Source organism: Vidua macroura (genome assembly GCF_024509145.1).
Source record: "Vidua macroura isolate BioBank_ID:100142 chromosome W unlocalized genomic scaffold, ASM2450914v1 whyW_random_scaffold_38, whole genome shotgun sequence".
Classification (NCBI taxonomy): domain Eukaryota; kingdom Metazoa; phylum Chordata; class Aves; order Passeriformes; family Viduidae; genus Vidua; species Vidua macroura.
In genome coordinates, this window is record NW_026530535.1 from 4,338,544 (window position 1) to 4,408,195 (window position 69,652).

The 69,652-nt window shown below is 52.4% G+C and overlaps 1 protein-coding gene across 1 annotated transcript; it reads left to right on the forward strand.

Annotated features, from left to right (window-relative positions):
• The first annotated feature begins 36,139 nt into the window (after positions 1–36,139).
• On the forward strand, positions 36,140–55,898 carry LOC128822733 (protein fem-1 homolog C-like). The gene is made up of 4 exons (XM_054004545.1): positions 36,140–36,158; positions 39,382–40,374; positions 42,467–44,652; positions 55,710–55,898. The coding sequence occupies exons 1-3, from the start codon at positions 36,140–36,142 to the stop codon at positions 43,774–43,776; spliced, it is 2,322 nt and encodes a 773-aa protein (XP_053860520.1). The 3' UTR covers positions 43,777–44,652; positions 55,710–55,898.
• Positions 55,899–69,652: the final 13,754 nt, after the last annotated feature.

Here is a 69,652-nt window from a genome sequence, read left to right on the forward strand (position 1 = left end):
GGGAGACCAAGCTTCCCAAGCCAAGTAGGGTCAGGCAAGGGGGCTTGGCCGGAGTTCGAGTGTAAGGCTCGGCAGGACGTTTGACCTTGCCTCAGCAGGGAGACCAAGCTTCCCAAGCTTAGTAGGAGAGTCAGGCAAGGGGGCTTGGCCGGAGTTTGAGTGTAAGGCTCGGCAGGACGTTCGACCTTACCTCGGCAGGGAGACCAAGCTTCCCAAGCCAAGTAGGGTCAGGCAAGGGGGCTTGGCCGGAATTCGAGTGTAAGGCTCGGCAGGACGTTCAACCTTACCTCGGCAGGGAGACCAAGCTTCCCAAGCCTAGTAGGAGAATCAGGCAAGGGGACTTGGCCAGAGTTCGAGTGTAAGTCTCGGCAGGACGTTCGACCTTACCTCGGCAGGGAGACCAAGCTTCCCAAGCCTAGTAGGAAAGTCAGGCAAGGGGCCTTGGCCGGAGTTCGAGTGCAAGGCTCGGCAGGACGTTTGACCTTACCTCGGCAGGGAGACCAAGCTTCCCAAGCCGAGTAGGAGAGTCAGGCAAGGGGGCTTGGCCGGAGTTCGAGTGTAAGGCTCGGCAGGACGTTCGACCTTTCCTTGGCAGGGAGACCAAGCTTCCCAAGCCCAGTAGGAGAGTCAGGCAAGGGGGCTTGTCCGGAGTTCGAGTGTAAGGCTCGGCAGGACGTTCGACCTTACCTCGGCAGGGAGACCAAGCTTCCCAAGCCAAGTAGGGACAGGCAAGGGGCCTTGGCCGGAGTTCGAGTGTAAGGCTCGGCAGGACGTTCAACCTTACCTCGGCAGGGAGACCAGGCTTCCCAAGCCAAGTAAGGTCAGGCAAGGGGGCTTGGCCGGAGTTCGAGTGTAAGGCTCGGCAGGATGTTCGACCTTGCCTCGGCAGGGAGACCAAGCTTCCCAAGCCAAGTAGGAGAGTCAGGCAAGGGGGCTTGGCCGGAGTTTGAGTATAATGCTCGGCAGGACGTTCGACCTTACCTCGGTTGGGAGACCAAGCTTCCCAAGCCAAGTAGGGTCAGGCAAGGGAGCTTGGCCGGAGTTCGAGTGTAAGGCTTGGGAGGACGTTCGACCTTACCTCGGCAGGGAGACCAAGCTTCCCAAGCCTAGTAGGAGAGTCAGGCAAGGGGACTTGGCCGGAGTTCGAGTGTAAGGCTCGGCAGGACGTTCGACCTTACCTCGGCAGGGGGGCCAAGCTTCCCAAGCCAAGTAGGAGAGTCAGGCAAGGGGGCACGGCCGGAGTTTGAGTGTAAGGCTCGGCAGGACGTTCGACCTTACCTCGGCAGGGAGACCAAGCTTCCCAAGCCTAGTGGGAGAGTCAGGCAAGGGGGCTTGGCCTGAGTTCGAGTGTAAGGCTCGGCAGGAAGTTCGACCTTACCTCGGCAGGGAGACCAAGCTTCCCAAGCGTAGTAGGAGAGTCAGGCAAGGGGACTTGTCCGGAGTTCGAGTGTAAGGCTCGGCAGGACGATCAACCTTACCTCGGCAGGGAGACCAAGCTTCCCAAGCCAAGTAAGGTCAGGCAAGGGGGCTTGGCCGGAGTTCGAGTGTAAGGCTCGGCAGGACGTTCGACCTTACCTCGGCAGGGAGACCAAGCTTCCCAAGCCTAGTAGGGTCAGGCAATGGGGCTTGGCCGGAGTTCAAGTGTAAGGCTCGGCAGGACGTTCGACCTTACCTCGGCAGGGAGACCTAGCTACCCAAGCCCAGTAGGAGAGTCAGGCAAGGGTGCTTGGCCCTAGTTCGAGTGTAAGGCTCGGCAGGGCGTTGGACATTATCTTGGCAGGGAGACCAAGCTTCCCAAGCCTAGGTGGAGAGTCAGGCAAGGGGGCTTGGCCGGAGTTCGAGTATAAGGCTCGGCAGGACGTTCGACCTTACCTCGGCAGGGAGACCAAGCTTCCCAAGCCAAGTAAGGTCAGGCAAGGGGGCTTGGCCGGAGTTCGAGTGTAAGGCTCGGCAGGACGTTCGACCTTACCTCGGCAGGGAGACCAAGCTTCCCAAGCCAAGTAGGGTCAGGCAAGGGGGCTTGGCCGGAGTTCAAGTGTAAGGCTCGGCAGGACGTTTGACCTTACCTCAGCAGGGAGACCAAGCTTCCCAAGCTTAGTAGGAGAGTCAGGCAAGGGGGCTTGGCCGGAGTTTGAGTGTAAGGCTCGGCAGGACGTTCGACCTTACCTCGGCAGGGAGACCAAGCTTCCCAAGCCAAGTAGGGTCAGGCAAGGGGGCTTGGCCGGAATTCGAGTGTAAGGCTCGGCAGGACGTTCAACCTTACCTCGGCAGGGAGACCAAGCTTCCCAAGCCTAGTAGGAGAATCAGGCAAGGGGACTTGGCCAGAGTTCGAGTGTAAGTCTCGGCAGGACGTTCGACCTTACCTCGGCAGGGAGACCAAGCTTCCCAAGCCTAGTAGGAAAGTCAGGCAAGGGGCCTTGGCCGGAGTTCGAGTGCAAGGCTCGGCAGGACGTTTGACCTTACCTCGGCAGGGAGACCAAGCTTCCCAAGCCGAGTAGGAGAGTCAGGCAAGGGGGCTTGGCCGGAGTTCGAGTGTAAGGCTCGGCAGGACGTTCGACCTTTCCTTGGCAGGGAGACCAAGCTTCCCAAGCCCAGTAGGAGAGTCAGGCAAGGGGGCTTGTCCGGAGTTCGAGTGTAAGGCTCGGCAGGACGTTCGACCTTACCTCGGCAGGGAGACCAAGCTTCCCAAGCCAAGTAGGGACAGGCAAGGGGCCTTGGCCGGAGTTCGAGTGTAAGGCTCGGCAGGACGTTCAACCTTACCTCGGCAGGGAGACCAGGCTTCCCAAGCCAAGTAAGGTCAGGCAAGGGGGCTTGGCCGGAGTTCGAGTGTAAGGCTCGGCAGGATGTTCGACCTTGCCTCGGCAGGGAGACCAAGCTTCCCAAGCCAAGTAGGAGAGTCAGGCAAGGGGGCTTGGCCGGAGTTTGAGTATAATGCTCGGCAGGACGTTCGACCTTACCTCGGTTGGGAGACCAAGCTTCCCAAGCCAAGTAGGGTCAGGCAAGGGAGCTTGGCCGGAGTTCGAGTGTAAGGCTCGGCAGGACGTTCGACCTTGCCTCGGCAGGGAGACAAAGCTTCCCAAGCCTAGTAGGAGCGTCAGGCAAGGGGACTTGACCGGAGTTCGAGTGTAAGGCTCGGCAGGACGTTCGACCTTGCCTCGGCAGGGAGACCAAGCTTCCCAAGCCTAGGTGGAGAGTCAGGCAAGGGGGCTTGGCCGGAGTTCAAGTGTAAGGCTCGGCAGGACGTTCGACCTTACCTCGGCAGGGAGACCAAGCTTCCCAAGCCAAGTAAGGTCAGGCAAGGGGGCTTGGCCGGAGTTCGAGTGTAAGGCTCGGCAGGACGTTCGACCTTACCTCGGCAGGGAGACCAAGCTTCCCAAGCCAAGTAGGGACAGGCAAGGGGCCTTGGCCGGAGTTCGAGTGTAAGGCTCGGCAGGACGTTCAACCTTACCTCGGCAGGGAGACCAGGCTTCCCAAGCCAAGTAAGGTCAGGCAAGGGGGCTTGGCCGGAGTTCGAGTGTAAGGCTCGGCAGGATGTTCAACCTTACCTCGGCAGGGAGACCAAGGTTCACAAGCCTAGTAGGAGAGTCAGGCAAGGGGGCTTGGCCGGAGTTCGAGTGTAAGGCTCGGCAGGACGTTCGACCTTACATCGGCAGGGAGACCAAGCTTCCCAAGCCTAGTAGGAGAGTCAGGCAAGGGGACTTGGCCGGAGTTCGAGCGTAAGGCTCGGAAGGACGATCGACCTTACCTCGGCAGGGAGACCAAGCTTCCCAAGCCAAGTAGGGTCAGGCAAGGGGGCTTGGCCGGTGTTCGAGTGTAAGGCTCGGCAGGATGTTCGACATTACCTCGGCAGGGCGACCAAGCTTCCCAAGCCTAGTAGGAGAGTCAGGCAAGGGGGCTTGGCCGGAGTTCGAGTGTAAGGCTCGGCAGGACGTTCGACCTTACCTCGGCTGGGAGACCAACCTTCCCAAGCCTAGTAGGAGAGTCAGGCAAGGGGGCTTGGCCGGAGTTCGAGTGTAAGGCTTGGCAGTATGTTCGACCTTACGTCGGCAGGGAGACCAAGCTTCCCGAGCCTAGTAGGAGAGTCAGGCAAGGGGGCTTGGCCGGAGTTCGAGTGTAAGGCTCGGCAGGACGTTAGACCTTACCTCGGCAGGGAGACCAAGGTTCCCAAGCCTAGTAGGAGAGTTAGGCAAGGGGGCTTGGCCGGAGTTCGAGTGTAAGGCTCGGCAGGACGTTCAAACTTACCTCGGCAGGGAGACCAAGCTTCCCAAGCCAAATAGGGCCAGGCAAGGGGGCTTGGCCGGAGTTCGAGTGTAAGGCTCGGCAGGACGTTCGACCTTACCTCGGCAGGGAGACCAAGCTTCCCAAGCCAAGTAGGGTCAGGCAAGGGGGCTTGGCCGGAGTTCAAGTGTAAGGCTCGGCAGGACGTTCAACCTTACCTCGGCAGGGAGACCAAGCTTCCCAAGCCTAGTAGGAGAGTCAGGCAAGGGGGCTTGGCCGGAGTTCGAGTGTAAGGCTCAGTAGGACGTTCGACCTTACCTCGGCAGGGAGACCAAGCTTCCCAAGCCAAGTAGGGTCAGGCAAGGGGGCTTGGCCGGAGTTCGAGTGTAAGGCTCGGCAGGACGTTTGACCTTACCTCAGCAGGGAGACCAAGCTTCCCAAGCTTAGTAGGAGAGTCAGGCAAGGGGGCTTGGCCGGAGTTCAAGTGTAAGGCTCGGCAGGACGTTCGACCTTACCTCGGCAGGGAGACCAAGCTTCCCAAGCCAAGTAGGGTCAGGCAAGGGGGCTTGGCCGGAATTCGAGTGTAAGGCTCGGCAGGACGTTCAACCTTACCTCGGCAGGGAGACCAAGCTTCCCAAGCCTAGTAGGAGAATCAGGCAAGGGGACTTGGCCGGAGTTCGAGTGTAAGTCTCGGCAGGACGTTCGACCTTACCTCGGCAGGGAGACCAAGCTTCCCAAGCCTAGTAGGAAAGTCAGGCAAGGGGCCTTGGCCGGAGTTCGAGTGCAAGGCTCGGCAGGACGTTTGACCTTACCTCGGCAGGGAGACCAAGCTTCCCAAGCCGAGTAGGAGAGTCAGGCAAGGGGGCTTGGCCGGAGTTCGAGTGTAAGGCTCGGCAGGACGTTCGACCTTACCTCGGCAGGGAGACCAAGCTTCCCAAGCCCAGTAGGAGAGTCAGGCAAGGGGGCTTGTCCGGAGTTCGAGTGTAAGGCTCGGCAGGACATTCGACCTTACCTCGGCAGGGAGACCAAGCTTCCCAAGCCAAGTAGGGACAGGCAAGGGGCCTTGGCCGGAGTTCGAGTGTAAGGCTCGGCAGGACGTTCAACCTTACCTCGGCAGGGAGACCAGGCTTCCCACGCCAAGTAAGGTCAGGCAAGGGGGCTTGGCCGGAGTTCGAGTGTAAGGCTCGGCAGGATGTTCGACCTTACCTCGGCAGGGAGACCAAGCTTCCCAAGCCAAGTAGGAGAGTCAGGCAAGGGGGCTTCGCCGGAGTTCGAGTGTAAGGCTCGGCAGGATGTTCAACCTTACCTCGGCAGGGAGACCAAGGTTCACAAGCCTAGTAGGAGAGTCAGGCAAGGGGGCTTGGCCGGAGTTCGAGTGTAAGGCTCGGCAGGAGGTTCGACCTTACATCGGCAGGGAGACCAAGATTCCCTAGCCTAGTAGGAGGGTCAGGCAAGGGGGCTTGGCCGGAGTTTGAGTATAATGCTCGGCAGGACGTTCGACCTTACCTCGGCAGGGAGACCAAGCTTCCCAAGCCAAGTAGGGTCAGGCAAGGGGGCTTGGCCCGTGTTCGAGTGTAAGGCTCGGCAGGATGTTCAACCTTACCTCGGCAGGGCGACCAAGCTTCCCAAGCCTAGTAGGAGAGTCAGGCAAGGGGGCTTGGCCGGAGTTCGAGTGTAAGTCTCGGCAGGACGTTCGACCTTACCTCGGCAGGGAGACCTAGCTTCCCAAGCCCAGTAGGAGAGTCAGGCAAGGGGGCTTTCCCGGAGTTCGAGTGTAAGGCTCGGCAGGACGTTCGACCTTACCTCGGCTGGGAGACCAACCTTCCCAAGCCTAGTAGGAGAGTCAGGCAAGGGGGCTTGGCCGGAGTTCGAGTGTAAGGCTTGGCAGTATGTTCGACCTTACGTCGGCAGGGAGACCAAGCTTCCCGAGCCTAGTAGGAGAGTCAGGCAAGGGGGCTTGGCCGGAGTTCGAGTGTAAGGCTCGGCAGGACGTTAGACCTTACCTCGGCAGGGAGACCAAGGTTCCCAAGCCTAGTGGGAGAGTTAGGCAAGGGGGCTTGGCCGGAGTTCGAGTGTAAGGCTCGGCAGGACGTTCAAACTTACCTCGGCAGGGAGACCAAGCTTCCCAAGCCTAGTAGGAGAGTCAGGCAAGGGGACTTGACCGGAGTTCGAGTGTAAGGCTCGGCAGGACGTTCGACCTTACCTCGGCAGGGAGACCAAGCTTCCCAAGCCAAGTAAGGTCAGGCAAGGGGGCTTGGCCGGAGTTCGAGTGTAAGGCTCGGCAGGACGTTCGACCTTACCTCGGCAGGGAGACCAAGCTTCCCAAGCCTAGTAGGGTCAGGCAATGGGGCTTGGCCGGAGTTCAAGTGTAAGGCTCGGCAGGACGTTCGACCTTACCTCGGCAGGGAGACCTAGCTACCCAAGCCCAGTAGGAGAGTCAGGCAAGGGTGCTTGGCCCTAGTTCGAGTGTAAGGCTCGGCAGGGCGTTGGACATTATCTTGGCAGGGAGACCAAGCTTCCCAAGCCTAGATGGAGAGTCAGGCAAGGGGGCTTGGCCGGAGTTCGAGTGTAAGGCTCGGCAGGACGTTTGACCTTGCCTCAGCAGGGAGACCAAGCTTCCCAAGCTTAGTAGGAGAGTCAGGCAAGGGGGCTTGGCCGGAGTTTGAGTGTAAGGCTCGGCAGGACGTTCGACCTTACCTCGGCAGGGAGACCAAGCTTCCCAAGCCAAGTAGGGTCAGGCAAGGGGGCTTGGCCGGAGTTCGAGTGTAAGGCTCGGCAGGACGTTCGACCTTACCTCGGCAGGGAGACCAAGCTTCCCAAGCCAAGTAGGGTCAGGCAAGGGGGCTTGGCCGGAGTTCAAGTGTAAGGCTCGGCAGGACGTTCAACCTTACCTCGGCAGGGAGACCAAGCTTCCCAAGCCTAGTAGGAGAGTCAGGCAAGGGGGCTTGGCCGGAGTTCGAGTGTAAGGCTCAGTAGGACGTTCGACCTTACCTCGGCAGGGAGACCAAGCTTCCCAAGCCAAGTAGGGTCAGGCAAGGGGGCTTGGCCGGAGTTCGAGTGTAAGGCTCGGCAGGACGTTTGACCTTGCCTCAGCAGGGAGACCAAGCTTCCCAAGCTTAGTAGGAGAGTCAGGCAAGGGGGCTTGGCCGGAGTTTGAGTGTAAGGCTCGGCAGGACGTTCGACCTTACCTCGGCAGGGAGACCAAGCTTCCCAAGCCAAGTAGGGTCAGGCAAGGGGGCTTGGCCGGAATTCGAGTGTAAGGCTCGGCAGGACGTTCAACCTTACCTCGGCAGGGAGACCAAGCTTCCCAAGCCTAGTAGGAGAATCAGGCAAGGGGACTTGGCCAGAGTTCGAGTGTAAGTCTCGGCAGGACGTTCGACCTTACCTCGGCAGGGAGACCAAGCTTCCCAAGCCTAGTAGGAAAGTCAGGCAAGGGGCCTTGGCCGGAGTTCGAGTGCAAGGCTCGGCAGGACGTTTGACCTTACCTCGGCAGGGAGACCAAGCTTCCCAAGCCGAGTAGGAGAGTCAGGCAAGGGGGCTTGGCCGGAGTTCGAGTGTAAGGCTCGGCAGGACGTTCGACCTTTCCTTGGCAGGGAGACCAAGCTTCCCAAGCCCAGTAGGAGAGTCAGGCAAGGGGGCTTGTCCGGAGTTCGAGTGTAAGGCTCGGCAGGACGTTCGACCTTACCTCGGCAGGGAGACCAAGCTTCCCAAGCCAAGTAGGGACAGGCAAGGGGCCTTGGCCGGAGTTCGAGTGTAAGGCTCGGCAGGACGTTCAACCTTACCTCGGCAGGGAGACCAGGCTTCCCAAGCCAAGTAAGGTCAGGCAAGGGGGCTTGGCCGGAGTTCGAGTGTAAGGCTCGGCAGGATGTTCGACCTTGCCTCGGCAGGGAGACCAAGCTTCCCAAGCCAAGTAGGAGAGTCAGGCAAGGGGGCTTGGCCGGAGTTTGAGTATAATGCTCGGCAGGACGTTCGACCTTACCTCGGTTGGGAGACCAAGCTTCCCAAGCCAAGTAGGGTCAGGCAAGGGAGCTTGGCCGGAGTTCGAGTGTAAGGCTTGGGAGGACGTTCGACCTTACCTCGGCAGGGAGACCAAGCTTCCCAAGCCTAGTAGGAGAGTCAGGCAAGGGGACTTGGCCGGAGTTCGAGTGTAAGGCTCGGCAGGACGTTCGACCTTACCTCGGCAGGGGGGCCAAGCTTCCCAAGCCAAGTAGGAGAGTCAGGCAAGGGGGCACGGCCGGAGTTTGAGTGTAAGGCTCGGCAGGACGTTCGACCTTACCTCGGCAGGGAGACCAAGCTTCCCAAGCCTAGTGGGAGAGTCAGGCAAGGGGGCTTGGCCTGAGTTCGAGTGTAAGGCTCGGCAGGAAGTTCGACCTTACCTCGGCAGGGAGACCAAGCTTCCCAAGCGTAGTAGGAGAGTCAGGCAAGGGGACTTGTCCGGAGTTCGAGTGTAAGGCTCGGCAGGACGATCAACCTTACCTCGGCAGGGAGACCAAGCTTCCCAAGCCAAGTAAGGTCAGGCAAGGGGGCTTGGCCGGAGTTCGAGTGTAAGGCTCGGCAGGACGTTCGACCTTACCTCGGCAGGGAGACCAAGCTTCCCAAGCCTAGTAGGGTCAGGCAATGGGGCTTGGCCGGAGTTCAAGTGTAAGGCTCGGCAGGACGTTCGACCTTACCTCGGCAGGGAGACCTAGCTACCCAAGCCCAGTAGGAGAGTCAGGCAAGGGTGCTTGGCCCTAGTTCGAGTGTAAGGCTCGGCAGGGCGTTGGACATTATCTTGGCAGGGAGACCAAGCTTCCCAAGCCTAGGTGGAGAGTCAGGCAAGGGGGCTTGGCCGGAGTTCGAGTATAAGGCTCGGCAGGACGTTCGACCTTACCTCGGCAGGGAGACCAAGCTTCCCAAGCCAAGTAAGGTCAGGCAAGGGGGCTTGGCCGGAGTTCGAGTGTAAGGCTCGGCAGGACGTTCGACCTTACCTCGGCAGGGAGACCAAGCTTCCCAAGCCAAGTAGGGTCAGGCAAGGGGGCTTGGCCGGAGTTCAAGTGTAAGGCTCGGCAGGACGTTTGACCTTACCTCAGCAGGGAGACCAAGCTTCCCAAGCTTAGTAGGAGAGTCAGGCAAGGGGGCTTGGCCGGAGTTTGAGTGTAAGGCTCGGCAGGACGTTCGACCTTACCTCGGCAGGGAGACCAAGCTTCCCAAGCCAAGTAGGGTCAGGCAAGGGGGCTTGGCCGGAATTCGAGTGTAAGGCTCGGCAGGACGTTCAACCTTACCTCGGCAGGGAGACCAAGCTTCCCAAGCCTAGTAGGAGAATCAGGCAAGGGGACTTGGCCAGAGTTCGAGTGTAAGTCTCGGCAGGACGTTCGACCTTACCTCGGCAGGGAGACCAAGCTTCCCAAGCCTAGTAGGAAAGTCAGGCAAGGGGCCTTGGCCGGAGTTCGAGTGCAAGGCTCGGCAGGACGTTTGACCTTACCTCGGCAGGGAGACCAAGCTTCCCAAGCCGAGTAGGAGAGTCAGGCAAGGGGGCTTGGCCGGAGTTCGAGTGTAAGGCTCGGCAGGACGTTCGACCTTTCCTTGGCAGGGAGACCAAGCTTCCCAAGCCCAGTAGGAGAGTCAGGCAAGGGGGCTTGTCCGGAGTTCGAGTGTAAGGCTCGGCAGGACGTTCGACCTTACCTCGGCAGGGAGACCAAGCTTCCCAAGCCAAGTAGGGACAGGCAAGGGGCCTTGGCCGGAGTTCGAGTGTAAGGCTCGGCAGGACGTTCAACCTTACCTCGGCAGGGAGACCAGGCTTCCCAAGCCAAGTAAGGTCAGGCAAGGGGGCTTGGCCGGAGTTCGAGTGTAAGGCTCGGCAGGATGTTCGACCTTGCCTCGGCAGGGAGACCAAGCTTCCCAAGCCAAGTAGGAGAGTCAGGCAAGGGGGCTTGGCCGGAGTTTGAGTATAATGCTCGGCAGGACGTTCGACCTTACCTCGGTTGGGAGACCAAGCTTCCCAAGCCAAGTAGGGTCAGGCAAGGGAGCTTGGCCGGAGTTCGAGTGTAAGGCTTGGGAGGACGTTCGACCTTACCTCGGCAGGGAGACCAAGCTTCCCAAGCCTAGTAGGAGAGTCAGGCAAGGGGACTTGGCCGGAGTTCGAGTGTAAGGCTCGGCAGGACGTTCGACCTTACCTCGGCAGGGGGGCCAAGCTTCCCAAGCCAAGTAGGAGAGTCAGGCAAGGGGGCACGGCCGGAGTTTGAGTGTAAGGCTCGGCAGGACGTTCGACCTTACCTCGGCAGGGAGACCAAGCTTCCCAAGCCTAGTGGGAGAGTCAGGCAAGGGGGCTTGGCCTGAGTTCGAGTGTAAGGCTCGGCAGGAAGTTCGACCTTACCTCGGCAGGGAGACCAAGCTTCCCAAGCGTAGTAGGAGAGTCAGGCAAGGGGACTTGTCCGGAGTTCGAGTGTAAGGCTCGGCAGGACGATCAACCTTACCTCGGCAGGGAGACCAAGCTTCCCAAGCCAAGTAAGGTCAGGCAAGGGGGCTTGGCCGGAGTTCGAGTGTAAGGCTCGGCAGGACGTTCGACCTTACCTCGGCAGGGAGACCAAGCTTCCCAAGCCTAGTAGGGTCAGGCAATGGGGCTTGGCCGGAGTTCAAGTGTAAGGCTCGGCAGGACGTTCGACCTTACCTCGGCAGGGAGACCTAGCTACCCAAGCCCAGTAGGAGAGTCAGGCAAGGGTGCTTGGCCCTAGTTCGAGTGTAAGGCTCGGCAGGGCGTTGGACATTATCTTGGCAGGGAGACCAAGCTTCCCAAGCCTAGGTGGAGAGTCAGGCAAGGGGGCTTGGCCGGAGTTCGAGTATAAGGCTCGGCAGGACGTTCGACCTTACCTCGGCAGGGAGACCAAGCTTCCCAAGCCAAGTAAGGTCAGGCAAGGGGGCTTGGCCGGAGTTCGAGTGTAAGGCTCGGCAGGACGTTCGACCTTACCTCGGCAGGGAGACCAAGCTTCCCAAGCCAAGTAGGGTCAGGCAAGGGGGCTTGGCCGGAGTTCAAGTGTAAGGCTCGGCAGGACGTTTGACCTTACCTCAGCAGGGAGACCAAGCTTCCCAAGCTTAGTAGGAGAGTCAGGCAAGGGGGCTTGGCCGGAGTTTGAGTGTAAGGCTCGGCAGGACGTTCGACCTTACCTCGGCAGGGAGACCAAGCTTCCCAAGCCAAGTAGGGTCAGGCAAGGGGGCTTGGCCGGAATTCGAGTGTAAGGCTCGGCAGGACGTTCAACCTTACCTCAGCAGGGAGACCAAGCTTCCCAAGCTTAGTAGGAGAGTCAGGCAAGGGGGCTTGGCCGGAGTTTGAGTGTAAGGCTCGGCAGGACGTTCGACCTTACCTCGGCAGGGAGACCAAGCTTCCCAAGCCCAGTAGGAGAGTCAGGCAAGGGGGCTTGTCCGGAGTTCGAGTGTAAGGCTCGGCAGGACGTTCGACCTTACCTCGGCAGGGAGACCAAGCTTCCCAAGCCAAGTAGGGACAGGCAAGGGGCCTTGGCCGGAGTTCGAGTGTAAGGCTCGGCAGGACGTTCAACCTTACCTCGGCAGGGAGACCAGGCTTCCCAAGCCAAGTAAGGTCAGGCAAGGGGGCTTGGCCGGAGTTCGAGTGTAAGGCTCGGCAGGATGTTCAACCTTACCTCGGCAGGGAGACCAAGGTTCACAAGCCTAGTAGGAGAGTCAGGCAAGGGGGCTTGGCGGAAGTTCGAGTGTAAGGCTCGGCAGGAGGTTCGACCTTACATCGGCAGGGAGACCAAGATTCCCTAGCCTAGTAGGAGGGTCAGGCAAGGGGGCTTGGCCGGAGTTTGAGTATAATGCTCGGCAGGACGTTCGACCTTACCTCGGTTGGGAGACCAAGCTTCCCAAGCCAAGTAGGGTCAGGCAAGGGAGCTTGGCCGGAGTTCGAGTGTAAGGCTTGGGAGGACGTTCGACCTTACCTCGGCAGGGAGACCAAGCTTCCCAAGCCTAGTAGGAGAGTCAGGCAAGGGGACTTGGCCGGAGTTCGAGTGTAAGGCTTGGCAGGACGTTCGACCTTACCTCGGCAGGGGGGCCAAGCTTCCCAAGCCAAGTAGGAGAGTCAGGCAAGGGGGCACGGCCGGAGTTTGAGTGTAAGGCTCGGCAGGACGTTCGACCTTACCTCGGCAGGGAGACCAAGCTTCCCAAGCCTAGTGGGAGAGTCAGGCAAGGGGGCTTGGACGGAGTTCGAGTGTAAGGCTCGGCAGGAAGTTCGACCTTACCTCGGCAGGGAGACCAAGCTTCCCAAGCGTAGTAGGAGAGTCAGGCAAGGGGACTTGGCCGGAGTTCGAGTGTAAGGCTCGGCAGGACGATCAACCTTACCTCGGCAGGGAGACCAAGCTTCCCAAGCCAAGTAAGGTCAGGCAAGGGGGCTTGGCCGGAGTTCGAGTGTAAGGCTCGGCAGGACGTTCGACCTTACCTCGGCAGGGAGACCAAGCTTCCCAAGCCTAGTAGGGTCAGGCAATGGGGCTTGGCCGGAGTTCAAGTGTAAGGCTCGGCAGGACGTTCGACCTTACCTCGGCAGGGAGACCTAGCTACCCAAGCCCAGTAGGAGAGTCAGGCAAGGGTGCTTGGCCCTAGTTCGAGTGTAAGGCTCGGCAGGGCGTTGGACATTATCTTGGCAGGGAGACCAAGCTTCCCAAGCCTAGGTGGAGAGTCAGGCAAGGGGGCTTGGCCGGAGTTCGAGTATAAGGCTCGGCAGGACGTTCGACCTTACCTCGGCAGGGAGACCAAGCTTCCCAAGCCAAGTAAGGTCAGGCAAGGGGGCTTGGCCGGAGTTCGAGTGTAAGGCTCGGCAGGACGTTCGACCTTACCTCGGCAGGGAGACCAAGCTTCCCAAGCCAAGTAGGGTCAGGCAAGGGGGCTTGGCCGGAGTTCAAGTGTAAGGCTCGGCAGGACGTTTGACCTTACCTCAGCAGGGAGACCAAGCTTCCCAAGCTTAGTAGGAGAGTCAGGCAAGGGGGCTTGGCCGGAGTTTGAGTGTAAGGCTCGGCAGGACGTTCGACCTTACCTCGGCAGGGAGACCAAGCTTCCCAAGCCAAGTAGGGTCAGGCAAGGGGGCTTGGCCGGAATTCGAGTGTAAGGCTCGGCAGGACGTTCAACCTTACCTCAGCAGGGAGACCAAGCTTCCCAAGCTTAGTAGGAGAGTCAGGCAAGGGGGCTTGGCCGGAGTTTGAGTGTAAGGCTCGGCAGGACGTTCGACCTTACCTCGGCAGGGAGACCAAGCTTCCCAAGCCAAGTAGGGACAGGCAAGGGGGCTTGGCCGGAATTCGAGTGTAAGGCTCGGCAGGACGTTCAACCTTACCTCGGCAGGGAGACCAAGCTTCCCAAGCCTAGTAGGAGAATCAGGCAAGGGGACTTGGCCGGAGTTCGAGTGTAAGTCTCGGCAGGACGTTCGACCTTACCTCGGCAGGGAGACCAAGCTTCCCAAGCCTAGTAGGAAAGTCAGGCAAGGGGCCTTGGCCGGAGTTCGAGTGCAAGGCTCGGCAGGACGTTTGACCTTACCTCGGCAGGGAGACCAAGCTTCCCAAGCCGAGTAGGAGAGTCAGGCAAGGGGGCTTGGCCGGAGTTCGAGTGTAAGGCTCGGCAGGACGTTCGACCTTACCTTGGCAGGGAGACCAAGCTTCCCAAGCCCAGTAGGAGAGTCAGGCAAGGGGGCTTGTCCGGAGTTCGAGTGTAAGGCTCGGCAGGACGTTCGACCTTACCTCGGCAGGGAGACCAAGCTTCCCAAGCCAAGTAGGGACAGGCAAGGGGCCTTGGCCGGAGTTCGAGTGTAAGGCTCGGCAGGACGTTCAACCTTACCTCGGCAGGGAGACCAGGCTTCCCAAGCCAAGTAAGGTCAGGCAAGGGGGCTTGGCCGGAGTTCGAGTGTAAGGCTCGGCAGGATGTTCGACCTTACCTCGGCAGGGAGACCAAGCTTCCCAAGCGTAGTAGGAGAGTCAGGCAAGGGGACTTGGCCGGAGTTCGAGTGTAAGGCTCGGCAGGACGATCAACCTTACCTCGGCAGGGAGACCAAGCTTCCCAAGCCAAGTAGGGTCAGGCAAGGGGGCTTGGCCGGAGTTCGAGTGCAAGTCTCGGCAGGACGTTCGACCTTACCTCGGCAGGGAGACCTAGCTTCCCAAGCCCAGTAGGAGAGTCAGGCAAGGGGGCTTGGCCGGAGTTCGAGTGTAAGGCTCGGCAGGGCGTTCGACATTATCTTGGCAGGGAGACCAAGCTTCCCAAGCCAAGTAAGGTGAGGCAAGGGGGCTTGGCCGGAGTTCGAGTGTAAGGCTCGGCCGGACGTACGACCTTACCTCGGCAGGGAGACCAAGTTTCCCAAGCCTAGTAGGAGAGTCAGGCAAGGGGGCTTGGCCGGAGTTCGAGTGTAAGGCTCGGCAGGACGTTCGACCTTACATCGGCAGGGAGACCAAGCTTCCCAAGCCAAGTAGGAGAGTCAGGCAAGGGGGCTTGTCCGGAGTTCGAGTGTAAGGCTCAGCAGGACGTTCGACCTCACCTCGGCAGGGAGACCAAGCTTCCCAAGCCAAGTAGGGACAGGCAAGGGGCCTTGGCCGGAGTTCGAGTGTAAGGCTCGGCAGGACGTTCAACCTTACCTCGGCAGGGAGACCAAGCTTCCCAAGCCAAGTAAGGTCAGGCAAGGGGGCTTGGCCGGAGTTCGAGTGTAAGGCTCGGCAGGATATTCGACCTTACATCGGCAGGGAGACCAAGCTTCCCAAGCCAAGTAGGAGGGTAAGGCAAGGGGGCTTGGCCGGAGATCGAGTGTAAGGCTCGGCAGGACGTTCGACCTTACCTCGGTAGGGAGACCAAGTTTCCCAAGCCAAGTAGGGTCAGGCAAGGGGGCTTGGCCGGAGTTCGTGTGTAAGGCTTGGCAGGACGTTCGACCTTACCTCGGGCGGGAGACCAAGCTTCCCAAGCCAAGTAAAGTCAGGCAAGGGGGCTTGGCCGGAGTTCGAGTGTACGGCTTGGCAGGACGTTCGACCTTACCTCGGCAGGGTGACCAAGCTTCCCAAGCCTAGTAGGAGAGTCAGGCAAGGGGGCTTGGCCGGAGTTCGAGTGTATGGCTCGGCAGGACGTTCGACCTTACCTCGGCAGGGAGACCAAGCTTCCCAAGCCTAGTAGGAGAGTCAGGCAAGGGGACTTGGCCGGAGTTCGAGTGTAAGGCTCGGCAGGACGTACGACCTTACCTCGGCAGGGAGACCAAGCTTCCCAAGCCAAGTAGGGACAGGCAAGGGGGCTTCGCCAGAGTTCGAGTGTAAGGCTAGGCAGGACGTTCAACCTTACCTCGGCAGGGAGACCAAGCTTCCCAAGCCAAGTAAGGTCAGGCAAGGGGGCTTGGCCGGAGTTCAAGTGTAAGGCTCGGCAGGAAGTTCGACCTTACCTCGGCAGGGAGACCAAGCTTCCCAAGCCTAGTAGGAGAGTCAGGCAAGGGGACTTGGCCGGCGTTCGAGTGTAAGGCTCGGCAGGGCGTTCGACCTTACCTCGGCAGGGAGACCAACTTCCCAAGCCTAGTAGGAGAGTCAGGCAAGGGGGCTTGGCCGGAGTTCGAGTGTAAGGCTCGGCAGGACGTTCGACCTTACATCGGCAGGGAGACCAAGATTCCCTAGCCTAGTAGGAGGGTCAGGCAAGGGGGCTTGTCCGGAGTTCGAGTGTAAGGCTCGGCAGGACGTTCGACCTCACCTCGGCAGGGAGACCAAGCTTCCCAAGCCAAGTAGGGACAGGCAAGGGGCCTTGGCCGGAGTTCGAGTGTAAGGCTCGGCAGGACGTTCAACCTTACCTCGGCAGGGAGACCAAGCTTCCCAAGCCAAGTAAGGTCAGGCAAGGGGGCTTGGCCGGAGTTCGAGTGTAAGGCTCGGCAGGATATTCCACCTTACATCGGCAGGGAGACCAAGATTCCCTAGCCTAGTAGGAGGGTAAGGCAAGGGGGCTTGGCCGGAGATCGAGTGTAAGGCTCGGCAGGACGTTCGACCTTACCTCGGTAGGGAGACCAAGATTCCCTAGCCTAGTAGGAGGGTAAGGCAAGGGGGCTTGGCCGGAGATCGAGTGTAAGGCTCGGCAGGACGTTCGACCTTACCTCGGCAGGGAGACCAAGTTTCCCAAGCCAAGTAGGGTCAGGCAAGGGGGCTTGGCCGGAGTTCGAGTGTAAGGCTCGGCAGGACGTTCGACCTTACCTCGGGCGGGAGACCAAGCTTCCCAAGCCAAGTAAAGTCAGGCAAGGGGGCTTGGCCGGAGTTCGAGTGTACGGCTTGGCAGGACGTTCGACCTTACCTCGGCAGGGAGACCAAGCTTCCCAAGCCTAGTAGGAGAGTCAGGCAAGGGGGCTTGGCCGGAGTTCGAGTGTATGGCTCGGCAGGACGTTCGACCTTACCTCGGCAGGGAGACCAAGCTTCCCAAGCCGAGTAGGAGAGTCAGGCAAGGGGACTTGGCCGGAGTTCGAGTGTAAGGCTCGGCAGGACGTACGACCTTACCTCGGCAGGGAGACCAAGCTTCCCAAGCCAAGTAGGGACAGGCAAGGGGGCTTCGCCAGAGTTCGAGTGTAAGGCTAGGCAGGACGTTCAACCTTACCTCGGCAGGGAGACCAAGCTTCCCAAGCCAAGTAAGGTCAGGCAAGGGGGCTTGGCCGGAGTTCGAGTGTAAGGCTCGGCAGGACGTTCGACCTTACCTCGGCAGGGAGACCAAGCTTCCCAAGCCTAGTAGGAGAGTCAGGCAAGGGGACTTGGCCGGCGTTCGAGTGTAAGGCTCGGCAGGGCGTTCGACCTTACCTCGGCAGGGAGACCAACTTCCCAAGCCTAGTAGGAGAGTCAGGCAAGGGGGCTTGGCCGGAGTTCGAGTGTAAGGCTCGGCAGGACGTTCGACCTTACCTCGGTTGGGAGACCAAGCTTCCCAAGCCAAGGAGAGTCAGGCAAGGGGGCACGGCCGGAGTTTGAGTGTAAGGCTCGGCAGGACGTTCGACCTTACCTCGGCAGGGAGACCAGGCTTCCCAAGCCAAGTAAGGTCAGGCAAGGGGGCTTGGCCGGAGTTCGAGTGTAAGGCTCGGCAGGATGTTCAACCTTACCTCGGCAGGGAGACCAAGGTTCACAAGCCTAGTAGGAGAGTCAGGCAAGGGGGCTTGGCCGGAGTTCGAGTGTAAGGCTCGGCAGGACGTTCGACCTTACATCGGCAGGGAGACCAAGATTCCCTAGCCTAGTAGGAGGGCCTGGCAAGGGGGCTTGGCCGGAGTTTGAGTATAATGCTCGGCAGGACGTTCGACCTTACCTCGGTTGGGAGACCAAGCTTCCCAAGCCAAGTAGGGTCAGGCAAGGGGGCTTGGCCGGAGTTCGAGTGTAAGGCTTGGCAGGACGTTCGACCTTACCTCGGCAGGGAGACCAAGCTTCCCAAGCCTAGTAGGAGAGTCAGGCAAGGGGACTTGGCCGGAGTTCGAGTGTAAGGCTCGGCAGGACGTTCGACCTTACCTCGGCAGGGGGGCCAAGCTTCCCAAGCCAAGTAGGAGAGTCAGGCAAGGGGGCTTGGCCGGAGTTTGAGTGTAAGGCTCGGCAGGACGTTCGACCTTACCTCGGCAGGGAGACCAAGCTTCCCAAGCCTAGTGGGAGAGTCAGGCAAGGGGGCTTGGCCTGAGTTCGAGTGTAAGGCTCGGCAGGAAGTTCGACCTTACCTCGGCAGGGAGACCAAGCATCCCAAGCCTAGTAGGAGAGTCAGGCAAGGGGACTTGGCCGGAGTTCGAGTGTAAGGCTCGGCAGGACGATCGACCTTACCTCGGCAGGGAGACCAACCTTCCCAAGCCTAGTAGGAGAGTCAGGCAAGGGGGCTTGGCCGGAGTTCGAATGAAAGGCTCGGCAGGACGTTCGACCTTACCTCGGCAGGGAGACCAAGCTTCCCAATCCTAATAGGGTCAGGCAAGGGGGCTTATCCGGAGTTCGAGTGTGAGGCTCGGCAGGACGTTCGACCTTACCTCGGCAGGGAGACCAAGCTTCCCAAGCCTAGTAGGAGAGTCAGGCAAGGGGGCTTGGCCGGAGTTCGAGTGTAAGGCTTGGCAGGATGTTCGACCTTACCTCGGCAGGGAGACCAAGCTTCCCGAGCCTAGTAGGAGAGTCTGGCAAGGGGGCTTGGCCGGAGTTCGAGTGTAAGGCTCGGCAGGACGTTCGACCTTACCTCGGCAGGGAGACCAAGGTTCCCAAGCCTAGTGGGAGAGTTAGGCAAGGGGGCTTGGCCGGAGTTTGAGTGTAATGCTCGGCAGGACGTTCGACCTTACCTCAGAAGGGAGACCAAGCTTCCCAAGCCAAGAAGGGTCAGGCAAGGGGGCTTGGCCGGAGTTCGAGTGTAAGGCTTGGCAGGACGTTCGACCTTACCTCGGCAGGGAGACCAAGCTTCCCAAGCCTAGTAGGAGAGTCAGGCAAGGGGACTTGGCCGGAGTTCGAGTGTAAGGCTCGGCAGGACGTTCGACCTTACCTCGGCAGGGGGGCCAAGCTTCCCAAGCCAAGTAGGAGAGTCAGGTAAGGGGGCGGGGCCGGAGTTCGAGTGTAAGGCTCGGCAGGACGTTCGACCTTACCTCGGCAGGGGGGCCAAGCTTCCCAAGCCAAGTAGGAGAGTCAGGTAAGGGGGCGGGGCCGGAGTTTGAGTGTAAGGCTCGGCAGGACGTTCGACCTTACCTCGGCAGGGCGACCAAGCTTCCCAAGCCTAGTAGGAGAGTCAGGCAAGGGGGCTTGGCCGGAGTTCGAGTGTAAGGCTCGGCAGGACGTTCGACCTTACCTCGGCTGGGAGACCAACCTTCCCAAGCCTAGTAGGAGAGTCAGGCAAGGGGGCTTGGCCGGAGTTCGAGTGTAAGGCTTGGCAGTATGTTCGACCTTACGTCGGCAGGGAGACCAAGCTTCCCGAGCCTAGTAGGAGAGTCAGGCAAGGGGGCTTGGCCGGAGTTCGAGTGTAAGGCTCGGCAGGACGTTAGACCTTACCTCGGCAGGGAGACCAAGGTTCCCAAGCCTAGTAGGAGAGTTAGGCAAGGGGGCTTGGCCGGAGTTCGAGTGTAAGGCTCGGCAGGACGTTCAAACTTACCTCGGCAGGGAGACCAAGCTTCCCAAGCCAAATAGGGCCAGGCAAGGGGGCTTGGCCAGAGTTCGAGTGTAAGGCTCGGCAGGACGTTCAAACTTACCTCGGCAGGGAGACCAAGCTTCCCAAGCCTAGTAGGAGAGTCAGGCAAGGGGACTTGACCGGAGTTCGAGTGTAAGGCTCGGCAGGACGTTCGACCTTACCTCGGCAGGGAGACCAAGCTTCCCAAGCCTAGTAGGAAAGTCAGGCAAGAGGGCTTGGCCGGAGTTCGAGTGTAAGGCTCGGCAGGACGTTCAACCTTACCTCGGCAGGGAGACCAAGGTTCCCAAGCCAAGTAAGGTCAGGCAAGGGGGCTTGGCCGGAGTTCGAGTGTAAGGCTCGGCAGGACGTTCGACCTTACCTCGGCAGGGAGACCAAGCTTCCCAAGCCTAGTAGGAAAGTCAGGCAAGGGGCCTTGGCCGGAGTTCGAGTGTAAGGCTCGGCAGGACGTTTGACCTTACCTCGGCAGGGAGACCAAGCTTCCCAAGCCGAGTAGGAGAGTCAGGCAAGGGGGCTTGGCCGGAGTTCGAGTGTAAGGCTCGGCAGGACGTTCGACCTTACCTCGGCAGGGAGACCAAGCTTCCCAAGCCCAGTAGGAGAGTCAGGCAAGGGGGCTTGTCCGGAGTTCGAGTGTAAGGCTCGGCAGGACATTCGACCTTACCTCGGCAGGGAGACCAAGCTTCCCAAGCCAAGTAGGGACAGGCAAGGGGCCTTGGCCGGAGTTCGAGTGTAAGGCTCGGCAGGACGTTCAACCTTACCTCGGCAGGGAGACCAGGCTTCCCACGCCAAGTAAGGTCAGGCAAGGGGGCTTGGCCGGAGTTCGAGTGTAAGGCTCGGCAGGATGTTCGACCTTACCTCGGCAGGGAGACCAAGCTTCCCAAGCCAAGTAGGAGAGTCAGGCAAGGGGGCTTCGCCGGAGTTCGAGTGTAAGGCTCGGCAGGATGTTCAACCTTACCTCGGCAGGGAGACCAAGGTTCACAAGCCTAGTAGGAGAGTCAGGCAAGGGGGCTTGGCCGGAGTTCGAGTGTAAGGCTCGGCAGGAGGTTCGACCTTACATCGGCAGGGAGACCAAGATTCCCTAGCCTAGTAGGAGGGTCAGGCAAGGGGGCTTGGCCGGAGTTTGAGTATAATGCTCGGCAGGACGTTCGACCTTACCTCGGCAGGGAGACCAAGCTTCCCAAGCCAAGTAGGGTCAGGCAAGGGGGCTTGGCCCGTGTTCGAGTGTAAGGCTCGGCAGGATGTTCAACCTTACCTCGGCAGGGCGACCAAGCTTCCCAAGCCTAGTAGGAGAGTCAGGCAAGGGGGCTTGGCCGGAGTTCGAGTGTAAGTCTCGGCAGGACGTTCGACCTTACCTCGGCAGGGAGACCTAGCTTCCCAAGCCCAGTAGGAGAGTCAGGCAAGGGGGCTTTCCCGGAGTTCGAGTGTAAGGCTCGGCAGGACGTTCGACCTTACCTCGGCTGGGAGACCAACCTTCCCAAGCCTAGTAGGAGAGTCAGGCAAGGGGGCTTGGCCGGAGTTCGAGTGTAAGGCTTGGCAGTATGTTCGACCTTACGTCGGCAGGGAGACCAAGCTTCCCGAGCCTAGTAGGAGAGTCAGGCAAGGGGGCTTGCCCGGAGTTCGAGTGTAAGGCTCGGCAGGACGTTAGACCTTACCTCGGCAGGGAGACCAAGGTTCCCAAGCCTAGTGGGAGAGTTAGGCAAGGGGGCTTGGCCGGAGTTCGAGTGTAAGGCTCGGCAGGACGTTCAAACTTACCTCGGCAGGGAGACCAAGCTTCCCAAGCCTAGTAGGAGAGTCAGGCAAGGGGACTTGACCGGAGTTCGAGTGTAAGGCTCGGCAGGACGTTCGACCTTACCTCGGCAGGGAGACCAAGCTTCCCAAGCCAAGTAAGGTCAGGCAAGGGGGCTTGGCCGGAGTTCGAGTGTAAGGCTCGGCAGGACGTTCGACCTTACCTCGGCAGGGAGACCAAGCTTCCCAAGCCTAGTAGGGTCAGGCAATGGGGCTTGGCCGGAGTTCAAGTGTAAGGCTCGGCAGGACGTTCGACCTTACCTCGGCAGGGAGACCTAGCTACCCAAGCCCAGTAGGAGAGTCAGGCAAGGGTGCTTGGCCCTAGTTCGAGTGTAAGGCTCGGCAGGGCGTTGGACATTATCTTGGCAGGGAGACCAAGCTTCCCAAGCCTAGATGGAGAGTCAGGCAAGGGGGCTTGGCCGGAGTTCGAGTGTAAGGCTCGGCAGGACGTTTGACCTTGCCTCAGCAGGGAGACCAAGCTTCCCAAGCTTAGTAGGAGAGTCAGGCAAGGGGGCTTGGCCGGAGTTTGAGTGTAAGGCTCGGCAGGACGTTCGACCTTACCTCGGCAGGGAGACCAAGCTTCCCAAGCCAAGTAGGGTCAGGCAAGGGGGCTTGGCCGGAGTTCGAGTGTAAGGCTCGGCAGGACGTTCGACCTTACCTCGGCAGGGAGACCAAGCTTCCCAAGCCAAGTAGGGTCAGGCAAGGGGGCTTGGCCGGAGTTCAAGTGTAAGGCTCGGCAGGACGTTCAACCTTACCTCGGCAGGGAGACCAAGCTTCCCAAGCCTAGTAGGAGAGTCAGGCAAGGGGGCTTGGCCGGAGTTCGAGTGTAAGGCTCAGTAGGACGTTCGACCTTACCTCGGCAGGGAGACCAAGCTTCCCAAGCCAAGTAGGGTCAGGCAAGGGGGCTTGGCCGGAGTTCGAGTGTAAGGCTCGGCAGGACGTTTGACCTTGCCTCAGCAGGGAGACCAAGCTTCCCAAGCTTAGTAGGAGAGTCAGGCAAGGGGGCTTGGCCGGAGTTTGAGTGTAAGGCTCGGCAGGACGTTCGACCTTACCTCGGCAGGGAGACCAAGCTTCCCAAGCCAAGTAGGGTCAGGCAAGGGGGCTTGGCCGGAATTCGAGTGTAAGGCTCGGCAGGACGTTCAACCTTACCTCGGCAGGGAGACCAAGCTTCCCAAGCCTAGTAGGAGAATCAGGCAAGGGGACTTGGCCAGAGTTCGAGTGTAAGTCTCGGCAGGACGTTCGACCTTACCTCGGCAGGGAGACCAAGCTTCCCAAGCCTAGTAGGAAAGTCAGGCAAGGGGCCTTGGCCGGAGTTCGAGTGCAAGGCTCGGCAGGACGTTTGACCTTACCTCGGCAGGGAGACCAAGCTTCCCAAGCCGAGTAGGAGAGTCAGGCAAGGGGGCTTGGCCGGAGTTCGAGTGTAAGGCTCGGCAGGACGTTCGACCTTTCCTTGGCAGGGAGACCAAGCTTCCCAAGCCCAGTAGGAGAGTCAGGCAAGGGGGCTTGTCCGGAGTTCGAGTGTAAGGCTCGGCAGGACGTTCGACCTTACCTCGGCAGGGAGACCAAGCTTCCCAAGCCAAGTAGGGACAGGCAAGGGGCCTTGGCCGGAGTTCGAGTGTAAGGCTCGGCAGGACGTTCAACCTTACCTCGGCAGGGAGACCAGGCTTCCCAAGCCAAGTAGGGTCAGGCAAGGGGGCTTGGCCGGAGTTCGAGTGTAAGGCTCGGCAGGATGTTCGACCTTGCCTCGGCAGGGAGACCAAGCTTCCCAAGCCAAGTAGGAGAGTCAGGCAAGGGGGCTTGGCCGGAGTTTGAGTATAATGCTCGGCAGGACGTTCGACCTTACCTCGGTTGGGAGACCAAGCTTCCCAAGCCAAGTAGGGTCAGGCAAGGGAGCTTGGCCGGAGTTCGAGTGTAAGGCTTGGGAGGACGTTCGACCTTACCTCGGCAGGGAGACCAAGCTTCCCAAGCCTAGTAGGAGAGTCAGGCAAGGGGACTTGGCCGGAGTTCGAGTGTAAGGCTCGGCAGGACGTTCGACCTTACCTCGGCAGGGGGGCCAAGCTTCCCAAGCCAAGTAGGAGAGTCAGGCAAGGGGGCACGGCCGGAGTTTGAGTGTAAGGCTCGGCAGGACGTTCGACCTTACCTCGGCAGGGAGACCAAGCTTCCCAAGCCTAGTGGGAGAGTCAGGCAAGGGGGCTTGGCCTGAGTTCGAGTGTAAGGCTCGGCAGGAAGTTCGACCTTACCTCGGCAGGGAGACCAAGCTTCCCAAGCGTAGTAGGAGAGTCAGGCAAGGGGACTTGGCCGGAGTTCGAGTGTAAGGCTCGGCAGGACGATCAACCTTACCTCGGCAGGGAGACCAAGCTTCCCAAGCCAAGTAAGGTCAGGCAAGGGGGCTTGGCCGGAGTTCGAGTGTAAGGCTCGGCAGGACGTTCGACCTTACCTCGGCAGGGAGACCAAGCTTCCCAAGCCTAGTAGGGTCAGGCAATGGGGCTTGGCCGGAGTTCAAGTGTAAGGCTCGGCAGGACGTTCGACCTTACCTCGGCAGGGAGACCTAGCTACCCAAGCCCAGTAGGAGAGTCAGGCAAGGGTGCTTGGCCCTAGTTCGAGTGTAAGGCTCGGCAGGGCGTTGGACATTATCTTGGCAGGGAGACCAAGCTTCCCAAGCCTAGGTGGAGAGTCAGGCAAGGGGGCTTGGCCGGAGTTCGAGTATAAGGCTCGGCAGGACGTTCAACCTTACCTCGGCAGGGAGACCAAGCTTCCCAAGCCAAGTAAGGTCAGGCAAGGGGGCTTGGCCGGAGTTCGAGTGTAAGGCTCGGCAGGACGTTCGACCTTACCTCGGCAGGGAGACCAAGCTTCCCAAGCCAAGTAGGGTCAGGCAAGGGGGCTTGGCCGGAGTTCAAGTGTAAGGCTCGGCAGGACGTTTGACCTTACCTCAGCAGGGAGACCAAGCTTCCCAAGCTTAGTAGGAGAGTCAGGCAAGGGGGCTTGGCCGGAGTTTGAGTGTAAGGCTCGGCAGGACGTTCGACCTTACCTCGGCAGGGAGACCAAGCTTCCCAAGCCAAGTAGGGTCAGGCAAGGGGGCTTGGCCGGAATTCGAGTGTAAGGCTCGGCAGGACGTTCAACCTTACCTCAGCAGGGAGACCAAGCTTCCCAAGCTTAGTAGGAGAGTCAGGCAAGGGGGCTTGGCCGGAGTTTGAGTGTAAGGCTCGGCAGGACGTTCGACCTTACCTCGGCAGGGAGACCAAGCTTCCCAAGCCCAGTAGGAGAGTCAGGCAAGGGGGCTTGTCCGGAGTTCGAGTGTAAGGCTCGGCAGGACGTTCGACCTTACCTCGGCAGGGAGACCAAGCTTCCCAAGCCAAGTAGGGACAGGCAAGGGGCCTTGGCCGGAGTTCGAGTGTAAGGCTCGGCAGGACGTTCAACCTTACCTCGGCAGGGAGACCAGGCTTCCCAAGCCAAGTAAGGTCAGGCAAGGGGGCTTGGCCGGAGTTCGAGTGTAAGGCTCGGCAGGATGTTCGACCTTACCTCGGCAGGGAGACCAAGCTTCCCAAGCCAAGTAGGAGAGTCAGGCAAGGGGGCTTCGCCGGAGTTCGAGTGTAAGGCTCGGCAGGATGTTCAACCTTACCTCGACAGGGAGACCAAGGTTCACAAGCCTAGTAGGAGAGTCAGGCAAGGGGGCTTGGCCGGAGTTCGAGTGTAAGGCTCGGCAGGAGGTTCGACCTTACATCGGCAGGGAGACCAAGATTCCCTAGCCTAGTAGGAGGGTCAGGCAAGGGGGCTTGGCCGGAGTTTGAGTATAATGCTCGGCAGGACGTTCGACCTTACCTCGGTTGGGAGACCAAGCTTCCCAAGCCAAGTAGGGTCAGGCAAGGGAGCTTGGCCGGAGTACGAGTGTAAGGCTTGGGAGGACGTTCGACCTTACCTCGGCAGGGAGACCAAGCTTCCCAAGCCTAGTAGGAGAGTCAGGCAAGGGGACTTGGCCGGAGTTCGAGTGTAAGGCTTGGCAGGACGTTCGACCTTACCTCGGCAGGGGGGCCAAGCTTCCCAAGCCAAGTAGGAGAGTCAGGCAAGGGGGCACGGCCGGAGTTTGAGTGTAAGGCTCGGCAGGACGTTCGACCTTACCTCGGCAGGGAGACCAAGCTTCCCAAGCCTAGTGGGAGAGTCAGGCAAGGGGGCTTGGACGGAGTTCGAGTGTAAGGCTCGGCAGGAAGTTCGACCTTACCTCGGCAGGGAGACCAAGCTTCCCAAGCGTAGTAGGAGAGTCAGGCAAGGGGACTTGGCCGGAGTTCGAGTGTAAGGCTCGGCAGGACGATCAACCTTACCTCGGCAGGGAGACCAAGCTTCCCAAGCCAAGTAAGGTCAGGCAAGGGGGCTTGGCCGGAGTTCGAGTGTAAGGCTCGGCAGGACGTTCGACCTTACCTCGGCAGGGAGACCAAGCTTCCCAAGCCTAGTAGGGTCAGGCAATGGGGCTTGGCCGGAGTTCAAGTGTAAGGCTCGGCAGGACGTTCGACCTTACCTCGGCAGGGAGACCTAGCTACCCAAGCCCAGTAGGAGAGTCAGGCAAGGGTGCTTGGCCCTAGTTCGAGTGTAAGGCTCGGCAGGGCGTTGGACATTATCTTGGCAGGGAGACCAAGCTTCCCAAGCCTAGGTGGAGAGTCAGGCAAGGGGGCTTGGCCGGAGTTCGAGTATAAGGCTCGGCAGGACGTTCGACCTTACCTCGGCAGGGAGACCAAGCTTCCCAAGCCAAGTAAGGTCAGGCAAGGGGGCTTGGCCGGAGTTCGAGTGTAAGGCTCGGCAGGACGTTCGACCTTACCTCGGCAGGGAGACCAAGCTTCCCAAGCCAAGTAGGGTCAGGCAAGGGGGCTTGGCCGGAGTTCAAGTGTAAGGCTCGGCAGGACGTTTGACCTTACCTCAGCAGGGAGACCAAGCTTCCCAAGCTTAGTAGGAGAGTCAGGCAAGGGGGCTTGGCCGGAGTTTGAGTGTAAGGCTCGGCAGGACGTTCGACCTTACCTCGGCAGGGAGACCAAGCTTCCCAAGCCAAGTAGGGTCAGGCAAGGGGGCTTGGCCGGAATTCGAGTGTAAGGCTCGGCAGGACGTTCAACCTTACCTCAGCAGGGAGACCAAGCTTCCCAAGCTTAGTAGGAGAGTCAGGCAAGGGGGCTTGGCCGGAGTTTGAGTGTAAGGCTCGGCAGGACGTTCGACCTTACCTCGGCAGGGAGACCAAGCTTCCCAAGCCAAGCAGGGACAGGCAAGGGGGCTTGGCCGGAATTCGAGTGTAAGGCTCGGCAGGACGTTCAACCTTACCTCGGCAGGGAGACCAAGCTTCCCAAGCCGAGTAGGAGAATCAGGCAAGGGGACTTGGCCGGAGTTCGAGTGTAAGTCTCGGCAGGACGTTCGACCTTACCTCGGCAGGGAGACCAAGCTTCCCAAGCCTAGTAGGAAAGTCAGGCAAGGGGCCTTGGCCGGAGTTCGAGTGCAAGGCTCGGCAGGACGTTTGACCTTACCTCGGCAGGGAGACCAAGCTTCCCAAGCCGAGTAGGAGAGTCAGGCAAGGGGGCTTGGCCGGAGTTCGAGTGTAAGGCTCGGCAGGACGTTCGACCTTACCTTGGCAGGGAGACCAAGCTTCCCAAGCCCAGTAGGAGAGTCAGGCAAGGGGGCTTGTCCGGAGTTCGAGTGTAAGGCTCGGCAGGACGTTCGACCTTACCTCGGCAGGGAGACCAAGCTTCCCAAGCCAAGTAGGGACAGGCAAGGGGCCTTGGCCGGAGTTCGAGTGTAAGGCTCGGCAGGACGTTCAACCTTACCTCGGCAGGGAGACCAGGCTTCCCAAGCCAAGTAAGGTCAGGCAAGGGGGCTTGGCCGGAGTTCGAGTGTAAGGCTCGGCAGGATGTTCGACCTTACCTCGGCAGGGAGACCAAGCTTCCCAAGCGTAGTAGGAGAGTCAGGCAAGGGGACTTGGCCGGAGTTCGAGTGTAAGGCTCGGCAGGACGATCAACCTTACCTCGGCAGGGAGACCAAGCTTCCCAAGCCAAGTAGGGTCAGGCAAGGGGGCTTGGCCGGAGTTCGAGTGCAAGTCTCGGCAGGACGTTCGACCTTACCTCGGCAGGGAGACCTAGCTTCCCAAGCCCAGTAGGAGAGTCAGGCAAGGGGGCTTGGCCGGAGTTCGAGTGTAAGGCTCGGCAGGGCGTTCGACATTATCTTGGCAGGGAGACCAAGCTTCCCAAGCCAAGTAAGGTGAGGCAAGGGGGCTTGGCCGGAGTTCGAGTGTAAGGCTCGGCCGGACGTACGACCTTACCTCGGCAGGGAGACCAAGTTTCCCAAGCCTAGTAGGAGAGTCAGGCAAGGGGGCTTGGCCGGAGTTCGAGTGTAAGGCTCGGCAGGACGTTCGACCTTACATCGGCAGGGAGACCAAGCTTCCCAAGCCAAGTAGGAGAGTCAGGCAAGGGGGCTTGTCCGGAGTTCGAGTGTAAGGCTCAGCAGGACGTTCGACCTCACCTCGGCAGGGAGACCAAGCTTCCCAAGCCAAGTAGGGACAGGCAAGGGGCCTTGGCCGGAGTTCGAGTGTAAGGCTCGGCAGGACGTTCAACCTTACCTCGGCAGGGAGACCAAGCTTCCCAAGCCAAGTAAGGTCAGGCAAGGGGGCTTGGCCGGAGTTCGAGTGTAAGGCTCGGCAGGATATTCGACCTTACATCGGCAGGGAGACCAAGCTTCCCAAGCCAAGTAGGAGGGTAAGGCAAGGGGGCTTGGCCGGAGATCGAGTGTAAGGCTCGGCAGGACGTTCGACCTTACCTCGGTAGGGAGACCAAGTTTCCCAAGCCAAGTAGGGTCAGGCAAGGGGGCTTGGCCGGAGTTCGTGTGTAAGGCTTGGCAGGACGTTCGACCTTACCTCGGGCGGGAGACCAAGCTTCCCAAGCCAAGTAAAGTCAGGCAAGGGGGCTTGGCCGGAGTTCGAGTGTACGGCTTGGCAGGACGTTCGACCTTACCTCGGCAGGGAGACCAAGCTTCCCAAGCCTAGTAGGAGAGTCAGGCAAGGGGGCTTGGCCGGAGTTCGAGTGTATGGCTCGGCAGGACGTTCGACCTTACCTCGGCAGGGAGACCAAGCTTCCCAAGCCTAGTAGGAGAGTCAGGCAAGGGGACTTGGCCGGAGTTCGAGTGTAAGGCTCGGCAGGACGTACGACCTTACCTCGGCAGGGAGACCAAGCTTCCCAAGCCAAGTAGGGACAGGCAAGGGGGCTTCGCCAGAGTTCGAGTGTAAGGCTAGGCAGGACGTTCAACCTTACCTCGGCAGGGAGACCAAGCTTCCCAAGCCAAGTAAGGTCAGGCAAGGGGGCTTGGCCGGAGTTCAAGTGTAAGGCTCGGCAGGAAGTTCGACCTTACCTCGGCAGGGAGACCAAGCTTCCCAAGCCTAGTAGGAGAGTCAGGCAAGGGGACTTGGCCGGCGTTCGAGTGTAAGGCTCGGCAGGGCGTTCGACCTTACCTCGGCAGGGAGACCAACTTCCCAAGCCTAGTAGGAGAGTCAGGCAAGGGGGCTTGGCCGGAGTTCGAGTGTAAGGCTCGGCAGGACGTTCGACCTTACATCGGCAGGGAGACCAAGATTCCCTAGCCTAGTAGGAGGGTCAGGCAAGGGGGCTTGTCCGGAGTTCGAGTGTAAGGCTCGGCAGGACGTTCGACCTCACCTCGGCAGGGAGACCAAGCTTCCCAAGCCAAGTAGGGACAGGCAAGGGGCCTTGGCCGGAGTTCGAGTGTAAGGCTCGGCAGGACGTTCAACCTTACCTCGGCAGGGAGACCAAGCTTCCCAAGCCAAGTAAGGTCAGGCAAGGGGGCTTGGCCGGAGTTCGAGTGTAAGGCTCGGCAGGATATTCCACCTTACATCGGCAGGGAGACCAAGATTCCCTAGCCTAGTAGGAGGGTAAGGCAAGGGGGCTTGGCCGGAGATCGAGTGTAAGGCTCGGCAGGACGTTCGACCTTACCTCGGTAGGGAGACCAAGATTCCCTAGCCTAGTAGGAGGGTAAGGCAAGGGGGCTTGGCCGGAGATCGAGTGTAAGGCTCGGCAGGACGTTCGACCTTACCTCGGCAGGGAGACCAAGTTTCCCAAGCCAAGTAGGGTCAGGCAAGGGGGCTTGGCCGGAGTTCGAGTGTAAGGCTCGGCAGGACGTTCGACCTTACCTCGGGCGGGAGACCAAGCTTCCCAAGCCAAGTAAAGTCAGGCAAGGGGGCTTGGCCGGAGTTCGAGTGTACGGCTTGGCAGGACGTTCGACCTTACCTCGGCAGGGAGACCAAGCTTCCCAAGCCTAGTAGGAGAGTCAGGCAAGGGGGCTTGGCCGGAGTTCGAGTGTATGGCTCGGCAGGACGTTCGACCTTACCTCGGCAGGGAGACCAAGCTTCCCAAGCCGAGTAGGAGAGTCAGGCAAGGGGACTTGGCCGGAGTTCGAGTGTAAGGCTCGGCAGGACGTACGACCTTACCTCGGCAGGGAGACCAAGCTTCCCAACCCAAGTAGGGACAGGCAAGGGGGCTTCGCCAGAGTTCGAGTGTAAGGCTAGGCAGGACGTTCAACCTTACCTCGGCAGGGAGACCAAGCTTCCCAAGCCAAGTAAGGTCAGGCAAGGGGGCTTGGCCGGAGTTCGAGTGTAAGGCTCGGCAGGAAGTTCGACCTTACCTCGGCAGGGAGACCAAGCTTCCCAAGCCTAGTAGGAGAGTCAGGCAAGGGGACTTGGCCGGCGTTCGAGTGTAAGGCTCGGCAGGGCGTTCGACCTTACCTCGGCAGGGAGACCAACTTCCCAAGCCTAGTAGGAGAGTCAGGCAAGGGGGCTTGGCCGGAGTTCGAGTGTAAGGCTCGGCAGGACGTTCGACCTTACCTCGGTTGGGAGACCAAGCTTCCCAAGCCAAGGAGAGTCAGGCAAGGGGGCACGGCCGGAGTTTGAGTGTAAGGCTCGGCAGGACGTTCGACCTTACCTCGGCAGGGAGACCAGGCTTCCCAAGCCAAGTAAGGTCAGGCAAGGGGGCTTGGCCGGAGTTCGAGTGTAAGGCTTGGCAGGATGTTCGACCTTACCTCGGCAGGGAGACCAAGCTTCCCAAGCCAAGTAGGAGAGTCAGGCAAGGGGGCTTCGCCGGAGTTCGAGTGTAAGGCTCGGCAGGATGTTCAACCTTACCTCGGCAGGGAGACCAAGGTTCACAAGCCTAGTAGGAGAGTCAGGCAAGGGGGCTTGGCCGGAGTTCGAGTGTAAGGCTCGGCAGGACGTTCGACCTTACATCGGCAGGGAGACCAAGATTCCCTAGCCTAGTAGGAGGGTCAGGCAAGGGGGCTTGGCCGGAGTTTGAGTATAATGCTCGGCAGGGCGTTCGACCTTACCTCGGTTGGGAGACAAAGCTTCCCAAGCCAAGTAGGGTCAGGCAAGGGAGCTTGGTCGGAGTTCGAGTGTAAGGCTTGGCAGGACGTTCGACCTTACCTCGGCAGGGAGACCAAGCTTCCCAAGCCTAGTAGGAGAGTCAGGCAAGGGGACTTGGCCGGAGTTCGAGTGTAAGGCTCGGCAGGACGTTCGACCTTACCTCGGCAGGGGGGCCAAGCTTCCCAAGCCAAGTAGGAGAGTCAGGCAAGGGGGCACGGCCGGAGTTTGAGTGTAAGGCTCGGCAGGACGTTCGACCTTACCTCGGCAGGGAGACCAAGCTTCCCAAGCCTAGTGGGAGAGTCAGGCAAGGGGGCTTGGCCTGAGTTCGAGTGTAAGGCTCGGCAGGAAGTTCGACCTTACCTCGGCAGGGAGACCAAGCTTCCCAAGCGTAGTAGGAGAGTCAGGCAAGGGGACTTGGCCGGAGTTCGAGTGTAAGACTCGGCAGGACGATCAACCTTACCTCGGCAGGGAGACCAAGCTTCCCAAGCCAAGTAGGGTCAGGCAAGCGGGCTTGGCCGGTGTTCGAGTGTAAGGCTCGGCAGGACGTTCAACCTTACCTCGGCAGGGAGACCAAGCTTCCCAAGCCTAGTAGAAGAGTCAGGCAAGGGGGCTTGGCCGGAGTTCGAGTGTAAGGCTCGGCAGGACGTTCGACCTTACATCGGCAGGGAGACCAAGCTTCCCAAGCCAAGTAGGAGAGTCAGGCAAGGGGGCTTGTCCGGAGTTCGAGTGTAAGGCTCGGCAGGACGTTCGACCTCACCTCGGCAGGGAGACCAAGCTTCCCAAGCCAAGTAGGGACAGGCAAGGGGCCTTGGCCGGAGTTCGAGTGTAAGGCTCGGCAGGACGTTCAACCTTACCTCGGCAGGGAGACCAAGCTTCCCAAGCCAAGTAAGGTCAGGCAAGGGGGCTTGGCCGGAGTTCGAGTGTAAGGCTCGGCAGGATATTCGACCTTACATCGGCAGGGAGAATAAGATTCGCTAGCCTAGTAGGAGGGTAAGGCAAGGGGGCTTGGCCGGGGATCGAGTGTAAGGCTCGGCAGGACGTTCGACCTTACCTCGGTAGGGAGACCAAGTTTCCCAAGCCAAGTAGGGTCAGGCAAGGGGGCTTGGCCGGAGTTCGAGTGTAAGGCTTGGCAGGACGTTCGACCTTACCTCGGGCGGGAGACCAAGCTTCCCAAGCCAAGTAAAGTCAGGCAAGGGGGCTTGGCCGGCGTTCGAGTGTACGGCTTGGCAGGACGTTCGACCTTACCTCGGCAGGGAGACCAAGCTTCCCAAGCCTAGTAGGAGAGTCAGGCAAGGGGGCTTGGCCGGAGTTCGAGTGTATGGCTCGGCCGGAAGTTCGACCTTACCTCGGCAGGGAGACCAAGCTTCCCAAGCCTAGTAGGAGAGTCAGGCAAGGGGACTTAGCCGGAGTTCGAGTGTAAGGCTCGGCAGGACGTACGACCTTACCTCGGCAGGGAGACCAAGCTTCCCAAGCCAAGTTGGGACAGGCAAGGGGGCTTCGCCGGAGTTCGAGTGTAAGGCTAGGCAGGACGTTCAACCTTACCTCAGCAGGGAGACCAAGCTTCCCAAGCCAAGTAAGGTCAGGCAAGGGGGCTTGGCCGGAGTTCGAGTGTAAGGCTCGGCAGGACGTTCGACCTTACCTCGGCAGGGAGACCAAGCTTCCCAAGCCTAGTAGGAGAGTCAGGCAAGGGGACTTGGCCGGCGTTCGAGTGTAAGGCTCGGTAGGGCGTTCGACCTTACCTCGGCAGGGAGACCAACTTCCCAAGCCTAGTAGGAGAGTCAGGCAAGGGGGCTTGGCCGGAGTTCGAGTGTAAGGCTCGGCAGGACGTTCGACCTTACCTCGGCAGGGAGACCAAGCTTCCCAAGCCTAGTAGGAGAGTCAGGCAAGGGGGCTTGCCCGGAGTTCGAGTGTAAGGCTCGGCAGGACGTTCGACCTTACCTCGGCAGGGAGACCAAGCTTCCCAAGCCTAGTAAGAGAGTCAGGTAAGGGGACTTGGCCAGAGTTCGAGTGTAAGGCTCGGCAGGACGTTCGACCTTACCTCGGCAGGGAGACCAAGCTTCCCAAGCCCAGTAGGAGAGTCAGGCAAGGGGGCTTGGCCGGAGTTCGAGTGTAAGGCTTGCCAGGACGTTCGACCTTACCTCGGCAGGGAGACCAAGCTTCCCAAGCCTAGTAGGAGAGTCAGGCAAGGGGGCTTGGCCGGAGTTCGAGTGTAAGGCTCGGCAGGACGTTCGACCTTACCTCGGCAGGGAGACCAAGCTTCCCAAGCCAAGTAGGGACAGGCAAGGGGGCTTCGCCGGAGTTCAAGTGTAAGGCTAGGCAGGACGTTCAACCTTACCTCGGCAGGGAGACCAAGCTTCCCAAGCCAAGTAAGGTCAGGCAAGGGGGCTTCGCCGGAGTTTGACTGTAAGGCTCGGCAGGAAGTTCGACCTTACCTCGGCAGGGAGACCAAGCTTCCCAAGCCTAGTAGGAGAGTCAGGCAAGGGGACTTGGCCGGCGTTCGAGTGTAAGGCTCGGCAGGGCGTTCGACCTTACCTCGGCAGGGAGACCAACTTCCCAAGCCTAGTAGGAGAGTCAGGCAAGGGGGCTTGGCCGGAGTTCGAGTGTAAGGCTCGGCCAGAAGTTCGACCTTACCTCGGCAGGGAGACCAAGTTTCCCAAGCCTAGTAGGAGAGTCAGGCAAGGGGGCTTGGCCGGAGTTCGAGTGTAAGCTCGGCAGGACGTTCGACCTTACATCGGCAGGGAGACCAAGCTTCCCAAGCCAAGTAGGAGAGTCAGGCAAGGGGGCTTGTCCGGAGTTCGAGTGTAAGGCTCGGCAGGACGTTCGACCTCACCTCGGCAGGGAGACCAAGCTTCCCAAGCCAAGTAGGGACAGGCAAGGGGCCTTGGCCGGAGTTCGAGTGTAAGGCTCGGCAGGACGTTCAACCTTACCTCGGCAGGGAGACCAAGATTCCCAAGCCAAGTAAGGTCAGGCAAGGGGGCTTGGCCGGAGTTCGAATGTAAGGCTCGGCAGGATATTCGACCTTACATCGGCAGGGAGACCAAGATTCCCTAGCCTAGTAGGAGGGTAAGGCAAGGGGGCTTGGCCGGAGATCGAGTGTAAGGCTCGGCAGGACGTTCGACCTTACCTCGGTAGGGAGACCAAGTTTCCCAAGCCAAGTAGGGACAGGCAAGGGGGCTTGGCAGGAGTTCGACTGTAAGGCTTGGCAGGACGTTCGACCTTACCTCGGGCGGGAGACCAAGCTTCCCAAGCCAAGTAAAGTCAGGCAAGGGGGCTTGGCCGGAGTTCGAGTGTACGGCTTGGCCGGACGTTCGACCTTACCTCGGCAGGGAGACCAAGCTTCCCAAGCCTAGTAGGAGAGTCAGGCAAGGGGGCTTGGCCGGAGTTCGAGTGTATGGCTCGGCCGGAAGTTCGACCTTACCTCGGCAGGGAGACCAAGCTTCCCAAGCCTAGTAGGAGAGTCAGGCAAGGGGACCTGGCCGGAGTTCGAGTGTAAGGCTCGGCAGGACGTACGACCTTACCTCGGCAGGGAGACCAAGCTTCCCAAGCCAAGTAGGGACAGGCAAGGGGGCTTCGCCGGAGTTCGAGTGTAAGGCTAGGCAGGACGTTCAACCTTACCTCGGCAGGGAGACCAAGCTTCCCAAGCCAAGTAAGGTCAGGCAAGGGGGCTTGGCCGGAGTTCGAGTGTAAGGCTCGGCAGGAAGTTCGACCTTACCTCGGCAGGGAGACCAAGCTTCCCAAGCCTAGTAGGACAGTCAGGCAAGGGGACTTGGCCGGCGTTCGAGTGTAAGGCTCGGCAGGGCGTTCGACCTTACCTCGGCAGGGAGACCAACTTTCCAAGCCTAGTAGGAGAGTCAGGCAAGGGGGCTTGGCCGGAGTTCGAGTGTAAGGCTCGGCAGGACGTTCGACCTTACCTCGGCAGGGAGACCAAGCTTCCCAAGACTAGTAGGAGAGTCAGGCAAGGGGGCTTGGCCGGAGTTCGAGTGTAAGGCTCGGCAGGACGTTCGACCTTACCTCGGCAGGGAGACCAAGCTTCCCAAGCCTAGTAAGAGAGTCAGGTAAGGGGACTTGGCCAGAGTTTGAGTGTAAGGCTCGGCAGGACGTTCGACCTTACCTCGGCAGGGAGACCAAGCTTCCCAAGCCCAGTAGGAGAGTCAGGCAAGGGGGCTTGGCCGGAGTTCGAGTGTAAGCCTTGGCAGGACGTTCGACCTTACCTCGGCAGGGAGACCAAGCTTCCCAAGCCTAGTAGGAGAGTCAGGCAAGGGGGCTTGGCCGGAGTTCGAGTGTAAGGCTCGGCAGGACGTTCAACCTTACCTCGGCAGGGAGACCAAGCTTCCCAAGCCAAGTAGGGACAGGCAAGGGGGCTTCGCCGGAGTTCGAGTGTAAGGCTAGGCAGGACGTTCAACCTTACCTCGGCAGGGAGACCAAGCTTCCCAAGCCAAGTAAGGTCAGGCAAGGGGGCTTGGCCGGAGTTTGAGTGTAAGGCTCGGCAGGAAGTTCGACCTTACCTCGGCAGGGAGACCAAGCTTCCCAAGCCTACTAGGAGAGTCAGGCAAGGGGACTTGGCCGGCGTTCGAGTGTAAGGCTCGGCAGGGCGTTCGACTTTACCTCGGCAGGGAGACCAACTTCCCAAGCCAAGTAGGAGAGTCAGGCAAGGGGGCTTGGCCGGAGTTCGAGTGTAAGGCTCGGCAGGACGTTCGACCTTACCTCGGCAGGGAGACCAAGCTTCCCAAGCCTAGTAGGAGAGTCAGGCAAGGGGGCTTGGCCGGACTTCGAGTGTAAGGCTCGGCAGGACGTTCAACCTTACCTCGGCAGGGAGACCGAGCTTCCCAAGCCAAGTAAGGTCAGGCAAGGGGGCTTGGCCGGCGTTCGAGTGTAAGGCTCGGCAGGACGTTCGACCTTACCTCGGCAGGGAGACCAAGCTTCCCAAGCCTAGTAGGAGAGTCAGGCAAGGGGGCTTGGCCGGAGTTCGAGTGTAAGGCTCGGCAGGACGTTCGACCTTATCTCGGCAGGGAGACCAAGCTTCCCAAGCCTAGTCGGAGAGTCAGGCAAGGGGGCTTGGCCGGAGTTCGAGTGTAAGGCTCAGCAGGACTTTCGACCTTATCTCGGCAGGGAAACCAAGCTTCCCAAGCCTAATAGGGTCAGGCAAGGGGGCTTGGCCGGAGTTCGAGTGTAAGGCTCGGCAGGACGTTCGACCTTACCTCGGCGGGGAGACCAAGCTTCCTAAGCCTAGTAAGAAGGGTAGGCAAAAGGCCACGTAAGAGTTTGGGTAGGACTTAACAGGGGTACAAGCCTAGAAAATCCATCAAGAAGTTCAAAACTTAGGCCAGAGAGAAAAAGAACTGAAGACAATAGATGAGAGTGTGACTTGTGATTGTCCTGGCCAAGAGACAATGTAAAGTGCCAAGTGGGTAGGACCAAGAATGGGAATTAAGTTAAGAGATTGATTTTAGTCAAGTGATTCAAAATACGAAGTTGGTAGGGGCCAGATGAGCTTTAGCTGCCTGTCAGCATATTCCATTTTAGATAGAAGCCCCATTTAAGGTATGTATTTTTTTTTCTTTTTGAGGCCTGAAGATGGGATGAGGTTATAGTAAAGGAGCAAATCCTTCCAAAGAAAAGAGAATTCCCCATAACAGCCCCTTGGGGCAACTGTTAGACTAATGGGATTCTCGGGAGACCATGAAGGGTCTAGACAAGAGTAAGATGATACATTATAGTATAGAAGTATGGCCGAAGTTAGAATTATAGGGAGAGTGGCCGTGGTATGGATCCCGAGATCAGTGGATGTGTAATCAGTTAAACCAACACAAACAAAAAACCAAAAACAACAACAAAATAAACAAAAAAAAAACAATAAAAAAAAAAAAAAAACAAAAAAACAAAAAAAAACAAACCGAGAGAACCTTGTTGTAGAACAACTATCTTATGCGGCTTGCTGGCTGGAGAATTCTATAGATAATGAGACTGAGAATATGCAAGTTACAAAGAAGTTGGTCCTTCAGCCCCTCCTATTGAGTCCCTTATTCCTTTCCCCCATTTTCCCACCTCTGTTCCATCGTCCCTTCCCCTAGTTTCCTCAACCATCTCCCCAACTCCCTCTTCCCCTTCTCCAGCTGGAGTTTCCTTGCCTCCTCCCACTTGGGAGCTGAGGCCACCCTTGCCCAGTGTTGGTTCACCACCTGGCATGCCCCCTGGCCTCCAGTGTCTGTCTCCACTACTATTTCCCTGCCTGGTGTCTTAGAAAAAGGGCCGTATTGTAGCACCCAATCCAAAGCACCAAGGGTGGAGGGGCTCTTTCCCCTTAGAGGGGTTCCTATGGGTAGAGCAGCTGGGGGAGTTAGGTTTGTGGATGCACCTTTGGCAGCTTCCGAAGTCCGGGGATTTGGGAAAGAGCTAAGAAATTTAGTGGAAGACCCCGTTGGAATATCTAGCCAGTTGGACCAATTTCTAGGGCTGAGTATTTGTACCTGGGGAGACCTGAGCTATTCTAAGCATTCTGTTCTCTCCGAGAGAGGTCCAGATGTTCCGAGCGGCAGGGGTGAAGATATGGGAAAGAGAGGGTGGATTGGGGCCCCCAGGGAACCAGGGGATGCCCTTGGTGGACCCCAACTGAAGTCCCAGCCAGCAAGAAGGTAGGCAAAACATGAGAGACTATAGGTCCCTCATGATAAGAAGGATCAAAGAGTATCCCTAGGGGAAGCAACACAAAATTGGCCTTTGATGGTACTCAGGAGAAGGATGAGACCCCGGCAATTTGGCTTAACCGACTAAAACGAAATTTCCAGTTATATTCAAATATAGACCCAGATAGCCCAGAGGGTCAAGTCCTCTTAAAGGTCTAGTTTGTCACCAAATCCTGACCCGATATTAGACAAAAACTAGAAAAGATAGAGTACTGGCAAGAAAAGCACATGAATGAGTTGCTCAAAGAAGCCCCAAGAATGTATTTAAGTGGGAAAGACAAAAAAAGCCAATAGCCTACCTCTCAAAACTACTAGACCCAGTAGCCAGAGGATGGCCAACTTGCCTGCAAGTAATCGCAGCAGCAGCAGCTATCCTGATAAAAGAAGCCCAAAAGTTGATCCTGCAAGGGAAAATTAAAGTACAGACATTTACTAGTGATCGTGGATCACCTCACTCACTGGGTGGAGGCTTTCCCAACCAAAAAGGAAACTGTGCAGGAAGTTGCAAGAATAATCTTAGAAAACATCATACCACGATATGGGCTAGTCAATAACATTGACTTGGACCGAGGTCCACATTTTGTCGCTCAAACTTTACATCAAGTAACAAAAGCCCTGGGGATAAGGTGGAGATTGCACACCCCATGGCATCCTCAAAGCTCTAGAAGAGTGGAAAGGATGAATAAAACTCTTAAAAATGTGTTAACTAAATTAATTGAAGAAACAAAGATGAATTGGCTCAGGTGTTTACCTCTCGCTCTCTTGCGCATCAGTACCAGACCTCGGTCCGACATAGGGGTCTCTCCCTATGAAATAATGTTTGGACTCCCTTTTTTTTAATCACCCCTTTCAGTACAGCAGATTATCTGGAAGGGGAGGCAGCAACTCAGAAATATTTAGAGGTCATAGGAAAATCCCTAGAAGGCCTCCGAAAGAAGGGGTATCTCTCCCAAACTTCCCCTCTGGACGCCAATGCCCACATCAGTCCTGGGGATTGGGTGTTGATAAAGTCCTGGTACACTACCACTCCATTAACCCCCAAATTCGAAGGACCTTTCCAGGTACTACTCACCACACACACTGCCGTACGGACCCAAGAAAAAGGCTGGACCCACGTCACCAGAGTCAAAGGACCAGTGCCACCCCCAGACACCAGACCCAACAGTGTCACCTGCCTCCTCTTGTGCATGGACAGTAATTAAGAAACCAGAGGACTTAAAATTAACTTTAAGGAAGACTTGCTAGAGACATATATACAGTAAAGTGTTAATAACTGTTTCTGAGTTAAAGTACCATAGTAAAGGTTTAAGTACTTGGTAATTGTTTAATAAGACTAAGTGTCCTTTAGCCAAAGGAGTTAACTGAAAAAAATTGTAATTAGAATATTATTAAGTCTTACTTGGTTTCTAAAGGACACGAGAATTACCATCAGACATGAGTAAAAGCATACAAAAGCCAAAATAAGTTAGCCCTCAAAAGCCAAAGACTGTAAGTTGATGCGGGCTTAAGCCCGATCAAAGAAATAGAGGAGGGATTTGTTATGAACAGTTTCCACGTGTTCCCCAGAGATGCCGGCAGGGCCTTCCTAGTTCCCATGGCAACACTAACAGAAACTACTAACTCTAGCTAAGTACCGATATTGAAATGCTAATTAGCTAATTGCTCTGTTTGTTTTCTCTAAACTACCTGGAGATAACTGGCCTCCCACCCCTCCACGCTGCCATTCTGGGACTAACATGCAAATAAAAACCCCTTAGGATCATGGGAGTATTTTTAGGAGATAAAAAGGAATATAAATAAAAAACTGAACACAATAGAGGAGTCTAGACAAATGCCCTAGCTGAGGAAGAGGGAAACACATCCCCTGATTGACTTTTAACCGTCGCCATCACCTAAGAAAGAACAGACTAGATTAGGCTCTGAGAAGCAGGGTGACAGAGACAGAGAGCCCTGGTGCTGCCACCACGGAAGGAGCGGGGACAGCTGTTGTTCTGGACTTCAGCAACAGACTCTGCACGCCACGCCTCCTCATCCTCGGGCCACGGGTGTGCCACAAGGAAAGAAGAAAGGACAGCTGCCTCTCGGGACTCCAGTGACAGACCCTGCACGCCTTCTTCCTTTCGGCTGCCTGGGAAAGCTACGACCGCGGGGGCGAGCTTTGCGTCGAGCCCCCTGCCCAGTTGATCTTTTTAATAAAGAGCTGAACATTAATAAAGGCATTAGCCCTGTTCATTTCAGTGCTGACCACGACAGCGTCTTTTGTGCCGCGGGACGGAGTGGTCCAGCCCACCAAGCCGCCCCGTGCCTCCCGCACTGTGGCTCCCCCACCGTTGTCACCACCCCCCTCCGACATCCCCCGTGCAACAGTCCCGTGCCTCCCCGACCGCCCAGCCCCTGCCCCAGCACAGCTTGCAAGCTACCAGCGGCTGAGTTCTGCGGCACAGACGCCGGCTGGCCCTCCACGCCCTGTCCCCTCTCCGCGGCGATCCCTAGCCAGCCCTCCCGTTCCTGCCACCGCTGAAGCTACGCCAGGGACCACGGCCACCACCGAGATCGCGACAGCAGCCCAGCCCTCTGCCCCTGCACCCCCCAGTGCACCTCTGTCTGCGGCGCCGCTGCCGGCTCAGAGCGCCGCGGCACTGCCGCGGCCCGACCCACCCCCATCGCACAGTGGCGCTCCGGGGCTTCACGCCGCAGCGCTGCCATCCCCTGCGGGCAGCGACGCCCTGGCGTTCCCTTCTGTGGCCACAGACGCGGTCCCTGCTGCGCTCCCCGAGGTGGCCGCCATGATGCCTCACCACGCGGATCCCGTGACACGCCCCCCACATGCGCAGTCCCTGCGATCCTCGGAAGACCTGCCTCACACCGCGACACTGCCGCCGTCCCACGCCGCCTCCGCCACGCCTTTGATCCAGCCTCACGGTTGCCACACGCTCCATGCTGCAGTCTACCCCCAGCTGACATCACTGTGCCCTCCCACGCCAGCACCACCGCTCCCAATTCCAGCCGCAGGACACCAGCCCGCACCGCCACAACTTCCGGGTTTACCGCATCTACAACTGTCTCCGCCCACACCACCAGCCCAGCCGGATCCTGCTACAGCCTCATCACAAGTAGCCCCCACTGCAGCGCGCCTCGCACAGCCTCTGGAAACCCCAACGCTACAGCCACCAGCAGTTCCTGCGCAGCCGCAGCCTCCAGCCACCTTTCACCTGCCTCCATCGCCACCGAGTACCGTGCCTCCTCCCCCCGCGTCCCTGCTGCTGCCACCGCATCCTGCACCTGACCCAAGCAGGACTGGACTACAACCAAGCACACAAACCGTGCAACGAGAAGGGGGAGGGTTGAATGTGACAGCCACTTTGACAAATACAGGACACATAGAGAACTGTGTTGCATTTCCAAATGCCAACCCTCTTAATGCTGAAAAGTCACCAGCATCAATCGCAAATTCAGAAAATCCCCAGAAAAGTTTTGATAATCTTCAACTGACAGACTGGCATGAAATCACACGTGACATTTGCAAAGAGGAAAGTCTAAACCCTATATCACTGCCTGTGATATTCAGCCAGCAAGCCGGTGGTCCCAGAACTTGGACAGCTATCCCATCTCATGAGGTGAAAGAATTGCAAAAAGCAATAAAGGACAATGGTATCTCCTCTCCATATTTTAGACAACTGCTGAAAAGTACCCTGGAAGGACATACACTCACACCAAATGACTGTAAAAATCTTGCTGGTATAATTCTTACAGACTCACAGTATATACTATGGGAACTTAAATGGAAGAGACTGCTTACAGGGGTACTAAACACTTATAGACAATGTACTGATGCAGACCTTCGTGCCCTCACCCTGTCTAAGCTAATAGGTGACCCACCTGATGACCAGAATGAAAATCAAGTGAATTTACCCAGAATGGTGTTAGATGACATCAAAAAGATGGCTCGCAAAGCTTTTCTGCAAGTTCAGCCTGCAGGAAGTTTTGAAAAAGCCTACAATCTAATTAGTCAAGAGTCATCTGAACCATTCACCTCATTTGTGGACCGGGTGATCCAAGCAGCAGAGAGACAATGTGGTGATGATATAGCCCGTCCAATAGTGATACGGGACATCATTGAAAATAATGCAAACGCGGAATGCAAGAGAGTCATCAAAGCCCTGGGAAAAGAAAGACCTACAGTGCCTGAAATGATTGATGCCTGCAACAAATTTGGGAGCCCACAGCATGTAGCAACAGTTCGAGTAAATGAACTTGGAGAAACTCTAGGAGAGAAAATTGAAAGGGTTCTTACAGCACAGGTAGCGCAAGCAAAAGCACAAGCGGCACAAGCAGAAGCACGAGACCAAAAACTTACTGAAATCCTAACTACCTTGCATCTAAGGTCCCAGCAAAGAACGTGAAGCCCTACCACACATCAAAGCCCGCTGACACCCTCACATCAGCCAGTACTTCCACAAGTACAAACCAAGAAACAAGCACCCAGACCTGAACTGCGCAGAATCATCAGGGGAAAGTGATCTGCCAGGAACAGCTCAAGAAAAGAATGAAGTTTTCTCGTTTGCGCGCGTGCATGTTGCTTTTGTTCTTTTGTTTTTTTAACTTTTGGGAATCCTGAGCAGAGGAGGGGTTTATGTGGGACTTGAGAATAGAGACCTAATAAAGTACTAGTTTGTCTGTGTGTATACATAGGCTTGACAAAATAAGTTGGTCCCTCAGAATATTCTGGCAGTCTCTGAGGCGCCAGCTGATATGAAGGGCCTGTTGTGATGAGCTGTATTTGCCTTTATGTACAATTATTACTTTGGAACACTTTAATTAAAGGCTTTGGATGAAAGAGAGAGGAAGAGCTACAGTATATCAGTGAGCAAGGCCAGTGTTGAGTTAGCCCAGCTTTAATTTTTATACAGATCTTATTTTTTATTTTATATTATGGATAGAGATAGGGATGAAGGAAATTTGACGAGGGAAGAAGGGAAAATATAACCGCTTAAGTTGGCAAGCTTAGGTTTCTGTTTTATACTTGAAAGCAGATACAAAATTTCTCATGTGGTAGAGAATTCTGGTTTAAGTTTTGAATAATGAGACATGTCCTTAAAATCTGTTTAATTCTTTTGGGTAATAATGTCAAGCATTTTTGGTTTGTATAACTGTGTGGTATCTGTGATGTTTTAATCAGATCTTGAATGTTTTTAACTTGTCATTTAAGCCTTTCATAGTTTGTAGATGTCAAAGCTTTTTTCTTTTTTTTACCTATTAATGGGGTGATATCTGGACTATAATTTGATTATAATTTATGTAATTGTTTTTCTTCTTTTGCTAGGAAACACTGCATTACATGACTGTGCAGAATCTGGAAGTTTAGAGATCATGAAGATGCTTCTCAAGTATTGTGCTAAGATGGAAAAGGATGGCTATGGAATGACTCCTCTTCTGTCAGCCAGTGTGACAGGCCACACAAATATTGTGGACTTCCTGACCCAACATGAACAGACTAGTAAGACAGAATGTATAAATGCTCTGGAACTTCTAGGAGCAACATTTGTGGACAAAAAGAGAGATCTGCTTGGTGCTTTGAAATACTGGAAGCAAGCTATGGAAATGAGATACAATGATAGGATTAGTATCCTGAACAGACCTGTACCACAAACACTAATTATGGCCTATGATTATGCTAAAGAAGTAAACAGCTTAGAAGAGCTAGAAAATCTTATTGCAGATCCCGATGAGATGAGAATGCAAGCACTATTAATTAGAGAACGTATTCTTGGTCCTTCTCACCCAGATACATCCTACTATATTAGGTACAGAGGTGCTGTCTATGCAGACTCTGGAAACTTTAAACGATGCATCAACTTATGGAAATATGCTTTGGACATGCAGCAGAGCAATCTAGATCCACTGAACCCTATGACAGCCAGCAGTTTACTGTCATTTGCTGAACTCTTCTCCTTCATGCTGCAGGACAAGGCAAAAGGCCTGCTAGGCGCTACTGTCGCATTTGATGATCTAATGGGTATACTATGCAAAAGTGTTCTTGAAATAGAGCGGGCCATGAAACAAATCCAGTGTCCTCCTGATCCAATACAGCTAAACAAAGCACTTTCTATCATTTTGCATTTAATTTGCTTGTTGGAAAAAGTACCTTGCACCTCAGAACAGGAGCATTTTAAGAAACAGACTATATATAAGTTTCTTAAGCTTCAGCCTAGAGGGAAGAATAACTTCAGTCCACTTCATCTTGCTGTTGACAAGAATACTACATGTGTGGGTCGCTACCCAGTTTGTAAATTCCCCTCTCTACAAGTTACTGCTATCCTGGTGGAATGTGGTGCTAATATAAATGTCAGAGACTCTGATAACAACAGTCCTTTACATATTGCTGCACTGAACAACCACCTAGGAATAATGAATTTTCTTATCAAGTCAGGTTCACACTTTGATGCCACAAACTTGTATAAACAAACTGCTAGCGATCTACTGGATGAGAAAAAAATAGCAAAAAACTTAATCCATCCTATAAATCATACTACATTGCAATGTCTTGCTGCTTGTGTTATAGTGAATCATAACATATGCTATGCAGGGCACATCCCTGAAAAGCTAGAGAAATTTGTTTTGCTTCATAGATAATAGTGTGCAGGCACAGAGTGCTGTTGTTGAAGCATGGCTTGGTGACAATGTTTTTCTTGTGCACTGTTGCAATATATCAGTATTCCTTTAGTTTGCTCCATCATGCTCTCATTTTCTAAAGCAATGTTAGAATTGCATCTGCAGAGTTGGTTAACCAATATTTGAATATGCCATACATGATATTTTGTGGATTATTTAGAAATATAGTGCTATATTTAGACTCCTAAAATTGTTTGCCATTGGTTTGTCTATTCTGGTCCTTTTTTCCTGTCAGGTGTTTAGGACTGAGTTGAATATTTTCCACTGATTTCTTTTTACTACAACTGTTGTGTGGATTTTATACAGTTGGAGGGTCATCTTTTTTTGGTTTTGCTTGAGCATTTCTACTTTTACTCTGTTCTTTTTCTATGGACTTGTTAATATTTGCAACTACCATAAGTGCTTTTTATCTTCTCTATGCACTGACTTAAATGTGACTGTGATGAACAATTCTATGCAGCAGTTGGCCAATTTCAAATTAAATGCCCATTTTGATTTGCAGTTTTGTTTGGAGCTCTTTTTGAGCATGCTGCCTTCATAGCATTACAAATTTTGTACCTACATATCTATAGTAAAATGCAGCGAACCCCGGATCCAGGGAAAAAATTATGATGTCTGGCTCCAGATCAGAAGGCTGAAGGATAACTTTATTAAAACTATACTATATTACATTAATATACTATTTAAAGAGATACTATACTATTCTACATACTTCTTACTTACCTATCTAACTAACAAACTCGTGACTCTCTGCTGTGAGTCCAAGACACAGCTGGATCTGATTGGTCATTGAACCCAAACAACCTTCACCAGAATCCAATCAAGCAATCACTTCAGGTAAACAATCTCCATTACCACATTCCACATGGGGAAAACAAAGGAGCGGAGATAAAGATTGTTTTCTTTTCTTCTCTCTGTGCTTCTCCAAGAAATCCTGAGTGACAGAATTATGTCTCTCTGTCCAGAGAATGTGAATGTCACACATATCACCTTTCTGAACTAGGGTTTAACTTTTTTATTCTAGCTGTAACTGATGTTGCTTTCCTGTTGATCCTCTGGAAGTCAGTGCTAAGTTTGGGAGAAAAAAATATCTCTTGTTCTCATGTTAATCCACTTGAACTTTTAATCTGATAATTGTTCTCTCACATCATGCAGTTAGGGAAAGAGTACTCATCATGTACAACTGACAGCTTCCCTTTTGCACTAATATCTTGCTTGTGTTGGTTATGTGACTAGATATAAAGCTTGTTCAAAGTTGAACCAGAAACTTAATTATACATTTCATCTATTTCTTATTAAAGTGCATGCCATAGTTTAAATTTGCAAATCAACTTCTTTAGCTACAAAAGAAACTAAAGCACGTTGGTGGTGTGATTCTTATCAGTCCAGAAATATAGGCATCACCAGTATCGATATAACATAGTAAATGGCTGTATGGCAGAGTAATAGAAATTCTATAGCAGTGTGTCCTCTTCTTAATTTTAAATATGTTTATAAATGCATGTTTTTCCTATCTCTTATTATGTCAGCTGTACTTAAGAAAAAACAGTTTGTTGTGTGAATATATAGTTCCTAATTAAACTTACCTATTTTTATAATATTTGCATAATAGCTTAACTTTTACAACCGAAAGGGCTCTTTTGACTTGATAAGAATCTATAAAAGAATTTCATAAAGGAGGGTGAGATTCAGGTATTTAATATAATTCAGCACTTTACTGTTGATCAGCAGTAGAATTTATGATGGCACATTAGTCCTGCGAATGTCTAAGTGAAATTAATTTGTGTTGAGTAGAATATAGTTTACCTGCAAATTTAGTATTCCAGCATATTGAATATTGTTGACTTGGTGTTTCATTTCAGTGATGGGCCGTAAATGGGTTTCTTGCTCCAGAAACTCAACAAGTTGATTTAGGCTTTTATTGGTGATAGAGGTATTTAAAAGCCAAATTAAGTAGATAAAAAGAAAAATTATTTAGGAGAGTTTTTTTTAAATTTGATGTTGGAGTATTTTTCTTTTGTGATTTAAGTTGACTAAGAATGTCTTGAGAGTATAAAAGAGTATACATAAAAAAAAAAAGTTCGTCCTCGCTTCTTGGCTGTTTTGTGTTTTCTCTTAGTATTCAGTGTGGAGCCAACAGGTTTAGCCATTCTTGGGGAGAATATTGTAATACTTTTAAATAAAGATATGTTGAAAGTAATGCTGTTTGTATATTGCCACTTTTAAACTCTTATTTTGAAACCACTTTCATGTGTTTGTTCCATGATATACCTATACTGTATGAAATTCTGTGTATAAGAAAATCCTATTTGTTTCTCTTGCAAATCTGCAGCAGTAAACTTGTATTAAATTGGCTGATTTATTTTTTTCTTATTTGTAATAATTAAACTGCATTGCACCCAAGTTGTCAGCCCATAAAGATATTGAGAACATTGAGGAAAAAATTGTATGCTCTGTAGGGGTGAAATATAGCTATAAAAATTTATTAAATAATTCACAGGGTTTTTTGGGTTTTTTTTTAAGACAAGGATATTGATACCCTATTACTTGTTGAAACATCTGAAATTAGATTTTTTTTTTTTTTTTTTACAAATACTCAAAGCATTCTTCCTGAACTTCCACTGAAATACTTCAGCCAGGAAGATGAAAAATACTGTGGTTAAAAAGAAAAAATGAAAAAGCTGTTATTGTCAAATTCTAAAATTATATTCCTATTTTTATATTGCTTATGTCAGTAACAAGATTCCAGCTGTCTGTAGTATCTCTGAGGTTCTGATTGTTAAGCACATGGTAGAAAGCACATTTTAAAATGCAAGGCAAGAGTGTGGGTTTTTTTCCCATGCATACTCTGCAACAGTCCTTGGATAGGAGGTATTTTTATATATTACCGAAAGACCAAAAAATCTTTTACGGATTCTTTTGAAACTGGTTGAAATTAAACTCTTTTCACTTTTATAAAACACTATCTTATAGAAGAAATGGAATGCTATAGCAAAATTTTTACTGAGGTATTAAAAAAGAATAAAAACCTTAAGAGAAAAGACATATGCCTCTTCTCAGTTTTACATCAACTGCAAGTTAGTAGTGGCAGAATATGACTACTCTGGAAATAGCTTCCTTGTGCTTTGAATTATAGCGTGAAATGCCTTTTATACTCTCAAATATTGACACGTGAGTACAAAGACAACACTAATTTCTGTGTTCTGTGACTACAATGAAGTGGTATTTAATGTTTCAAAGTAACTGAGGAATGTGATAGAGATGTGCTAGACTTAAATATAGTTTATTTTACATTGTTTAAATCTTTTTGCTATGAGGATGAAAGTAACTGTTGAACCCTCAGTAAGCAGAATGAAAAGTTATTGTTTATTTGGTTTTAACTAACTCTATGTGTTCCATTGTATCACAGACTTCCTGTGCAGAAAAATTCCATGTGATTGAAATATTTGAATTATAAACTCAAATATATCAATTCCATGTATTGAAATACTGCATTTTCTTTTTAAAATTAGCTTCAATGATAATGTAAAAAAAAAAAAAAAAAAAGGAATAATATATTTCTCTACTCTTACTCTTTTTTTGGCTCTAAATGCCGATTACATTAAAAATATGCTCTGGATAACACCTGTCTGAGTCCATATATCTGTTTTCTTCAGGGTTACTGTAATACTGGTTGCTGAACCTCTTTTTCAGTTGAGTATGAATAGTTAAATGTGAATGTTGCAGATTTAGGCTTTGATCGTCTTGTTCATTATTATACCTTAAACATACTGTCATGTTTCATTCTCTTACTATGCTCCAACCAAACCTTTGAATTCTGGTGATGGGCAGTAGTGAGGAAAAGGCTTAAACTAGAGGATACAAGAGACACTTTCAGTTTTTCTAGAAAATGTATTTGGGCATGCTATTAGCTCTGTCAAAACATAGGTGTGTTTGTTTATAGCATAAATAAAACTAGCAAGATCTTGTAATAAATTAGCAATAGACACTTTTCCAAGAAAGTTGCACAATTTTATTTAATAGCTTTTCAAGTCTCTTACCTATTGCTTCCATTATGTAAAAAGAGAAAAAAATACTTCCAGGATGAGAGAATTATGTTAAGATTCTTATTAAAGAGGTCTTAAAAAGTCTTCTGTTCTGTAGAATATTAGCATCAGAATTTTGAGATTGTTATAGTTATGCAGAGTAGTCATACTTAAAAGGCAGTGTACACTTCATTTCAGAGTTTATTAAGATTGATTCTTAATTGGTAACAAACAGCATCAAGCTGAGGCACTGGATGAGGAAAACTGGTCCAGAGCTTTCACGGCAAAATAATTGTTACATAGATGACTTACAGAATCAAGTATAGATTCTCTTAATTAGGAAGTAAAGAATTACATCATTATTTATCTCTCAGTAGTTGCAGATGATGATAGATGTTTAGTCTTGTGAAAAATGCAGATTAAATAATTGGCTCTTCGCAAATATTAAATTGAATACTATATCTATTATGGAGGGTTATTTTGTAATACTGTATTAATCCTTTTTAAGTAGTGTGTTAAATATAGTTTTAGGTTACAACATAATGTTAAAATAGAAACTATGCAATGTAAGATATTTTTTTACTAGCTCAAGAAAGGGATAAGATAATCAAGAAACTCTTCGCACAGAGATAACAGCAACAGGAAACCTAAGGAGTTACTGCCTCCTTATGGAAAAAGACATTCTTCTACCTTCTCTCCGTCTTTATTGGAAACACCAGGATTAAGGGGAAGAAGTTGACAAAAACCAGAAAAATTCTTAATTTGCAAGGAATTTATGCATCATGTATGAGATATATGAATATGCAACAGGCTATTGCTTTTAAGGGTTATTCCTTTGTTCACAAGGCATGTTTTTGGCAGCTTAGTGCCCCAAACCATCCGGACGTCCGTAATTCTTTGCTTTTTATTGTCTCGTAGTGTCCTAATCCTAATTGTCCACATTTTTATTACTCTAATTTTATTACTATTTTTATAACTCTTTTATTACTAATAAACTTTTAAAATTTTAAAAAACAAGTGATTGGCGTTTTTCACAGTCTGGACGTGTCTGATCGTCTATCTAAACTATGCCTATGTAAAATTTGTTTTTCTGAATTTTCCAACTCTCTCCAATTCTCTTTGTGCAGAAGTGCTGTTCCAGATGTGATGACTTATAATCATAGAATTGTGTAGGTTGGAAAAGATCATCCAGATCCACCTTTAAGATCATCCAGTCCAACTGTTAATCTAGCACTGTGAAGTCTATCGCTAAATTATGTTCCTAAGTGACACATCAACACATCTTTTGAATACCTCTAGGGATGGTGACTCAACCATGTCCCTGGGCAGCCTGTTAAATGCTTGACAACTCATTCAGTGAAAACATTTTTCCTAATATCCAATCTAAACCTCCCCTGGTATAAGTTGAGACCATTTCCTCTTGTCCTACTGTTTGTTACTAGGGAGAAGAGACCAACAAACATATCATTACAATCTTGTTTAAAGTATGTCCTAGATTGAAAAGCAAGATGTATTCTATTTGCCATCTGTATGGCAGTTGTCTTGTGTTAAGTAGGCAGTTTTTCCTTATCTCTTCCACAATCAATCCTCCCTCCGGGGAAACATCTGCTGATAATGGGCCATTGAGTGTCACTTGCATGATCGATAAGAACTATAACATTGCATTGTGAGATGCTCCGCCCAGAGGGAGGAGCCAAGCATTCCTACCTGCATATAGTCTTGAGATTCTGGCCCATCAGTGTTGTAATGCACTAAATAGTTATTTAGTTGTTGTTTTGCACTGGGTGATTGAGAATTTGCACTGGGTAGTTTTTATCTTGCACTATGGAGTTCATATCACATTGGTCTATTCTGCACACCTTTCCCCTCCCCCCCCAAAGCCTCAGGTGTGGTGGTCTCTCCCTGACCTGCTTCCCCCTCCCCCTCTCCTCACCTGTGTCCCATTGGATGTGGCTTCCCAGTTCCGCCCCACCCCTTTTTCCCTGGGCTCAAAACCCCCCTGGACGACACCTTCGGCCTCTTCCGGACATCACCAGACGCCTCGGCACGCCTTGGCCTCTGTTACCCCCTGAGGCGCCGCCTGGATCTGAGGTGGCTCCTATAATAAACAGGATTTGAGTCCCGAGGAGAAGAGCACCTTTCGTCTTTTATCTGTGTCCATGTAGGATTCCCCGCCATGTTCAGAGGGGACCAAGGGATTCCTACACACCAGCACAGCTTTTTCTGCGCTAAATTTTCCAAGAGGAACAGCTGCCTCTTCCACTGCCTCTTCAGAGGAAGACTGCACCCTTTTCTACAGGATCACTATTCCAACAGAACCACACCTGACACTCCAGAAAGACTGCAACCACAATTCCAATTAGACTGCTACCAACACCCTGCCCAACAGGATGTCAGGTTGTATTCTAACTCTGTCAGTGTTGTTTTAGTTTACTACATTGTTTATTTTATCTTTTTATTTTCTTCCCTAATAAAGAACTGTTATTCCTGCTCCCATGTTTTTGCCTGAGAGCCCCCCTTAATTTCAAATTTATAACAATTCAGAGGGAAGGAGTCTACATTTTTTTCCATTTCAGAGGAGGCTCCTGCCTTCTTTAACAGACACCTGTCTTTCCAAACCTAGACAGATTTTGGCACCCCACATGAGGCTCGAGGGCATAGAAACAAAAAAGGGAATAACAGTTCTTGAGTAATCTAATTTCTTGTGTGCTGCTATAGAAACCTCGTTAAGCGACACCACGTGGTCCAGCCTACCCTGGTTTAGGTGGCACGTAATCGTGGCTATATTTCTCCCATTTGCAGGCCCTTATCTAAACATGGGTCCTATAACCAAGGCTACTGTGGCTGTTATCCGGTTTGTGTTATGGGTGAATAAGGTGAGGAATTAATGGATTTTTAGCTTCCTCTAGAAAACAGGCACATGGATTCACAGCTACCACACACTAACTGTATGTTTTTGGGGTTACTTTAATAATGGCACCTACTGTAAGGAAATGATACCAGGGGAAAGTTTCTCCCAACCCTTTAACCATCTCTTTGGGTCTGCCCCACTAGTTTTTGAAGGGTTCAGATCCACTCTAAATACTAATGATATCATACAGTGGCTAGTGTTGCTGTTAGGCCTGTTCTATGTAACATTTAGAGATAAAAGAAGATTAACTTAGATAACCACCCTGACACCTACCCCAGAACCTAACACAGCACCAAAGACTAAGGATGCTGCTGCCCCAGAACCTGACCCTGCCCCACAGCCCACCCCAAATATGAACTACCCAGATTGGGTGGGGGTCTGGTGAAGGAGATGCGCAAGATGCTGAAAGAGTACATTTCCCCATCTAATGAAAAGCCCTCCCCCTGCCTCAAAAAGGGAGAGTCTAATAGTGCAGCAGTGGAACTCACAGATGTTACAACTGTCCAGGTTCCAGCTGAACTGCAAAGGCAGTCACAGCCAGCAGCAGTTACCCCTGTAGAAACAAGGAGATCTAAAATGAAACCAGGGCACCCAGATAAGAGAGGGCCCTCACAACCCACAAAGGAGCCAGAAATTGCAATCATCACCGAGTCCCTGACGTTCGAAAGTGTCCGTAATCCGCACAAAGACATTGTACGACGGGGACGTGAGTCTTATACAACCTAGCTACTTCGAGTCTAGAACCTTATAAGTACAGGCATCCAACTGGATAGTAGTGAGGCAAGGAATCTGGGACCCTTGACCCAGGACTCAGGTATGAATCAGATTTTTGTAAAAGAGCCAGGGTCCCTTTCCCTCTGGGAGCGGCTTTTAATAAGTGTCAGAGAGAAATTTGTCCACAAGGAGAGAATGCAGGAACACCACCATAGAATGCACTGTAAAACCCTTGCAGAAGGGATCCAACAGTTGAGAGAAGTAGCAGTATTAAAAGTACGCTTTAGGAAGGATAGACAGCATGATAATGACTCTGACAAGGTCAGGTGCACAGGACAAATGTTATAGAGTCTGGCAAATCTAGGGCCATCTCAATACACCACCTTCATTACAACAATTAATGCCGATACCAACCGAGAGACAGTGGGCTCTGTTACCAACAAGCTTAGAAATGATGAAAGTATGATCAGTGGCCCAATGCAGGCTCATGTCTCTACTGTAGTCAAGGAACTCAAAGAGGAGATGAGGGAGATGAGGGAGGAGGTGAGGAGGAACAGTTCCCATATTACACCAGTGCGAGTCACAGGCCCCAAAGTCAGAGCTCAACGTTCCCCAGCTAGAGAGAGAGGATACACCCCACGGGCTGACCTATAGTTCTTTCTGCGTAACCATGGGAAAGACATGGGAAGGTAAGATGGAAAACCTACTTCTGTCCTGGCAGCGCGGGTGCGTCAACACAAGGAGGGAAACACTAACCAAGAGAATTCCAGTAAAGTGAAAGTAGCCTCAACCTCCCATGACCAAGCTGCCGAGTATGATCTGTCAGATCCCCTTGAAGATACCTCTACCATGTATATCCAGGAAAGAAATAATAACCAGGGTTAGAGGGGCCCTGCCTCTAGCCAGGAAGAGGCACGGGAAAACCGGATCTTCTGGACGGTGTGGATCCGATGGCCTGGCACATCAGAACCACCAAAATATTACGCCTTAGTTGATACTGGTGCGCAGTGTACCCTAATACCATTGGGACACGTAGGGGCGAAACCTGTTTCCATTGCCGGGGTGATGGGGGGATCGCAGCAATTGACCCTGTTGGAAGCTGAGCTGAGCCTTCCCTTTCTGAGGAGGCTGTAATCTGATCTTAAGACTCCTCCCATGGGACACCTGATAAAACCTCACGGCCCTGGGTCTGCTCGCTCTCTGCTCTCTTATTGGAGTTACCAATATCGAGACTGGGACGTGCCCTGGCTTGTCTGGCCCCTGCTGCTGAACCAAATAGCAGCAACTGTGGTGTTTCACCCCAGAGACACTTTTGGCTAGATGGATGTTGCAGCTGGGTGCATGGAGACAAGTCCAGGCAAGCTGGAGCTCAGGTGGCAGCGGGATGGAGCCTCCTCTCGCTGAGCGTCTGCTCCTCAGGTTTCCTGCTGTTGGAGAAGCCTTTAAGGCTATGGTGAAGGAAAGGAGTCGGTTCTGATGGAGGGTTTAATCCAGAGCTTTTATTCTGGCCCACAGGCCTCTGAATCCAGTCACTGCTCCATCAGAACTCCCCGGAGTGCATGGTTCCCCTCTCTTTTACCAGGGGGAGGGGAGGGCGGAAGGGATAGGGAGCCCACCAACCAGGTATGGGAGAGGAGGTCTCAAGGGACAAAGGACATCTGGATGGCCCAATGCCCCCCCGGGGGTGGAGGGCATCTTTTGAATCTGCCTAATCACTCGACAAACTTCTGGAATGCCAGGAGTGACAGACAGTGCTCAGCAGGGGTCAGGGTGGGGAAAGGAGGAGTGATTGACACACCTGGGAGGACAACTTCAGGGGAGAACCGGGGTTCTGGGGTAAACCATGAAATCACACCACAACACTCTCTGCTCTTGGGCTCTCTGAGATGGTGGGGAAAGGGGTACGGAACGGCTTGGCATTTGGTGTCATCGTGCAGTGCTGCCCTGCGCTCCATGGGAAGTTTCCCTGGTGCTGCTGTTGAGAGGGCTGACGTTGGACCTGCTGGTGATACTGAAACTGGAGACAGTGTTTAAAATGTTCTTTACAGTCTGGGCATGCAGTGGAGGGACAACCAGTTGTAAGAGACGGTCCAAAGTTTCCTTCATTTGCCTCACGACCCTCGCAAGGACCCTGAAGACCCCTGACAGGAGTTCTGGCCTGGCCGAGGTGGACGCTTGCCAAGTGACTGTTAGCAGGTGCGCTCGCTGTGCTTCCACAGAACACTACTTCGAACAGGTTCTGACAAGTGGTGGCTTGTCCCTGCATGCCTGCACCTGCTTCACGGACCAAGGGGTCTCTTCACAATGGCCCATCAATCTTCCCCACCTTCTGGCCAGATGCCATTTGCTTTGGCTAAAGACTATATAAACTGTAACTTTCTGAGATGACTTTGGTGAATCCCCATGGACGATGGCGAATCTATGTGGCTGGACCATTGAGGATTCCATCTCGATGGTGGTAGCTATAATCCCCTTTCCCCTCTTTTTCTTTCTATCCTTTATTTCCTTTTCTGTCCCCTCTATCGCATTTGCTGTTGGCCCTTAATAAAGGTGCATTTGTTGTGATTAAACTGATGGTCCCCTGCAGTTTGCCTTTTTGCACTTTTGAGATCGGTAAATGAACCATCACGACACCCCGCTTGTCTTAGCGGATCATGACACCAGTGGAGGGGTATCTCTGCACAAAGTCCTTATCACATTTCACCTTGAGGTGACCAAGTTCATTACACTTATAGCATCGCATGTTCTGTTTGTTTTGTGCTACAAAGGCTTCAGCTACTCCTTTGCTGACAGCCATGGCTACTATGTGTTCGGTGGTTGTGAGGCGGGAACAGGCTTCCACCATTTGATGAATGGTGGGTTCAGGGCCTGGAGGGAGTGCCCTTATGATTTTTTTTACAATTTTTGTTTGCATTGGATACTGCTAGTTTATTGAGCAGCTCCTATTTAGCCCTTGGGTAATCAACCTGCTTATCAATAGTATCCTTTAATCTGTCAATGAATTTAATATATGGTTCATCAGTGCTTTGGCGAATGTCAGCAAAACTTAGTTGTGGGGTAGTACCATCAGGTGTTTGGAATAAAGCATTCCGAGCAGCATTTTTAATGTCCTCTAAAGCAGCTTTGGATAAATTTTGGCCTTGAGCTTGTGGGTTTTGATATTCTCCTTCCCCTCTCAAGTGCTCTACAGTGAGATAAGCTCGGATAGCCTCCGATTGGTAATTTTGCACTAATGTTTTTAATTGTTTTTTTCCAAATTGATTCCCACAGAAGTAGCTCTGTAGGTGATAGGAGGAGGGACATAACATGCCAGAGGTCATGGGGGACAAGGACATGAGTAGAAAAAGTTACTTGTAAGAGATTTTTGAAATATGGGGAATATCGGCCAAAATCTTTGGAAATGCGACAGTTTTCTCTGAGCTCAGTGTAAGGAACAGTTTTCCATTTTGGGGGCACCCCCTTCTGTATTTAACTGGAGCGGCAAGGACATTTATTTCTTCAGTGAACTCCCAGTTATTATCCAAAGCTGCTTCCCTTTTGATTTGAACTCAGGGATCCTCAAATTCACCGTTTGAATCTGAGGAATCACTGTCATCTGAGGTAGAGGCAGATGTCCTAGAATCAGCACTAGAGCTCCAGCCGGAGTACACTTAATGCTTGGAGCCTTTGGTGTGTAAACGGGAGGGGTTTTTCCGATTAGCTTCCCTCCCGGTAGGGTGTGGGGGGGGGACCCGGTGGAGAAACCGCAGTACCCAGTGGAGCGGGGGGAGAAGGACCCGGAGGGGGGGGTTCCGCAGGGGATGGGGGGAAAGGGAATCCCTGCTGCTCCGACAGCTGGTGGGAGAGGGTAGACAGGGGCGGAGGCAGGTACTACCGGGGGGACCACAAGAGTCAGGGTAGGGGAGACACTCGGAGCTGGGGTAGGGGGGACACCTGGGGATGTGGGGGGGAAACTAGGGGCCGCGGGGGGAAAGGGAACGGCGGCTGCAGCAGTGGGGGCACACGTACCCGGCGGGATGGAGGCGGCCGCAGCTAATGCGGCAGTGGAGGGTATGGTCGGGCAGCGGTGTGATAAGTTAGAAAAGACTCTTTGTTCATCAAGACAAAAAGGGGAAGCCTTGTGTAGATAACAGAAAACCAAAGGGGAAGCCTTGTGTAAATAACAGGAATCCAAAGGGGAAACCTTGTGTAGATAACCAGACCTGAGCTTAGGCGCATATAACATATAACCTTATATGGAAAAGACCATTACAGGGCCGTGGACTTTCACAGAGGAAGAAGAGAGGAGCCTTCCTCAAACGACCACCAGAGAGTAAAAGAAGACCCCCTAGCAACAGAGGGCACAAGCGCAGAGTACACCCAGAGATACCGCGGACACGGAAGAAAGAGAGTATAAAAAGACTGTGGGAAGGGGGAAACGGTGTGAGCCGTTGGCGGAGCACTGACTCCCCGGCTGCACCCAGCGTTGTTTGCTTGCCATCGCTTGCTGTAATCAATAAATTTCTGATTGACTCTCGAAAGGCTGAACAAATTATTCGCCTCAATTTATAACAATCTGGTGCCGTGACTCGGATAAGGGCTATCTGTTGGAAGCTCCTCACGGGGAGGCGCCCTCGCTGCCTTGACAGCGAGCCCCGCTCAGGAGTCTTCCCTCTGGGACCCTTACTGACGAACCCAAATTCGGTGGCAAGCAAAGAATAGCCGGCAACCCCTTAATCTTTGTGCACGAAGTCCCGGGCGAAGACACAGGACTGTGTAAGTACCTTTCAGTGGTCCTTCGGGGCTACTGAGGTTGCCCCGTTCAAAGGGAAGGGGGGCCGCTCGGTTGGGGTTGGGATCCCAGAGTGTGATGAGTGAGACGTCTCTGTGAGACGATGTGTGTGTGGACCTCATAGTAGTGCGTTTCCCACACCCGGCGACGGGCTGGGCCACGAATTGAGGGAAGCGTAGAGGTGTGTGTAAGAAGGCACTCCGGAAGATGGGACAGAGGAAAAGCAAGCCCTCTGGTCCCATGGGTGGGGGAAACCCTGTAAAGCTTCCCCAAATTCCTCCAGATAGTCCATAAGGACTAATGATTAAAAATTAGGATGCCTTCCCCTCCAGGAAAGGACAAGGTGAAAATGGTGCACTACTGCACAGAGGTTTGGGGAGGGAAATAAATAAGAGCGGACCATTTGTACTGGCCAGTGTTTGGCTCATTTAGGGATTAGATATGTCAGGCTCTAAATACTTATGTGAGTTCTAAAGAGCCCTTGAACTTAGAGGAAAGCGAGTACGCCTCCCTCTAGATAGTGGGGGAAACTCACACTAAGTTGTTTGCGCTTAGTACTAGGGAGAAGAAGAAAAGATTGAAAGAGGATACAGACCTACCCGATTCCACCCCTCCACCCTACATACCGCCTCCCCCTCCACCCCTACCTCCACATTCACCACAACATCCTGAACCCTCTGCCCCGGTACAAGACGACTCGGTACAAGATGAGTCGGAGGGGGATGAGGTGAATGTTGAGCTCCAGGGGAATAACCAGCGGGTAACTAGAAGCCAGACTAGTAAAAGGCGGGAGGACCTCCCCAGCTGATAGCGCGGCTCGGGGAGGGAGAAATCGCGATTTCAGTGTGTTGTGTCCCGATTGCAGTGTGGTGTGTCCCAGTTTCGGTGTGGTGTGTCTGTTACATCCGGACGTGCGTGCTTGTGTGTGTGTGTGTGTATGTGTGAAGCGCGGTGCGGCGTTACTAAGATACAGAGAGGGGGCGCGGCGGTGCCGGAGAGCGCATGCGCGGGGCAGTCAGCCACACTACCTGATAGAGCGGGTGGTGCGCATGCGTGGCACGGGCTGTCTCTGGCGAGCGGGGGCAGCGTGGTGCGGGCACAAGCCGCGGTTTGAGGAGCTGCTTTGAACGCCGCTAGCTGATAGTGCAGCCAGTAGGAGTGTGGTATAAGTTGGGAGTTACAAGCACCGCTTAAAAGCATCGCTGGTTCGTAAAGGGCTTGCAAAAGTAGCCAGCGAACCCGGCTGGGCTAAGAGTTAAGTGTTTGTTGTGCGATAGCACTGCCCTTTAGTGTTAAAAGCTGTCACTGGGAGATCCTTTGCATTACGGGGTTTGCTGTTTAGTTCTTGTTACAAGTGAGAGGCGATCTGCCCACAGTGGCTGCAGAACTCCAAGCCCGGGCCGAGAGAGCCTGGCCTCCCAGACAGGCTCTCCACAGGTGGTTTCAGCTTGAACCAAGTCAGTCTCTTCATCCATCAGGAGACTCGGTAGTCACAGAGTGGGAGGATAGAGAGACAGAGTATTCTTGGGAAGGATATACCAAAGTTCAACAAGTTGCCATCTAGCCTTTGACTGGGAACAACCGCCAGCTGAACGGGCACTTAGGAACCCCTTGAGGTGGGGTCTGGAAGGGGTAATATCCTGCTTCGTGTGTGGATCGACAACCTTTTGCTAGAAGCCAGACTGGCACACAGCTTGGGTTCTCCTCCGATGTTTGAAGTGTCAGAAGAGGTGGTATTGTATTTCATATAGACGGAGATCCACGTGTCGTGCATGTACCCCTGAATTGCCGAGATACTATAACCCAGGGGTTGAACAAGCAAAGTGTGAAATAGTGAATTTAATCTGTAAGAAAAGCCACCTAGTCCCTAAAACCCGGGACGTGTTTGAAGAAGATTAGGAAAAGATAAAGGAGTGGCACAGCCTTAGTATTAAAAGGAAAAACTAAAGAAATTTTTTTCTCCTTTTCTTTCCTTCCCAGTAATTTAGATTAAATCCTTAAGAGTTCGTAAATTTATGTGGGAGTGGGCAAACAACAAATTAACAACAATTGATGGTTAATTAATTAATAGCATAATATTTCAATATTAGAAGTACTATTGATTATTAATTTGGCTATTAATATTTTAATTTGGTTATTTGAATAACTATAAATTTTATCAATATTTTAATTTAAATAATTATTAATTTTTTTTAATTAAAAAAAAAAAGTGTTTTAGCACACTAGAAAGAAATAGTAAACAAAGGGGGGATGAATGTGTGTGAATGAGAGACATGCTGATTACCCCAGACCTGCTAAGCGAGAGCAGTAGTCTCCCATGCTGTGTTTCCGTCTTTTTCGTAAGAAAAGCGGCCAGTAAAGAGACAAAGCGAGTGATAAAAAGAGTGAGAGAATCCCCCTCCGGGGAAACCGGGACTGGGTCTCAGGGAAAGAGTGGGACCCCTAAGTAGGGGAGGAAAATAAAAGGTAATTAATTAGGAAAAAAAAATAATAAAAGGTAAAAAGAGGGTTTTCTTGACATAATCTATTGGGGAAAAATAAAAAGTAAAATGTGTAAGAGGGGCCCCTAAAAATTCTGCTGGATTGAGGGATAAGAATGCCCAAGAACATCCAGGATTAAACCTGCTGGGTTGAGTGATTAATATTCCAAGAGCATCCAGGGTTGATTAAACCTGCTGGATTGAGGGATTAATATTCCAAGAGCATCCAGGGGTGATTCAAACCCACTGGGTTGAGGGATTAACATTCCGAGAGCACCCAGAATTAAGTTTTGCTGGGTTGAGATATTAATATTCGAGAGCACCCAGAATTGAATAAAAATTTTGCCGGTTTGAAGATAAATCTGAGAGGATCTGGAGTTGGGAACAACGCAGCTGGATTGAGTGGTATCCAAGAACACTGGGACTAGCCAGGGACACCTAAAAGTGTAATAGGTGTGTTGAAAAATAAAAGGTAACTTGTTGTTGTGGTTGTTTTGTTGTGTGTGATAGTAAGTGAAAAATAAAGTTAAGTGAATGTGGACGAATGAAAGTATATGTATGCATCCTGCCCTGTTAGGCAGCCTCACTGTGCTCCCCTAGTGTGACCAACAGACGCAGGTTACGATCCGATAAACAAAAGGACTACAGCTGACCATTGGAGAGTAACGAGCCAACCCGGAAACCTGAAGGTCACCTTAAAGAAAAACTAACGGACTCAGTGTGGGTAATCCAGATAGACCAAGAAGGAGAACAGAAAGGATACACTTACTCCTTGGCTGATGATTATAGAGTAGTGTGTAAAGAAATACATTGTGATTGTTATCCTTTTGTGTGCTTTGTTTATAAAACTTGCCAAGAACGGTGGTGGGTCCATTGCCGCAAAGGAAAGCCACCTACTGGGATTTGCTCCAGCTGCTACAAGCTAGAGCGAGGATTAACAAGAATCATATTAGAGTTAGGGGAATTGGAGAATAAGTGGGTAAGGTTCAAATCAGAAGAGTGGTGGGAGGTTTACAGAAAAGGGGTTAACCCTGAGAATTTTTGTTTCCACCTGTATGAACCTGCCCCCTTTGTTGCCCATATTGTAAACCGGTGTTGTCGGAAAGAGCTGAAAGAAATCCTGTGTGAGTCATCCCCGGTCAAAGATAAGAACTGGGAGCAGTATAAGGCTAGAAGGGGAAAAGGGAATGGATGCGCTGGAGAGTACCACTGCTGCCGAGAAGATGGTAATCCCCGCGGCTCGAAGCACCCGAGTCGGCGGGCGAGGCAGAGGGGAAAGGACCAGGCTCTTCCCAATCCCAAGTGGAATAATGCAGAGATACTCTAAATATTACCGACTGGGTATTGATAATCTCCCCAAAGGTACCGACTCAACCACCCCAGGTAGACAAAAAGGGCAACAAGCCAAAAGGGGAATGGTAGGGAATTATGAGTTAAGTGCAAAACCAGGACTCCATCCTCCTTGGCAAGTTATCCTTATTGTAATTCTGATTATGTTATTGCCAGGAGGAGATTCACGATTTTCACATCAACCCTTTAAGTAGATATTAACCCGAGTAGATAGGAAGGAAATTCAGACTCAGATATCGTCCAGATCTCCTAGTTTTACATCGTCATTATGTACATTAGCCCCCATCGAACCATGTTTCTATATGTGTCCAGCATCAAATCCAGGAAAGGGATATTGCAGTTACCCCGGGGAATACTTCTGTGGGTATTGGGGCTGTGAAAGAATTGCATCGGATTAGTCAGTAGAAGGAGATCAATGGCTTACTGTTTCTTGGGGACCCCACAGCTGTAAAGCTCCGCAGAAGGACTGGTCAGGCGGCATAGTCAATCAGGGGAATTGTCAATTTGTGTATCTGAATGTAACTAAATAATCAGATCCAGGATGGACAGTGGGACGAACACGGGGTTTTCGGTACGTGGAACCCGTAAGGACAGAGGTAACATGTTTACCATAAAGAAGGAGCCTATCCCACCAGATACCCGACCAGTAGGCCCTAACCTGGTAATAGACAAAGATAGAGAGCCAGGTTATGTTGAAATAATCAGTAATCAAAGTAACTCAAGAATGGAAAATTCATCTGTTGATAACCAGACAATAGTACCCCTAGCGAGGGGTTAACACCCTTTGGAAGCTAGTAGAGGGAGCGTACCGGGTCTTGAATATAACAAACCCCTGGCTTACAGAGCATCGTTGGCTTTGCTTTGATGTTAAATCCCCATTTTATGAAACTGTTGCTAGAATATCAGAAAAAGGCAAGACGTGCAAATGGCAATAACCCCCCTTCATGTAATTAGAAAGATTCGCAAGAGCTAAGAATCACATTAGCCTTAGTAACAGGGAAGGGGAGATGCATTAGCCAGTGCCCCAGCACATAGAGTTCCTGTGCGAAACAATGACTACAGCAAAACGAGAGGATAAGCCAACCAAGTGGTTACTCCCTGCTAAAAACACAAAGTAGATCTGTGCAAAAAGAGGATTCACACCCTGCATCTCCCTAGAAATTTCAATGAGACCTCAAATTACTGCATACAAGTAGTTATAATCCCAAAAATTATATATCACCCTCAAGAATGCTCATGGGGGGGAGCGGGTGTAAGCACGGGAGTGGCCTCCTTAGTAAAACAAATGAAAGAATTTCACTCTCTAAGGGTAGCAGTGGACGAAGACTTAGAGCAAATAGAGCAATCGATATCAGCCTTAGAGAAATCAGTAAGATCCCTATCTGAAGTATTTTGCAAAATAGGAGAAGATTAGACCTCCTGTTCCTACAGCAAAGAGGGCTATGTGCAGCGCTCAGAGAGGAGAGTTGTATCTATGCAGATCACACGGGTAGTCAGGGAAACCTGGTGTTGCTTTTCGTTCTTTTCTTCTCTCTCCGACTTCCTTGTTTTCGCCCGTTCCGCTTTCCCGGGGCGCTGGCCAGGCGCTTCCGGGAGCAGCCGGAGAGAGAGAGGCAACAAACACCTTTGTGGGTTCGTTTGATACGGACAGAGCTGTTTAGAGAGCGCGATCAAGACCGGGATAAAGAGACTCAAGGAATTGGACACTTGTTGTGCAGTCCAAAGTAGGTTGTATTTGCCCGATCGCCGCACGTACAAGTGCCACGATCAGGGGTCCAGGCAAAGGTTATATAGGGGAAAATAAGAGATAAGGTGAAACCAATAGAACAATGCCAAGTGTGCATACATTATAGGTAAAATCCAATGGGAATAACTCCAGGGGGAAGGATGAATACACGTAAAAGTACAGAATAGAAACTCCAGCTTTAGGTTTAGGAAACAGAAACTCCCATCTCAAATTCACAAAGCCTTTTTGCTCCGTTTGCGTAGCTGCACACTGCAACATCTCCCTCTTTTTTGTTTAATAAAATGAACGGAGCTTTGGGGGAAGGAGAAACTGCGGCTATCAAACTGCAGTGTTGTTTTGTTTTCCATCTTCCCACCATTCTCCTCCCGTGGTGGCAGCAGCAACTACAACAGGTGCGGAGGCTGCAAACTTGGAGGAAGCAATGCTAAAAATGATTCGCTTGAGAATCCCAAATGATAGCAAAACTAAAAAGATTGCAACTACAAAATAACAAATGTCCTTTAGAAGGGACAACACCCACCCAGAAAGATCCCAGCCCTTAAACATGCCCTTGATCCAGTCCTCATTCTCCTGCTTTTCTGGAGCCAAATGAGGAGCAGGAATGTAGGAATTGACATCCTGCTAGTCTGAAAGAAAAATGGCAACGGGGGGAGAGACCGTGGCAGGGGGAGGGGGGATCACGGGGACGGGGAAACTCGGCGCGGGTGCGGGAACGGGGGCGGCACCCGCACTGGGGGGAACGCCCAGAGTGGGGGCGGTACCCGCTGCCGGAATGGGATTCTGAGGTGATGTGGGGGAAGGGAAGGGAGGAGGAGGATCCCAGACATTGTCACCGACATGAGAGCCTGGGGCGGGAGATTTCAAAATGCGGGATTCGGCCATGTGGCCGACGCCATCTTGTTCTATAGCAGTGAAGGTCAGACACGGGTAAAGGGTTTTAGGAGAGAGGGTTTGGAAAGAACCCAGACTAACATGGCCAGTACTAGTTGGGAAAGGGGATGGGAGGGGACTGGAGGAGGCAGAAGGCAGATAGCTCTCCTGTGCCTGTTTTAGGCAGTTTCCATCTCCAGACCGATCCCCAGGGGACCGGGGACAAGGGTCAGGGGGGTTGGAAGACAAAGGCAGGGATACAGAGCTCTTAGAATCTTTAGAACCCTCTCCCATAGCTTGAATCACTGTATAAATAGAGTGAAAAAGTGGATAGAACTTCCCAACCCGAAAATCACCTTCAGTCTGGAGTTGATATTGTGAAAAATGCATATTTTATGATTGGCTTTACACAATAGTTACAATGAATATTATATGTGTAATGTTGGAAAGTTATGCTGTATTAATTCTCTCAAGTAGTGTGTTGAATGTATTTTTAGGTTATAACACAATGTTAAAATAGAAACTATACTATGTAAGATACGTTTTAGCTAGCTCAAGAAAGAGATGAGATAATCAAGGAATTCTTCGCACAAAGATAACAATTACAGAAACCTCTAAATTTTCCCGAGGAGAGGAATTTATGGCTTTCCTTATCAACAGAAACGAACTTCTTCAAGCCTGACTTAGACTCGAAGGCGCCTGGGGATTAACAGAAACTTTTTGACAAGTACCAGACGAATTTCTTGTTTTCAATAAAATATATGCATAATCATGAAGTGTTTTGTATATGCAACAGGCTATTGCTTTTAAGGTGATTCCTTTGTTCACAAGGCATGCTTGTCGTGGCTTAAGTGCCCGAAAGCATCCGGATGTCCATAATTCTTTGCTTTTTGTTGTCTTGTATTGTCCTAACTCTAAATTTTTATTACTCTAATTGTATTACTATTTTTATAACCATTTTATTATTATTAAACTTTAAAAATTTTTAAAACCAAGTGATTGGCGTTTTTCACAATATATTTTTTTTGTTACATTATCCCAGAAATCAACAGACAGAACTGACTCAGCTGTAGCACCCGGAAAGAACTTGAAAAGCCAAAGAAAAAGAAACCGGAGATCACCCTTAGAGAACTTAACATTATATTTAAGAAGGAGATTAGAAACTTGGGAAAAAATTTCCTTCTGCTCAATGGGGAACTTGGTCCCCATTAAGCCCTCTGCCTCCTAAGAGATAAAAGAAAAAAAAATACAAAAAGGTGACAGTCACCAGGCTATACTCACCACCTCGGTGTGTCAGAAAAAAAAATCTCAAGAGGAGATTTTGCTGATTCGGCCGGTCCTCGAAGCCTCGAGGGTTGTCGGCCACCCCCAGAAAAATCCCCCAGAAAATTGGGGTTTTTTCTCTCAGGGAACTGGAACAGTGACTGCAACTTAGAATCCAGAGGAGATCCAATGGAGACGCTTTCAAAAGGCTAGATAAAGCCTCAAGGAGGGAGTTTTTAAGAGCTACAGGCAGCTACTCTGCCTGCAAAAGGACCATTAAACAGACTTGTCAACTTTCCCGAGGCGGCATGGTGGGGCGGGGCAGCCTCGGAAAGGGCAGAGCCCTGCCATGTGCTGCAAGATGTCCCACTGCTGCTTTCACCCTTCCTTACTTCACAGTCATCATCATCAGAATCCAACAGAGAAACACCTACAACACCAGTACCAAAGCCGAGATCAAACACTAAATACTGTGCCCCTTGTAATAAACGCCAATCACTTGTTTTAAAAATTTATAAAAGTTTAATAAAAATAAAATGGTTATAAAAATAATAATACAAGTATAGTAATAAAGGTTAGACAATTAGAGTTAGGACAATTAATGAGACAATAACAGCAAAGAGTTACAGCCCGGGCTGGGTACCTCTTTCTGGACAAAATGAGCCAGGAAAAAGGACCCTGTTAAAAGAGAATTTACCCCTTAAGAGGGGTAACCTGTTGCATATACAAAACACTTCATGATTATGCATATATTTTATTGAAAACAAGAAATTCGTCTGGTACTTGTCAAAAAGTTTCTGTTAATCCCCAGGCGCCTTCGAGTCTAAGTCAGGCTTGAAGAAGTTCGTTTCTGTTGATGAGGAAAGCCATAAATTCCTCTCCTCAGGAAAATTTAGGGGTTTCTGTAATTGTTATCTCTGTGTGAAGAATTTCTTGATTATCTTATCTCACACACATAGTTTCTATTTTAACTACTAAAGCTTAATTTTAATTATAAAACTACATTTACTCTATTATTAAAATGTTAATACAGCATAACTTTCCAACATTACACATATAATATTCATTGTAACATTTGTGAAATGGACTTTATCCACACCCAATCCCCAGGGCTGATGTTGTGGGCATTGGCGTCCAGAGGGGAAGTTTGGGAGAGATACCCCTTCTTTCGGAGGCCTTCTAGGGATTTTCCTATGACCTCTAAATATTTCTGAGTTGCTGCCTCCCCTTCCAGATAATCTGCTGTACTGAAAGGGGTGATTAAAAAAAAGGGAGTCCAAACATTATTTCATAGGGAGAGACCCCTATGTCGGACCGAGGTCTGGTACTGATGCGCAAGAGAGCGAGAGGTAAACACCTGAGCCAATTCATCTTTGTTTCTTCAATTAATTTAGTTAACACATTTTTAAGAGTTTTATTCATCCTTTCCACTCTTCTAGAGCTTTGAGGATGCCATGGGGTGTGCAATCTCCACCTTACCCCCAGGGCTTTTGTTACTTGATGTAAAGTTTGAGCGACAAAATGTGGACCTCGGTCCAAGTCAATGTTATTGACTAGCCCATATCGTGGTATGATGTTTTCTAAGATTATTCATGCAACTTCCTGCGCAGTTTCCTTTTTGGTTGGGAAAGCCTCCACCCAGTGAGTGAGGTGATCTACGATCACTAGTAAATGTTTGTACTTTAATTTTCCCTTGCAGGGTCAACTTTTGGACTTCTTTCATCAGGATAGCTGCTGCTGCTGCGATTACTTGCAGGCAAGTTGGCCATCCTCTGGCTACTGGGTCTAGTAGTTTTGAGAGGTAGGCTATTGGCTTTTTTTGTCTTTCCCACTTAAATACATTCTTAGGGCTTCTTTGAGCAACTCATTCGTGTTCTTTTCTTGCCAGTCCTCTATCTTTTCTAGTTTTTGTCTAATATCGGGTCAGGATTTGGTGACAAACCAGACCTTTAAGAGGACTTGACCCTCTGGGCTATCTGGGTCTATATTTGAATATAACTGGAAATTTCGTTTTCGTCGGTTAAGCCAAATTGCCGGGGTCTCATCCTTCTCCTGAGTACCATCAAAGGCCAATTTTGTGTTGCTTCCCCTAGGGATACTCTTTGATCCTTCTTATCATGAGGGACCTATAGTCTCTCATGTTTTGCCTACCTTCTTGCTGGCTGGGACTTCAGTTGGGGTCCACCAAGGGCATCCCCTGGTTCCCTGGGGGCCCCAATCCACCCTCTCTTTCCCATATCTTCACCCCTGCCGCTCGGAACATCTGGACCTCTCTCGGAGAGAACAGAATGCTTAGAATAGCTCAGGTCTCCCCAGGTACAAATACTCAGCCCTAGAAATTGGTCCAACTGGCTAGATATTCCAACGGGGTCTTCCACTAAATTTCTTAGCTCTTTCCCAAATCCCCGGACTTCGGAAGCTGCCAAAGGTGCATCCACAAACCTAACTCCCCCAGCTGCTCTACCCATAGGAACCCCTCTAAGGGGAAAGAGCCCCTCCACCCTTGGTGCTTTGGATTGGGTGCTACAATACGGCCCTTTTTCTAAGACACCAGGCAGGGAAATAGTAGTGGAGACAGACACTGGAGGCCAGGGGGCATGCCAGGTGGTGAACCAACACTGGGCAAGGGTGGCCTCAGCTCCCAAGTGGGAGGAGGCAAGGAAACTCCAGCTGGAGAAGGGGAAGAGGGAGTTGGGGAGATGGTTGAGGAAACTAGGGGAAGGGACGATGGAACAGAGGTGGGAAAATGGGGGAAAGGAATAAGGGACTCAATAGGAGGGGCTGAAGGACCAACTGGGGAAACTGTGGGGGAAGTAACAAGAGCAGAAGGGGGCAGGCAATCGAGGGGGTCCCATTCCTTTATTTTTCTAGTCTCCCCCTCTCTATTCTCTTTGTCTTCCTCTCTATTTCTTTGTAACTTGCATATTCTCAGTCTCATTATTTATAGAATTCTCCAGCCAGCAAGCCGCATGAGATAGTTGTTCTACAACATGGTCCTCTCGGTGTGTGGTTTTTTTTTTTTTTGTTGTTATTGTTTTTGGTTTTGTTTATTTTGTTGTTGTTTTTGGTTTTTTGTTTGTGTTGGTTTAACTGATTACACATCCACTGATCTCGGGTTCCATACCATGGCCACTTTCCCTGTAATTCCAACTTCAGCCATACTTCTATACTGTCCAGACCCTTCGTGGTCTCCCGAAAATCCCATTGGTCTAACAGTTGCCCCAAGGGTCTGTTAGGGGGAATTCTCTTTGCTTTGGAAGGATTTGCTCCTTTACTATAACCTCTTTCCATTTTCAGGCCTCAAAAAGAAAAAAAAATATATACCTTAAATGGTGCTTCTATCTAAAATGGAATATACTGACAGGCAACTAAAGCTCCCTTCCCACAACATAGCATTTTGAATCCCTTGCCTGAACTTAGTCTCTTTTAACTAAACCCCCACTCTTGGTACTACCTTCTTGACACTTTACGTTGTTTCTTGGCTAGGACAATCACTAGTCACATTCACATCTACTGTCCTCTGTTCTCTTGCTCTTTGGCCTAAGTTTTGAACTTCTTGATGGACTTTCTAGGCTTGTACCCCGGCTAAGTCCTGCCCAAACTCTTACTTGGCCTTTTGCCTAACCTTCTTATTAGGCTTAGGAAGCTTGGTGTCCCTGCCGAGGTAAGGTCGAACGTCCTGCCGAGCCTTACACTCGAACTCCGGCCAAGCCCCCTTGCCTGTCTCTCCTACTAGGCTTGGCAAGCTCGGTCTCCCTGCTGAGGTAAGGTCGAGTGTCCTGCTGAGCCTTGCACTCGAACTCCGGCCAAGCCCCCTTGCCTGACTCTCCTGCTAGGCTTAGCTTGCTTGCCTTCCTGCCTTTCTGCTTACTCGGGTTCATGCCTGCTCTGACGGGGCATCCTGCCCTGCCTTCCAGGGTCATTCTCCTACCTGCTTTGCTGAGGACCCCCGTACATGCCTGCCTTGGACGTCCCACCTGCCCTGTTATCCTGTCCTGCCTTCTGGGGATATGCCCTCTGCCCCGCGGCCACATGCCTTCTGCCTGGCAGGGACATGCCACTCCTGCCTGCTCGGACATCCCGCCTGCCCTGTTATCCTGTCCTGCCTGGCGGGGACATGCATTTTTCCTGGCAGGGACATGCCCTCTGCCTGGCAGGGACATGCTACTCCTGCCTGCTAGGACATCCCGCCCTACCTGCCAGGGACATCCCACCTGCCGTCCTATCCCATCCTTCCTGCCGGGGACATGCCCTCTAGGACCTTGTCATGGTTTGACACTGGCGCAATGCCAGCGCCCCCATGAAAATGCACCTTCCCCAAATAACTGCTGTGAGATATTATCAGGAACAGAGCAGAGCAGGCCCAAGCTTAATAACAAAGGGAAAAAAAACTTTATACTACTACTACTACTACAGAAAACACATAAACTAAATCCAGGATGAAGACCTTTTAAAACACCCCTCTTCCTCCCAATTTCCAAAAACACCCACCATGAAACATCACCCGGGATTCCTGATCAAATTACCACCCTTCAGATAATCAATACTCAAGCTATCAAGGGAGAGAGAAGTCTCTCTTGCACCACAGACCCCCCAGGAAACACAGTTGCCACCTCCTGTGTTTCCCTGTCACACATGGCAACCGCCCGGAGAAAATCTGCCAGTGTGACACTCTCCTTTCCATGTCACAGTGCTCTCACCACCGTGCATGGACAGACTGCTCATAGGGCTCCTTTAAGGATGCTTTGCCACGGACCCAAAGATACAACAGTTCAGCTTCTCATCTTGGGACTACAGTCCCCCCCATTTTCCCCTGGGGCCAAGGGTCCAAGAACAGAGATCATCTTCTTTCCCGAAGACAGAGGGCATCACCATTCCCTCCTCAGCTTTCTTCTGTTCTTGCCATTCCTGTGCTGTTAGAAGCTGAAGCAGGTCTCCTTGGGTCACCACTGCATCCCCCTAAAATGCAGTCTCTATTGCAGGAGATTTTGGTTCAGTCCATGGCTAACAAGAAAAGTCCAGCCAAAAGCTACTTCATCATCTCCTCCCACCTAAATATTTCTTCTTCTAACATGTCAGGTCCCGGACTGTCTCTCTTCCACTACAAATCAAGGAGGAGTAATATTTTACAAAGCCCTCATTTCCTGGAAAGGGTTAAAAGTTCAGACTCCCTGGACGGCTGATATCTCGGTCCAGCATCCCGTCTCCCACGCTGGGCATAATCCTCCCCCTTCTCCTTCTCCTCTGCCGGCAAATTTCCAAGTGCCGCCAGGCTCTCTGTCACTTTCCCTCTGGTGGGGGGGGGGGGGGGGGGAACAAAGGCATCTCCGCTTCTCTCCACCCTTCCGTCCACAGGAGCTGGCTCGGTTCCAGACCCTCAGCCCCTTGGCCTACCTGGACAAGGCCGCGTGGCTTCCCCTCCCCCACCCAGCCCATGGCTGGGCAGGGGAGAGTCTGCACTCTCTGACGACCGGAACCAAAGAGACAATTCCCCTGGGAGTTCTTGCTTTTAACCCCCTGTGTTCTCAGAGGCGTGTCCATACTTTCAGTGGTCACTCCAGGTGCCAATATCCAAACCTGACCACTGATTTGTTTGACCCAACTTCCTGAAAAAAAATTCACTTCCATGTCAAACCACGACGGACCTCCACATCCCACCTGCCCTGCTGGGATCATTCCCCTTGTCCTGATTGCCAGGGACTTACT

Coding starts and splice junctions, on each gene's coding strand:
- LOC128822733 (XM_054004545.1), top strand. Junction 40,375..42,466: donor CCTGCCTCCATCGCCACCGA/GTACCGTGCCTC, acceptor TTCTTTTGCTAG/GAAACACTGCATTACATGAC.